The 69,307-nt window shown below is 53.0% G+C and overlaps 7 protein-coding genes across 7 annotated transcripts; all 7 read right to left on the bottom strand.

Annotated features, from left to right (window-relative positions):
* Positions 1 to 1,959: 1,959 nt before the first annotated feature.
* Positions 1,960 to 4,621, bottom strand: LOC128944830 (protocadherin alpha-8-like). The gene is made up of 2 exons (XM_054288281.1): positions 2,074 to 4,621; positions 1,960 to 1,964 (listed from the first exon to the last, which is right to left on the bottom strand). Exons 1-2 carry the CDS (start codon positions 4,619 to 4,621, stop codon positions 1,960 to 1,962), a joined length of 2,553 nt encoding a protein of 850 aa, XP_054144256.1.
* Positions 4,622 to 5,733: 1,112 nt separating this feature from the next.
* Positions 5,734 to 13,824, bottom strand: LOC128944829 (protocadherin alpha-6-like). Its single transcript, XM_054288280.1, has 3 exons — positions 11,287 to 13,824; positions 10,993 to 11,011; positions 5,734 to 5,792 (listed from the first exon to the last, which is right to left on the bottom strand). Exons 1-3 carry the CDS (start codon positions 13,822 to 13,824, stop codon positions 5,734 to 5,736), a joined length of 2,616 nt encoding a protein of 871 aa, XP_054144255.1.
* A 4,304-nt stretch (positions 13,825 to 18,128) lies between these two features.
* LOC128944828 (protocadherin alpha-2-like) lies at positions 18,129 to 20,839 on the bottom strand. The gene has a single exon (XM_054288279.1). The coding sequence runs from the start codon at positions 20,832 to 20,834 to the stop codon at positions 18,129 to 18,131; it is 2,706 nt and encodes a 901-aa protein (XP_054144254.1). The 5' UTR covers positions 20,835 to 20,839.
* A 101-nt stretch (positions 20,840 to 20,940) lies between these two features.
* LOC128944827 (protocadherin alpha-8-like) lies at positions 20,941 to 29,999 on the bottom strand. The gene is made up of 2 exons (XM_054288277.1): positions 27,468 to 29,999; positions 20,941 to 21,052 (listed from the first exon to the last, which is right to left on the bottom strand). The coding sequence occupies exons 1-2, from the start codon at positions 29,984 to 29,986 to the stop codon at positions 20,941 to 20,943; spliced, it is 2,631 nt and encodes an 876-aa protein (XP_054144252.1). The 5' UTR covers positions 29,987 to 29,999.
* A 4,326-nt stretch (positions 30,000 to 34,325) lies between these two features.
* LOC128944826 (protocadherin alpha-13-like) lies at positions 34,326 to 36,965 on the bottom strand. Its single transcript, XM_054288276.1, has one exon. The coding sequence runs from the start codon at positions 36,957 to 36,959 to the stop codon at positions 34,326 to 34,328; it is 2,634 nt and encodes an 877-aa protein (XP_054144251.1). The 5' UTR covers positions 36,960 to 36,965.
* Positions 36,966 to 41,741: 4,776 nt separating this feature from the next.
* Positions 41,742 to 44,375, bottom strand: LOC128944825 (protocadherin alpha-8-like). The gene has a single exon (XM_054288275.1). It carries the CDS (start codon positions 44,367 to 44,369, stop codon positions 41,742 to 41,744), a length of 2,628 nt encoding a protein of 875 aa, XP_054144250.1. The 5' UTR covers positions 44,370 to 44,375.
* Positions 44,376 to 61,227: 16,852 nt separating this feature from the next.
* LOC128944614 (protocadherin-10-like) lies at positions 61,228 to 66,641 on the bottom strand. Its single transcript, XM_054287958.1, has 4 exons — positions 64,164 to 66,641; positions 62,989 to 63,047; positions 62,798 to 62,886; positions 61,228 to 62,587 (listed from the first exon to the last, which is right to left on the bottom strand). The coding sequence occupies exons 1-4, from the start codon at positions 66,639 to 66,641 to the stop codon at positions 62,340 to 62,342; spliced, it is 2,874 nt and encodes a 957-aa protein (XP_054143933.1). The 3' UTR covers positions 61,228 to 62,339.
* Positions 66,642 to 69,307: the final 2,666 nt, after the last annotated feature.

Genomic DNA, 69,307 nt, shown 5'->3' with positions numbered 1-69,307 from the left:
CACACAGACTTCAGATATGAAAGTGCTACATCAAATGCTAAAGTGCAAGTGCAGTCACGATATCGACTGTGTGGATATCCCCATAGAAATGGAGATAATAGTTCTATGATATAACACTAGGCCTGGGCTGCTCTGGAGGGTTTGATGTATATGTACACATTTCAGAGTAAACTGTATCAAGGGGGCATGGCACTGCTACCCAGGGTAATAGTGCAAGTGCACAAACAGGGGAAACAAGCACGCAGAGATTACCCTCACTTTCTCAACACGTCTGTTTACTAATCCCATCCGAGTAGAAGCAAGGAACCATTATTGCAAAGTCTATGAAGGTGGAAGTGACTGTGGATGCCCAGTACAGCAGGCTGAAACTCTACCCACCCACAACTCCCTTCTCAAAATAAGCAGGCAAAGGTTCATCAGACAACATTCAGCATTCTGCATGGCATCTCCTCTTACACATCTCCTATGGTAATCACTCAGTAGCACAAGGGACTCTCTCAGGTAGAAGATATTCATAAGGTCAAAGAGTATTTTTGGCATTTCAAAACCATGTAACTATCTGAAGATCCATAAAACCTGCACATGAAGACACTTTGGACCCTGAAGATCATCCTGTGAAAGAACATTCTGTTCATCCTGCTTCATTCCTCTAGGTATCCTGGGACATGCATTCTCAAGACAAACACATCAACTCCATTTCCTGTCTTATGTCATGGCGCATGGAATTCCAGTTCCAACAGACAAATCTTCTCACCGCTCAAGGTCACCCCTCACACCAGAAAATTGTCAGGCCCTACCCAGTACCACAGGCCACAGATTCACTCCCCACTTCAAGGCCCATTTCAAGTTTATTTATCCTTCTCAGCAACGACAGCACCACAAAACACTGACAGGCAGTATCATGTACAAGGTATCATGTACATGTACAGCACACTTTCTGCAGCTGACCCATTGTGTTTTGCAATGCTGTAACTATCTCAGAAGAAAGCATGACCTGGTAACAATAATCTTTTCAAAGGTGATGTCAAGAAATCTCTTAATGGGAATGGCACTGATGTCATGCTCTGAGAGGGAAACCAAAATGCTGGGGAGCATATGAGTGTAACATTCAAATCTGATCATCTACAGGAATGTTATTTGAGATTTGGTAGGGAAAGCTGGGGCTTGGGGGTTAATATTTCTTTCTAGTTGCAGAGAGGAACATTGCCCCAAGGCTTTTGAAATAATGTCACTGTCGATACAAATTTGGAAAGGGCAAAACTAGCCAGGGTGTCCCATGACCCTTCTCTGAATGGAAACACAAATCCACAACGTGGGGACCGGGCAGCAGGAAGAGAAACAAATTTAACCTTTGCCACATTTACCTTTGGTCACATTGGACTGCCCGAACCCATATGTTACTAAGAAAAGCAAGAAGATACCTCAAAAAAAGAAAGCAAAAAACTCCCCAAAAAACCCCAAAACAACAACAACAACAAAAAACCCCACCACAACAGGGATAAACTCTATACTGCTTTTATTGTTTCCTTTATGATTCTAGTGGAGGAACCGACTAGATACGATTTTTGCATGGCACTCAAATAGGAAAAACTGCATCACATCTCTTGCAGAGGGAAATGAATGAAAAGAGATTTCAGTAACAATCCAGAATAAAACAGGCAGGGGATCATTCAACAAAGACAATAAGACGGCGTGTAGTGCTGGGAGGACTGTCAGAACCACAGCCTGCCTATCTTGCACTCCTTCAGCAAACTCGGGTGGAAACCCTAAACTGAACCAGGCAAGACAGTTTCCAAACCTGACACCCTAGGGCACTTCTCATTGCAATAGGCAGGGAATTCATTCTAGGACAGAACAATTGACACACAGAGCAGCAAACTGCAGCTGGGGACCATAACTGCACCAGGCTGCGGCGATAATTCTATATTCCCCCAAAGGGCAGATGCAAATGTGCCATTGCTATCCTTAAGCACCCGTGAAGAACCGTCAAGCACTCATCGCTCGCAGGCCGTGGGAACGGAGCCCGGATTTCGGCAAAGCCTGCACACCGAGAGGGACAGAAGGGTTTGGTACGGGTGTGAGACGAGAGAAAGGTATTGGCACTGACCGTGTCGAGGAGAGCGGAGGGCTCCGGCTGCGTGTCCTTGGCTGCAGGAGCGGGCGGCGGCGGAGGGAAGTTGGGGCTGAAAACCATGAGGTCGCTCTTGGCAGCGCCGTCCGCCACGCACAGGCTGCGGCTGTGGCGCTGCGAGTAGGACCAGCTGCCCACTTCGCTGGCGCACACGAGCGTCATGGGCCCGGGCGCCGAGAGCACGGCCGCCCGCGGCGCCCAGCGCGACGCCCCGTACAGCACCACGGCCAGCAGGAAGAGGCTGGACACGGCGCAGATGGCCACCACCAGCCACACGTTGGTGGCCGCGCTCGCCGCCCCGGCCCCGAGCTCCACGCCCGCCGCCGAGCGCGACACCGCCGACAACGACGACGACGACGAGGATCCCGCGGCCAGCGCCGCCTCGGCGGCCTCGAGCAGCGACACGCTGAGCGTGGCCGTGGCCGAGCGCGCCGGCTCGCCGTGGTCGCGCACGACGATCAGCAGCCTCTGGCGAGGCCCGTCCGCCTCGTCCAGCGCCCGCGCCGTGCTCACCTCGCCGCTGTAGAGCCCCACGCGGAACGGGCCCTTGCCCCGCGGCTCCCACAGCTCGTAGCGCAGCCACGCGTTGTAGCCCGAGTCGGCGTCCACGGCGCGGATCTTGGCCACCACCTGCCCCGCCGGCGCCCCCCACGCCGCCCACGCCCACAGCGTGCCCGACTCCGAGCCCGCCCCCGACAGCGACAAAGCCGACTCCGCCGCCGCCACGCCGCCCGCCTCCGCTGCCGAGCCCGCGGGCGGCAGCAGCGCCGGCGCGTTGTCGTTCTCGTCCAGCACGAACAGCTGCACCGTGGCGTTGCCGCTCAGCGGCGGCTCCCCCGCGTCCACCGCGCGCACCTCGAACTGCAGCACCTGCAGCTCCTCGTAGTCCAAGGGCTGCAGCGCCCACAGACGCCCGCTCTCCGCGTCCACCGACACGTAGCTCGACGCCGGACGCCACCCAACGCCACCCGACGACGACCCCGCGGCGGCGCCGCCGCCGCCCACGCCCACGCCGCCGTCCCACACCGAGTAGCTGACGCGCCCGTTGGCCGCCTCGTCCGGGTCCCGCGCCCACAGCCGCGCCAGCTCCGCGCCCGCCGCGTTGTTCTCCCGCGCCAGCACCGTGTACACGGCCTGCGCAAACGAGGGCGCGTTGTCGTTCACGTCCGACACCGGCACCCGCAGCCCGCGGCTGGCGCGCAGCGCCGGCGCCCCGCCGTCCTCCGCACGCACCTCCACCTCGTACTCCGACACCCGCTCCCGGTCCAGCGCCTCGCGCAGCACCAGCGAGTACGAGCCCGCGAACGTCGCCTCCAGACCGAACGGCGACGCCGGCCACACCCAGCACCGCACGCGACCGTTCTCGCCCGAGTCCCGGTCCGACACGCTCAGCAGGGCCACCACCGTCCCCAACGACGCGTCCTCGGGCACCGGCACCGACAGCGACGTCACCCACACCTCCGGCGCGTTGTCGTTCACGTCCAGCACCTCCAGCTCCACTCGGCAGTGACCCGATAGCGGGGGTGTCCCTTGGTCTGTCGCTTCAATACGAAAATCAAATATACTGACTTCTTCGAAGTCCAGGGTTGCTGTGAGGAGAATTTCCCCAGTCTTCGGATTTACAGAAATCACATCTTTTCCACTCGGGGGAATGAAGCTGGTTGCGGTAAAAATCATTTCCCTGTTAATACCCTCATCCGCATCCGTGGCATTCAGTCTTGTCACGAGCGTCCCCTCTGTAGCGTTCTCTGGCAGCTGCACTTTATACACTGACTGGTTGAACTGGGGCGCATTATCGTTCGCATCCAGCACTGAAATCACCAGCTCCATTGTCCCCGTCAGAGACGGCCGGCCCCCGTCAGTCGCCGTCAGCACCAACCGGTGCACGGGAACCGTCTCGCGGTCCAGAGATTTCGTTAAAACGAGTTCGGGTACAACATTTCGCTCATTCGATTTTTGTAAATCCAGAGAGAAATGCTCGCTGGGGCTGAGTGTATAGGCGAGCTGAGCGTTCGCCCCGATATCTGCATCCGACGCTCCCTCCAGCGGGAATCTGAACCCAGGAGGCGAGTTCTCCGATAAACTGAATTTTTTCCGGGCGGCGGGGAAGACGGGGGCATTGTCGTTGATGTCGGTGACCTCCAGCTGCACATGGAAGACGCGCAGCGGCCGCTCCAGCAGCACCTCCAGGCGCAGCGCGCACGGCGCGCTCTTGCCGCACAGCTCCTCCCGGTCCAGCCGCGAGCTCACCAGCAGCGCGCCGCTCGCCCCGCTCACCTCCACGCTCGCCCGCCGGCCCGGCGCCACCAGCCGCAGCCGCCGCGCCTCCGCCTCGCCCGCCTCCAGGCCCAGGTCCTGCGCCAGACGGCCCACCACCGTGCCGGCCTTGGCTTCCTCCGGCACCGAGTAGCGCACCTGCCCGCCCGACAGCGCCCAGGCCGCCTGCAGCACCAGCACCCACACCACCGCCGCACAGCAACGCTCGCCCATCCTTCCTGCCGCTCTGCCCGCCGCCGCCGCTCTGCCCGCCGGCCCCGGCCCGGGCTCCGCACGGCTCCCCGCCGCCGCCCGCACGCACCGGCTCTGCTGCCCGGCCCGAGCCGCCCCCCCGCGCTCACAGCCGGGCTCTCCGCCGCACCGGGGCGGAGCCGCCCACACGGACCCGTTCCTGAGCCTGCAGCGACACCGTGCGCTGCTCCGCCGCCTCACACGCTCTGTGACAGCTCCTGTGCACCCGCTCCGTTAAGGTAATCTCTCTTTCGGATCCTTCTCCTCTCCCTCTCTCTGTATCTTTCTGTCCATTTTTTTTCGTTTTTCAACGTGCTTCATCACATTCCCTATTTTCCTTATTCCACTTTTTTCATCTCTCCTTTTTTCTTTCTGTATGTTCTGTATTCTTAATCTTCCCTTTTAGTTTCTGTTTCTTACATTTTTATTTTCTTTTTTGCCTCTCCATTTTTTTTCTTCCTTCTTTTCCGCTTCTTTCTTCTCTTCTTTCTCTACTTTTTTCTTTCCCTACCTGTCTATTTTTTAGTTTCCCTTATAATTTATTTCTATCCATCTCTTTTAAAACTCTGCTGTGTATTTGCCATTGACCTCCCATGGTGTGATCGAGGCAATCAATGTCCGAGCCATGAGCTCTAATTACAGGACATCATCTCCTTCGCACAGGATTGTAACCAATGGGGAGAGCACAGGAGACCAATTTTACTCAGCATTAGAAGGGATCGTCCGTGTATCCTGGTAATCTCTTTGACATACCCCCTCTTGATTTCTCCTCTTTGTCACCTTCCTTTCTTTTTTTTTTCTTTCTTTCCCACCTCATCCCACTTTTTTTTGTGTACAGAGATAACAGTTCTGTATGTTAGCAAACTTATTTAATGTTTTATCTTTCCTTTTTTCCCTTTCTCTCCATTGCTTCTCATTCTTTCATTGTTTTGTTTTCTTTTCTTTTTTCTTTTCCTTGTCCTTCCCTCACTGTCTCTTCTTTCTTCTTTGCCTATTCTTCTTTTTTTTTTTTTAAATACAGTATTTTCTAGGTGACTAAATCATTCTCACCATGAAGGGCAGATATACAGTTACACAAAGCCTCTTATTCCTCATCACTCCTCATCGAGGCTTGCACAGGTCTCCTCAGTACCGAGGATACAGAAGTCCTCGACTGCAGAGAGCATGTAGAGAAAATGTTGGTGCATGCTTATAATCTCCTCTGTCATCCCTTCTTGCCTTATTTCTCTCTTTCTTCCTTGCCTGACTCTTGACGTGCAGAGGTTCCTTTTCCTTTCTCTTCCTTCCTTATTCCTTTACTTACCTTTATTTTCTTTCTCTTCCTTTTCCTTTCATGCCTTACGTTGTCCTCTTTGAATTCTCTTCTGTGTCCATGCTTTTCCCCCTTTACCAAATTGTTTTCTAAACAAAATTATTTCTAAATGTCTACATCATCCTCTTCATGCATCAGAGACCTGCCCTTTGATGAGAATGCTCATGGGAACCTTGCATGCCTCCTCATGAGGAACAACTGTCCTGATTTCCTCCAGAAAAAGTCAAGTAAATAGATTATCCCTACACTGCCTCTCCCCTTCCCTCCCCATCAGGAAGAAACCCACACTCTTCAGACTCCAGTGCCCTCCTGAAACAGCAATAACACAGCAAAGCAATGACCAAGGACAGCTGCACTTCACCAGAAAAAAGCATACACCTCCCTTGGAATCAGGAGACCAATCCCCGAGTACTTTGACATCAGTGCTAACAGACTCCAATAAGCACAAACAATCCATGAAATCCTCTCACTTCACAGCTCAAATGTATCACAGCCCAGCACACCATTCTGCCATGAACATTGAAAAAACACAGTGCAACCACAGTTCCTAAGAATTCTTCATGTATTTCAATGAAGAGCTGCTCTTCCTACCTCATTTTCTGCCTGCTTGATGAATGACAAGCTACTGCTTCTCCTCTCAGGCAGACAAGCTCTGCCCAAAAAAACACAGCAAGAACTTCCATACTCAGGGGCAGTAGCCCCCAAGGAATACCCCTCACTCAATACCATGATCCACCCAGAAATACTTATGAACCTAAGCCCACAGCATTTTCCCTCAGAACAAGCTCTCCACTCCCAACACATCTATTTTGAGAAATACATTAGAGGCCCTCCTCCATCTCTGCTTGCTGCCAACTGCTCAAACCATGCTGGAAGAAGCAAGAAAGAAACGAGAGCAGACTGTGAGGCTTTGTTGGTGCAACCTAGGAATTACAGAATATTTCAAGTTGGAAGGAAGCCACAAGAAGTGTTGAGACCAACTCCCAATCTAGGCACATGCAGTCAATCCAAGATGATGATAACACAAAAAATAGGCATAAAGGTACAGCTGTCTCTCTGACTCATCTTATTCAGCAAGAAGCAAATTACCTCTAGCATCACTACTTGCTTCATCAGAAAAGAAATATTTTCAGAGCAGGAAACTGCTTCGAACACTAACAGAGACTATTGGGAACCATGGATAGAAAATAATTATGTGCATTCTAGAAAAGCCTTGAAATCATTGGGCAAAGCACAGTGCTCCTATGTGAGCTTCTATCAAGGGGGAGAGGCACCATAAAGCTCAGGAAGGAAATTATCCCACAATCAGCCTCAGCTCAGGAGCAAGGAAAAGTCATCCTACACACTAAGAGAAAATTTCCCAAATGTTTGCATTTGGGTGCAGGTGCCAAAGCTCAGTATCTCATATTATCTGGTATTACCAAAACATTGCTGACATAAGAGACAGAAAAACAAGACTGTGAGGGTTTGGTGAGAATGGAGAAGAAAGCCAAATAATGCAATTCTGCTGTACTGAAACACATGGACAGAACAAAAGACCACAAGGATAAACAGAGCTTTTGAGGAGCTGGAGAAATCCCAGGTATTAGTAACGTCTGTGGAGCCTCTTCTTGACATTTTCTACTAGAATCTTCTGTATCACACCCTGGGAAATGGCAGCTCCACCTAAGCACACATTCTCCAGTCCTTCACCAAAGACACAGACTGTGTTCTAAAGACCATCTCCCTTAGGAAAGACCCTTCCCTGCTAAAGATCACCCTCATCACAACACATGCCCAGGCCATTCCTGGGGCCATTTGCAGAATCTCTTTCACAGTACCGCAAAACCTGCTATAAGAATGTCCTTTGCATATCCTCACCTTCCCTTACAATTAGCACAAAGAACACATGCACGGATATGAAGCCCCCCAAATCTGTCTGGCAGATTCTTCTTCCCTGCATATACTTCATGGTTTATGCCTTTTCAGCAATCTTTGGGGAAACACCACAGAACATAAGAAGTGACTTCTTAAGAACTTTATAACATAAAGGCATGTCAGTTCTCACCCCAGTACACATGGATTTTGCACTTGGAAAGAATGAGAGCAAATGCCAAAGCACAAGTGCACCTCATAAGATCAGCTGGATGGGAGAATTTGTACCATGGAGAACCACAACTGGGTCACTCTGAAGGGTTTTGTATGTATGTCAGAGATAAAATGAGCCGCCTATGACCACAGGACACGTAACTTCTACCAAGGGTAAATTTTCAAGTCCACAAGTATGGGAAGTTAAATGCACAAAAGTGACATCCACATATTATCATGTGCCCTTAATAATTAGCCGGAGGAGGACCAAGCAACCATCATGGAAAGATGTGTGGCTGTGGAAGCCACTATAGATGCCCACCAATACACAAGAACTGGAGGTTGAAGTGCTACCCTCCTAGAAAACGTTGTCCAAAACAAAAATCAAAAAGTCCATTGGGAATTAGTCAGCAGTCTGCATGCCACACCCTCTTCCCCAATGCCTTGTCTGCTTCATACAGGCAGCAGCACAGGGGACTGTCTCTGATGTGAAATACTCATAACCTCAAAGGACATGATGGGCAGTAAACTCCCATAGGATTAACTCAATACCCAGGAGGCCTTCAACTCCATACTTTTAGGAGCCCAAGAATTGATCTTGGGAAGGAAACCTGTGCCCATCCTGCCTTGTCATTTTCTCCAGGCATCCTCCATTCCCTCTTCTGGGATGTGTTCTCAAGACAAGGACATAATCTTGCATTCTTGTCTTCTTATGACATGGCCCATGGTCTTCCCAAGGATTTCCAGTTCCCACAGACTGGGAGATCACACTTCATATTATGACATGGTCAGGGTCTACTCAGTGCCACTGCCATGTTCACCTCAGCTCCTGTGGCTTCCCCAGTCTCAGATGGAAACATTACCCACTTCGGAGAGTACCGTTTATAGAGGCAATGTCAGGACAGCTCTAAAGGCAATGGCCATTCACAGCCTGCTGTGAAAGACCAACCCAATGCTGAAAAATACCCCAGTGCCAACAATGATACCTACTGCACAGGAAAATGTGGTGTTGGGTTGAATTGTTGGTGTTGTGGGGATTTTTTTTTTTAAATGGAGTTTTTAGGGATTTTTTAAGGGTGTGGCTGTTGATGCAAATATTAACAAAACATTAAAACAGGACAGTGTATGGTCATGCCACCTCACAGGACAAGCCAGCTGCAATCCACTTCAAAAAGACAAGACAAAAAAAAAAAAAAGAAAACATACACTTTATGATGCTTCTCTGCCTGCACACTTTCTACTGGTAACTAGAATAAAAATATACTTGGAGAAAGATCATAGGAAAAGTGTTTAGGAACTTCCCTGCTTTCACAATGACTCTGTTGAGCCAAGCAAGTGGAAGAAATTACATCATGAGGAGAGAGAACAATGAAGTCACAATTGTCATCTTGCACCACCTCTCCTATGGATGACAGTCAAAGAAGAGTACAGAGTTCTTCATAAGAAACCACATTAAATCCCAGCATGATCAGCAGTCAGCAACAGTGACAGCACAGTAAATAGTACCCAGAGGACTGTCTCATGACATGGTCCATGGTCTTCCCAAGGACCTTCAATTCCATCAGACAAATCTCACTTCTCAAGGTCATCCTTGATATGAGGAAGTGGCCACGGCCTGCACAATGCCACAGCCCCATTCACCTCTGCAACCTGTCACTGCCTCCTTTGCCTCCACAGGACTCACTGTAGCAATTACTGCTACTACAGGACTCAAAGTAGCAAAAAACTGCTACTCACTGTAGCAATTACCAGCAATGAGACCACCAAGAAAAACATATAGATGGTATCACATAGACCATGCCCAGCACTCTACTCTTTCTAAAGGTGATGTCAGAATAACTCCAAATGGCAATGACATTGATTTTATGTTGTGAGAGAGTAATTCGATCATTGACAACCACTCCAATGTAAAGGATTATACGGTTTCTGTAGGAGAACTCATATTTCAGGTTTTGTTATTAAGAATTTTGGTGCTTCCTTGCTTGACTTTATTCTTGTTGGTAACTTTCTAGGGCTTTTGAAAGAACGTGGCTCCTAATACAAATATTGCAAGAATGTCATAACAAGACAGTGTAAATTGTGCCAATTCTCTGGTCAGGAATGCAAGTCTACAACAATTCCATCAATGACAGAACAAAACCCCCATACACATAAGTTGTGCTCAGCAGACTCCCTGTAGTTGACCCTTTGTGTTTTCTAACGCTTCAGCTATTCTGGATGGAAATTCAAATCACCTGCAAGTTCCACCCCTGAAATGTTAGACATCTATTTGTAGACATGGTATCAGGATATCTCTAATGACAATGAGCATTGATTTCATGATCTGATGGGAAAAACAAATGCTGATGAGCACAACAGTGTAAGGGATAAGATCCATACAGATGTATTTGTGTGTTTTTTAGGAGAATGTTTTCAGACAATTCAAAACTCTGCCAGTGGTAATACAAATATTGAAAGAACATTGAGAGAGGCAAATGTCAATCTCCAGCCATGAACAAAAGTATATAGAATGATTTTGAGGACGGAGTGGGTTGTTGAAAAAAAATTCCTTTTCTTAAATTGACCCTGAATCTCCAACCTCTATGTAAACAGTTTATAATGCTATATAGAAAATGAACACGCTGGGAAAAGAACACAGCGAAAGCCCGGGAAGGCCTTGCCAGGTACTACACTCAATTTGCTGGGAGACTCAGTGAGGGAAAATTACACCATGGGGAGAGAACACTTTGAGGCCTCAACTGGAGCTTTTCAGCACCACTTGCACCGGGGAGGAAGAGGGCCCAGTTTCTGACAATGCTGATACCAGCACAATCAGAAACCAAAAGGCAGTTAAGTAGCACATGATGCCCGGAGGATTGTCACCACTACAGCCTGTGTGTTTCCATCCCCTTCAGTAAGACCAGGTGAAAATGCTACACACCAGCGAGCAAAAGCGTTGTCTGCAGAGCTGACACTTCGGCAGCCTTAATCTCACAATCAACAGAGATTTCTTTCTACGGGACAGCAAACGTAAGAGAGAACAACTCGCACTCAGAGCATAAAACCTCAACTACGGTCCGTAAACTGCAGCGGGCTGCCAGAACACATTTCCCCACCTCGGTAACAGCTGGGAGGACCCGGAAAGGAGGCGGCAGCACATATAAAGGTGCCGTAAAGATTTTTAACATGCAGCCAGTATTACGAGGTTCACGGGCCCGGGGGGCGGAGCCAAGCGACAAAAAGGAAGTGCCCACGGAACGGGTAGATGTGGGAGAGGGGGAAACAAAACAGCAAAGGCGAACAAAGCAGTGGCACTGACCGTGTCGAGGAGAGCGGAGGGCTCCGGCTGCGTGTCCTTGGCTGCAGGAGCGGGCGGCGGCGGAGGGAAGTTGGGGCTGAAAACCATGAGGTCGCTCTTGGCAGCGCCGTCCGCCACGCACAGGCTGCGGCTGTGGCGCTGCGAGTAGGACCAGCTGCCCACTTCGCTGGCGCACACGAGCGTCGTGGGCCCGGGCGCCGAGAGCACGGCCGCCCGCGGCGCCCAGCGCGACGCCCCGTACAGCACCACGGCCAGCAGGAAGAGGCTGGACACGGCGCAGATGGCCACCACCAGCCACACGTTGGTGGCCGCGCTCGCCGCCCCGGCCCCGAGCTCCACGCCCGCCACCGAGCGCGACACCGCTGAGGACGACGATGACGACGACGAGGATCCCGCGGCCAGCGCCGCCTCGGCGGCCTCGAGCAGCGACACGCTGAGCGTGGCCGTGGCCGAGCGCGCCGGCTCGCCGTGGTCGCGCACGACGATCAGCAGCCTCTGGCGAGGCCCGTCCGCCTCGTCCAGCGCCCGCGCCGTGCTCACCTCGCCGCTGTAGAGCCCCACGCGGAACGGGCCCTTGCCCCGCGGCTCCCACAGCTCGTAGCGCAGCCACGCGTTGTAGCCCGAGTCGGCGTCCACGGCGCGGATCTTGGCCACCACCTGCCCCGCCGGCGCCCCCCACGCCGCCCACGCCCACAGCGTGCCCGACTCCGAGCCCGCCCCCGACAGCGACAAAGCCGACTCCGCCGCCGCCACGCCGCCCGCCTCCGCTGCCGAGCCCGCGGGCGGCAGCAGCGCCGGCGCGTTGTCGTTCTCGTCCAGCACGAACAGCTGCACCGTGGCGTTGCCGCTCAGCGGCGGCTCCCCCGCGTCCACCGCGCGCACCTCGAACTGCAGCACCTGCAGCTCCTCGTAGTCCAAGGGCTGCAGCGCCCACAGACGCCCGCTCTCCGCGTCCACCGACACGTAGCTCGACGCCGGACGCCACCCAACGCCACCCGACGACGACCCCGCGGCCCTGCCGCCAATGCCCACGCCGCCGTCCCACACCGAGTAGCTGACGCGCCCGTTGGCCGCCTCGTCCGGGTCCCGCGCCCACAGCCGCGCCAGCTCCGCGCCCGCCGCGTTGTTCTCCCGCGCCAGCACCGTGTACACGGCCTGCGCAAACGAGGGCGCGTTGTCGTTCACGTCCGACACCGGCACCCGCAGCCCGCGGCTGGCGCGCAGCGCCGGCGCCCCGCCGTCCTCCGCACGCACCTCCACCTCGTACTCCGACACCCGCTCCCGGTCCAGCGCCTCGCGCAGCACCAGCGAGTACGAGCCCGCGAACGTCGCCTCCAGACCGAACGGCGACGCCGGCCACACCCAGCACCGCACGCGACCGTTCTCGCCCGAGTCCCGGTCCGACACGCTCAGCAGGGCCACCACCGTCCCCAACGACGCGTCCTCGGGCACCGGCACCGACAGCGACGTCACCCACACCTCCGGAGAGTTGTCGTTCACGTCCACCACCTCCAGCACCAACTTGCAGTGACCCGACAGCGGGGGTGTTCCCTTGTCACTCGCTTCAATACGAAAATTAAATAACTTGGTTTCTTCGAAGTCTAGGGCACCCGTAAGAAGAATTTCTCCGGTATTCGGATTGATGGATATCACATCTTTTCCACTCGGGGGAATAAAGTTCGTCACGGTGTATGTCAGTTCACTGTTCAGTCCCTCATCTGCATCCGTGGCGTTCACCCTCGTCAACAGCGTCCCCACCCCAGCGCTCTCCGGCAGCTGCACTTTATACACCGACTGGTTGAACTGGGGCCTGTTGTCGTTAGTGTCCAGCACCGAGATCACCAGCTCCATTGTCCCCGTCAGAGACGGCCGGCCCCCGTCAGTGGCTGTCAGCATCAAGCGGTGCACGGGAATCGTCTCGCGGTCCAGAGATTTCGTTAAAACGAGTTCGGGTTCAATATTTCCATCATTCGACTTTTGTAAATCCAGAGAGAAATGCTCGCTGGGGCTGAGTGCGTAGGTCAGCTGCGCGTTCGCTCCGATATCCGCATCGGATGCGCCCTCTAGTGGGAATGGGAACCCAGGAGGCGAGTTCTCTGATAAACTGAGGTTTTTCCGGGCGGCGGGGAAGACGGGGGCATTGTCGTTGATGTCGGTGACCTCCAGCTGCACATGGAAGACGCGCAGCGGCCGCTCCAGCAGCACCTCCAGGCGCAGCGCGCACGGCGCGCTCTTGCCGCACAGCTCCTCCCGGTCCAGCCGCGAGCTCACCAGCAGCGCGCCGCTCGCCCCGCTCACCTCCACGCTCGCCCGCCGGCCCGGCGCCACCAGCCGCAGCCGCCGCGCCTCCGCCTCGCCCGCCTCCAGGCCCAGGTCCTGCGCCAGACGGCCCACCACCGTGCCGGCCTTGGCTTCCTCCGGCACCGAGTAGCGCACCTGCCCGCCCGACAGCGCCCAGGCCGCCTGCAGCACCAGCACCCGCACCACCGCCGCACAACGCTCGCCCATCCTTCCTTGCCGCTCTGCCCGCCGCCGCTGCTCTGCCCGCCGGCCCCGGCCCGGGCCCCGCACGGCTCCCCGCCGCCGCCCGCACGCACCGGCTCTGCTGCCCGGCCCGAGCCGCCCCCCCGCGCTCACAGCCGGGCTTTCCGCCGCGCCGAGGCGGAGCCGCCCACACGGACCCGTTCCTGAGCCTGCAGCGACACCGTGCGCTGCTCCGCCGCCTCACACGCTCCGCATCTTCGCCCTGGCTGCCTACTCGATATGGGTATTTTTTTTGCCATGTCTTGTTTCCTTGTTTCTCTTTTTTCCCCTTATGTCTTCCGGTTTCTTTGTACGTAATCTTTTATTTCTTCTTCTCTTTTCTTCACTGCCCTTTTCATTTGTCTTGCTCCCTTGCAATTCCTTCTTTTCAGTCATGTTTTTTCACCTTACCTTTTTTCTTTGTCTCCTTTTGTCTTTTTCATTGTCTCTGTTCTTCTTCGTCCTTGTTATGCCACTCTCCTTTCTTTCCACTTCTTTCCCATCTCCTTCCACCGTCCTGTATTCTTTAGCCACACTGCAAGGTCGCCAGTTTTCTCTGGCGCCGCAGAGACCATCAAATTTGGGACCATCAGCGGTAATTACGGGGCATCAGTGCTGGAGAGCTGAGCTGCTCCAACCACGGCTGGTAGGAACCAGCTCTGTTCAATATCTACTGATAAGTTCGGTGTGTGCTGGTCAGGTCTGTGGTCTGTTTTATATTTCCATTCTGTCCTTCATTTCTTACTTTCATTCTGGTTTTACTTTTATTTGTATGGGTTCATTATTTTCTTTATTACTACTATTCCTAGTGTTGTTGTTACCATTTTCTTTATGCTATTTGTATTTTCCCCATACTTTTACCCTCTTTCCCTTCTCTTTCTTTGATCTTTCTCTATGTCTTTTCATTCCTGCTTGTCCCTGTCCTTGTTCTTTTCCCCCCTCCTCATCTATTTCTATCTTGTCTCTGGGATCGTCCATTTTTTTTCCATCCTTAATATATTTTCCAAATCCTCGCAATGCTTTTGGGAATACCTCTCTTTCTTCTTCTTTTACCTGACTTCTTCATATATCTCCTTGTTTAGCTGGTTTGGTTTTTTTAAATCTTCTTCCTAGTTTTCCTCCTTTCTCTTCTCCCTTCCTCTCCTCCTTTCTTGTCATTGCTTCCTATGCTGTTCTACCTCCAAAATTATATGTTCTGGACATTTTTTCCTTCTACAAAATATTTTAAAAACACGTACAGCACCCCTGCCAGGAACCACAGACATGCCCTTGGGGCCTGAGTCTCATTTCTCTTCCCTACACCTCCTGTTCACGGCGAGAGGGAGCAACCTGCTTGCTGTCCATGCACCTCAAACTTCCCTCCCTCCAGAAAAAAGACACACTCTTCACCCTCCAGGGCTCTCAAGGACCCAGCAATAACACAGCAAGGCAGCCAGATAGCAAAGAACATCTCTACTACATCAAAAGAGGTTCCACCATTTTCTGACACAGAAGCTGAAGCCACAATTATTGGGATATCTGTGCACAGAGGCCTGAAAGATTTCCAACAAATCAGGAAATTTTCTCATTCCAGAACTCAAACCTAAGACAGAACAACATGACAACCCTCCTTAAAGACCTAAAAGTATGCTTGGCAATCACAGCGCCTGAGGACTCCTCATGTATCTCAGTCCTTCCTGAGTCACTTTCCTCTTGCATGTTCTATATTCTTCTCTTCCTTTTTGGAAGGCATCTGCTGCCTAGACAGCACACCATGAACCTTGGTATCTACGAGGCCCCACGGAAAATCTCTCACTCACCTTAGAATGATCCACTTGGCACACACTCAAACAAAAGCCATGAAAGCAACACCACAACAGTGTCACTAAGAGCACTCCCTTGACCTCCTACACATCTGTTTGGCAAAATCAATGTTGGTCCCTCCTCCATTCCCGCTTGCTGTCACCCACTAAGGCTGTGCCTGGAAGCATCGAACAGGAATGAGAGCAGGTAACAGCTGCTCTGCTGGTCCAATAGGATGAATATTTTCCTGATTCAACAAAAAGATGCCACAACTGAACAGGAACTAAATTACATCAGTCTCAAGAAGATCCACATTTGTTCTATGACTTACCTCTTCCGAACTGGTTCCTTCTTCAGAAAATAAATATTTTTGAGGCAGGAAAGCCGGATTTAAAGCATAATTATGCTTAACATCACCAGTGTTTCTTGGGAAACTGGACAGAAATATATCACTTATGTTCCACACAAACTGGAAAACATGCAGTGTCCATTATGCACTTCTCTCCCAGGGGAAAAAGGAAGCAGACATGTAAGCTACAAAAATTCTCTCAAATTAAGCCTCAGAAGAGACGAATAGACATTCCCCAACACTAATGGAAAATGGCCCAAATATCTCCCACGTTGCCAATGAGAGACAGGAAATAAACAATGCTACAAAGAAACCCAGAAAAATAAAAGCATTTGCCGTTTGATAGAGAAGAGAATGATAATAATAAAAAGAACTCCCATTCTCCTGTATTGCAATGTAACTTCTGGACACATCTTGGATACCAAGACCCATCTAGCAAGACAAAGAGCAGAGAGGCAATGAGAGAAAGATTCAGAGAAGGCTCCACAGCATGATCCAAATTCCAAAACGTTCTCTTTGACCAACAACTTTCCACACCAAACCCAAGTAATTAAAGGCATAAAGGGGAGATGTTTTCATTAAGAGAAATATCAGGAAGAACAAGAGTGCCCTAAGATATGCAGAACTTCTGGGTGTCCTGAGAGGACACCCAGGAAAGCAGCACTGTGTGGTGGAACCATTCCTGAAGTATTCTACTGTAATCCAATATTTTGCACCCTGGGAACTGGGACCTACACAGTAAAAAAGAAATTCTCCATTCCCTACCACAATACGTATTCAAATCCTCCCCTTTCTCCAGGCCTGCCACAAAGAATATACAGAGTGCTGCAAATGAATTATGTGATTCTTTGACTTTTCCCACATGCCAGGATGCTTTGAGCCTTTTCAGCAATTACAAAACAAACGGAGTTCTTAAAGGTTCTGCAATTAGAGTCATGAACAATACAGATACCAGTCCCCACAAATCTTCTTTAAGAAAATGACACCAAATCTGAACCACAAGTCCAGTCAAAATATTAACTGGGTGGAAGAATTTCTACAATAGAAAACCAGAGCTGGGCTGCTCTGCAGATGTGGAGGATTGGTGTGTACATCCACTCAGGCTCACCACAATGAGCCATGTGTGATAACATCACTCACAGTCTCTACCCAGTGACCATGCAAGAGCACAAGAAGGGGAAGAAAAGCACAACAAGATTACACTCACACCCTCAACTGCCCTTAAATATCACGTCTCAAGAGAAGCACAGATCCACCATGGCAAGAGCTGTGGAAGCTGCTCTAAGTACCCTACAATACACACGGAAAGATGTTTGTAGTGCCACCCTACCACAACACCCCCCAAAACAGCAGCAAAAATGTTCATCAGTCTGCATGTTACCGACTGTTACCCAACACATTCCCTGTACCAGGCAAGAGGCAGCACAAGGAACTGTCTCAGACAGAGATATTCAGAACCTCAAAGGGCTCCGTGGCCACATATTAGCTCCATTCAGTACCACATATTATCTGAAAGTCCAAAAGGCCTCCAACATCACATCCTTGGAACTCAGGAAAGAATCCTGGGAGGAAACGCTCCGTGCCAATCCTGCCTCCTGCTAGGCATGCTCCAGTCCTCATTTTGTAACATTAATTCTGCAGAAAAAGGCATCATCTCACATCTCCTATTCCTCTCATCCTATGACATGGACCGTGATTTTACAGATTATTTCCAGTTCTCTAGGACAAGTCTTCCTACTACTCCAGAACACCATCCCAGTTTTCACAATGACTCTGTCGGACCAACCAAAATGGAGAAATTACACTCTGCCGATTGAAAATACATTAGACCACAAGTCCAAATCGTTAGCTGTCCCTACAACTCTTATAAAGGAAAATGACAGAGGACGAGGACAGAGAAGAAACCACAGATGACATCGTCAAAGTCAGCACTCTGCAAAGGCAAAAAGGCAGTACACCGTGCCCGGGGTCTGTTACCAGCACAGCCTCCTTCTTTTGCGCTCCTACACTAAACCTCAGAGAAAACATTACATACCAGACAGCAAGAGCACTATCTGCAATGCTGACTCCTTAGAAAAGTGACTTCATTTTAGGGAAAAAAAATTCATATCCACGCCAGGACACCTCAGCTGGGGACCGTAACAGCACAGGGGTGCAGCTACACTTTTTTCACTAGCAAGCCTTCCACTCCTATCAGCAGGAGTTCTGGAACTCCAGCAGGACCCTGCGACAGATGCAAAGGTGCCTTTGATTTCTTAAGCACCCGTGAAGCACTCACCGCCCTCCGGCCACAGAAATTTGACCAAAGGGGGAGAAGAAAGAGACAAGAAGTAAGGTTGAGCAAGGTATTGGCACTGACCGTGTCGAGGAGAGCGGAGGGCTCCGGCTGCGTGTCCTTGGCTGCAGGAGCGGGCGGCGGCGGAGGGAAGTTGGGGCTGAAAACCATGAGGTCGCTCTTGGCAGCGCCGTCCGCCACGCACAGGCTGCGGCTGTGGCGCTGCGAGTAGGACCAGCTGCCCACTTCGCTGGCGCACACGAGCGTCGTGGGCCCGGGCGCCGAGAGCACGGCCGCCCGCGGCGCCCAGCGCGACGCCCCGTACAGCACCACGGCCAGCAGGAAGAGGCTGGACACGGCGCAGATGGCCACCACCAGCCACACGTTGGTGGCCGCGCTCGCCGCCCCGGCCCCGAGCTCCACGCCCGCCGCCGAGCGCGACACCGCCGACAACGACGACGACGACGAGGATCCCGCGGCCAGCGCCGCCTCGGCGGCCTCGAGCAGCGACACGCTGAGCGTGGCCGTGGCCGAGCGCGCCGGCTCGCCGTGGTCGCGCACGACGATCAGCAGCCTCTGGCGAGGCCCGTCCGCCTCGTCCAGCGCCCGCGCCGTGCTCACCTCGCCGCTGTAGAGCCCCACGCGGAACGGGCCCTTGCCCCGCGGCTCCCACAGCTCGTAGCGCAGCCACGCGTTGTAGCCCGAGTCGGCGTCCACGGCGCGGATCTTGGCCACCACCTGCCCCGCCGGCGCCCCCCACGCCGCCCACGCCCACAGCGTGCCCGACTCCGAGCCCGCCCCCGACAGCGACAAAGCCGACTCCGCCGCCGCCACGCCGCCCGCCTCCGCTGCCGAGCCCGCGGGCGGCAGCAGCGCCGGCGCGTTGTCGTTCTCGTCCAGCACGAACAGCTGCACCGTGGCGTTGCCGCTCAGCGGCGGCTCCCCCGCGTCCACCGCGCGCACCTCGAACTGCAGCACCTGCAGCTCCTCGTAGTCCAAGGGCTGCAGCGCCCACAGACGCCCGCTCTCCGCGTCCACCGACACGTAGCTCGACGCCGGACGCCACCCAACGCCCGACGACGACCCCGCGGCCCCGCCGCCGCCCACGCCGCCGTCCCACACCGAGTAGCTGACGCGCCCGTTGGCCGCCTCGTCCGGGTCCCGCGCCCACAGCCGCGCCAGCTCCGCGCCCGCCGCATTGTTCTCCCGCGCCAGCACCGTGTACACGGCCTGCGCGAACAAGGGCGCGTTGTCGTTCACGTCCGACACCGGCACCCGCAGCCCGCGGCTGGCGCGCAGCGCCGGCGCCCCGCCGTCCTCCGCACGCACCTCCACCTCGTACTCCGACACCCGCTCCCGGTCCAGCGCCTCGCGCAGCACCAGCGAGTACGAGCCCGCGAACGTCGCCTCCAGACCGAACGGCGACGCCGGCCACACCCAGCACCGCACGCGACCGTTCTCGCCCGAGTCCCGGTCCGACACGCTCAGCAGGGCCACCACCGTCCCCAACGACGCGTCCTCGGGCACCGGCACCGACAGCGACGTCACCCACACCTCCGGCGCGTTGTCGTTCACGTCCACCACCTCCAGCACCAACTTGCAGTGACCCGAGAGAGAGGGTGTCCCCTTATCCCTCGCTTCGATTTGTAGCTCATATAAACGAACCTCTTCATAGTCCACGATGCCCGCCAGATTAATTTCACCCGTCGTCGCATTTAAAAGGAAATTGTTCATCCCCTTTTCCGGAAAAATATTGCTCACCCTAAATGTCACTTCTCCGTTACTTCCCAAATCAGGATCAGTGGCATTCACTCTTGCCACCAGCGTGCCCACCGCAGCACTCTCTGGAAGATGCACTTTATACACAGACTGGTTGAATTGAGGCGCATTGTCGTTTGCATCCTCCACAGAGATTACCAGCTCCATTGTCCCCGTCAGAGACGGCCGGCCCCCGTCACTCGCCGTCAGCAACAACCGGTGCACGGGAATCGTCTCGCGGTCCAGAGATTTCGTGAGTACCAGAAACAGGGATTCTCGATATTCCTCACTCCGGTGCAAATCCAGAGAGAAATGCTCACTGGGGCTGAGTGTGTAGGTCAGCTGAGCGTTCGCTCCGATATCCGCATCCGACGCGCCCTCCAGCGGGAAACGAGACCCGGGCATTGTAGATAACTCTGCGATGCTGAGGTTTCTGCGAGCGGCGGGGAAGACGGGGGCATTGTCGTTGATGTCGGTGACCTCCAGCTGCACATGGAAGACGCGCAGCGGCCGCTCCAGCAGCACCTCCAGGCGCAGCGCGCACGGCGCGCTCTTGCCGCACAGCTCCTCCCGGTCCAGCCGCGAGCTCACCAGCAGCGCGCCGCTCGCCCCGCTCACTTCCACGATCGCCCGCCGGCCCGGCGCCACCAGCCGCAGCCGCCGCGCCTCCGCCTCGCCCGCCTCCAGGCCCAGGTCCTGCGCCAGACGGCCCACCACCGTGCCGGCCTTGGCTTCCTCCGGCACCGAGTAGCGCACCTGCCCGCCCGACAGCGCCCAGGCCGCCTGCAGCACCAGCACCCGCACCACCGCCGCACAACAACGCTCGCCCATCCTTCCTGCCGCTCTGGCTGCCGGCCCCGGCCCGGGCCCCGCACGGCTCCCCGCTGCCGCCCGCACGCACCGGCTCTGCTGCCCGGCCCGAGCCGCCCCCCCGCGCTCACAGCCGGGCTCTCCGCCGCACCGGGGCGGAGCCGCCCACACGGACCCGTTCCTGAGCCTGCAGCGACACCGTGCGCTGCTCCGCCGCCTTGCACGCTCCGTGACAGCTCCTGTGCACCCGCTCCGTTAAGGTAATCTCTCTTCCGGATCCTTTTCCTCTCCCTCTCTCTGTATCTTTCTGTCCAGTTTTTTCGTTTTTCACCGTGCTTCATCACATTCCCTTTCTTCCTTATTCCACTTTTTTCATCTCTCCTTTTTTCTTTCTGTATGTTCTGTATTCTTAATCTTCCCTTTTAGTTTCTGTTTCTTACATTTTTATTTTCTTTTTTGCCTCTCCATTTTTTTTCTTCCTTCTTTTCCGCTTCTTTCTTCTCTTCTTTCTCTACTTTTTTCTTTCCCTACCTGTCTATTTTTTACTTCCCCTTATAATTTATTTCTATCCATCTCTTTTAAAACTCTGCTGCCTATTTGCCGGTGACCTCCCATGGTGTGATCGAGGCAATTAATGTCCGAGCCATGAGCTCTAATTACAGGACATCATCTCCTTCGCACGGGACTGTAACCAATGGGGAGAGCACAGGAGACCAATTTTACTCAGCATTAGTAGGAAACGTCTGTGTATCCTGGTAATCTCTTTGACATACCTCCTCTTGATTTCTCCTCTTTGTCACCTTCCTTTCTTTGTTTTTTCTTTCTCTCCCACCTCATCCCACTTTTTTGTGTACAGAGATAACAGTTCTGTATGTTAGCAAATTTATTTGTTTTATCTTTCTCCCTTTTCTCTCCATTGCTTCTCATTCTTTCATTGTTTTGTTTTCTTTCCTCTTTTTCTTTTCCTTGTCCTTCCCTCTCTGTCTCTTCTTTCTTCTTTGCCTAGTCTCGTTTTTTTTTTTTTTTTATTTTTTAATACAGTATTTTCTAGGTGACTAAATCATTCTCACCATGGAGGGCAGATATACAGTTACACAAAATCTCTTATTCCTCATCACTCCTCATCGAGGCTTGCACAGGGCTCCTCAGTACCGAAGATAAAGAGGTCCTCGACTGCAGAGATCATGTAGAAAAAATGTTGGTGCATGCTTATAATCTCCTCTGTCATCCCTTCTTGCCTTATTTCTCTCTTTCTTCCTTGCCTGACTCTTGACGTGCAGAGGTTCCTTTTCCTTCCTCTTCCTCCCTTATTCCTTTACTTACCTTTATTTTCTTTCTCTTTCTTTTCCTTTCATGCCTTACATTGTCCTCATTGAATTCTCTTGTGTCCATGCTTTTCCCCCTTTACCAAATTTTTTTCTAAACAAAATGATTTCTAAATGTCTACATCATCCTCTTCATGCATCAGAGACCTGCCCTTTGATGAGAATGCTCATGGGAACCTTGCATGCCTCCTCATGAGGAACAACTGTCCTGATTTCCTCCAGAAAAAGTCAAGTAAATAGATTATCCCTACACTGCCTCTCCCCTTCCCTCCCCATCAGGAAGAAACCCACACTCTTCAGACTCCAGTGCCCTCCTGAAACAGCAATAACACAGCAAAGCAATGACCAAGGACAGCTGCACTTCACCAGAAAAAAGCATACACCTCCCTTGGAATCAGGAGACCAATCCCCGAGTACTTTGACATCAGTGCTAACAGACTCCAATAAGCACAAACAATCCATGAAATCCTCTCACTTCACAGCTCAAATGTATCACAGCCCAGCACACCATTCTGCCATGAACATTGAAAAAACACAGTGCAACCACAGTTCCTAAGAATTCTTCACGTATTTCAATGAAGAGCTGCTCTTCCTGCCTCATTTTCCACCTGCTTGATGAATGACAAGCTACTGCTTCTCCTCTCAGGCAGACAAGCTCTGCCCAAAAATACACAGCAAGAACTTCCATACTCAGGGGCAGTAGCCCCCAAGGAATACCCCTCACTCAATACCACGATCCACCCAGAAATACTTATGAACCTAAGCCCACAGCATTTTCCCTGAGAACAAGCTCTCCACTCCCAACACATCTATTTTGAGAAATACATTAGAGGCCTTCCTCCATCTCTGCTTGCTGCCAACTGCTCAAGCCATGCTGGAAGAAGCAAGAAAGAAACGAGAGCAGACTGTGAGGCTTTGTTGGTGCAACCTAGGAATTACAGAATATTTCAAGTTGGAAGGAAGCCACAAGAAGTGTTGAGACCAACTCCCAATCTAGGCACATGCAGTCGATCCAAGATGAAGATAACACAACAAATACGCATAAAGGTACAGCTGTCTCTCTGACTCATCTTATTCAGCAAGAAGTGAATTACCTCTAGCATCACTGCTTGCTTCATCAGAAAAGAAATCTTTTCAGAGCAGGAAACTGCATCTAACACTAACAGAGACTATTGGGAACCATGGATAGAAAATAATTACGTGCATTCTAGAAAAGCCTTGAAATCATTGGGCAAAGCACAGTGCTCCTATGTGAGCTTCTATCAAGGGGGAGAGGCACCATAAAGCTCAGGAAGGAAATTATCCCACAATCAGCCTCAGCTCAGGAGCATGGAAAAGTCATCCTACACACTAAGAGAAAATTACTTAAATGTTTGCAACTATCCAGGTGCCAAAGCTCAGTATCTCATATCATCTGGTATTACCAAAACATTGCTGACATAAGAGACAGAAAAACAAGACTGTGAGGGTTTGGTGAGAATGGAGAAGAAAGCCAAATAATGCAATTCTGCTGTACTGAAACACATGGACAGAACAAAAGACCACAAGGATAAACAGAGCTTTTGAGGAGCTGGAGAAATCCCAGGTATTAGTAACGTCTGTGGAGCCTCTTCTTGACATTTTCTACTAGAATCTTCTGTATCACACCCTGGGAAATGGCAGCTCCACCTAAGCACACATTCTCCAGTCCTTCACCAAAGACACAGACTGTGTTCTAAAGACCATCTCCCTTAGGAAAGACCCTTCCCTGCTAAAGATCACCCTCATCACAACACATGCCCAGGCCATTCCTGGGGCCACTTGCAGAATCTCTTTCACAACACCACAAAACCGGCTATAAGAATGTCCTTTGGATATCCTCACCTTCCCTTACAATTAGCACAAAGAACACATGCACGGATATGAAGCCCCCCAAATCTGTCTGGCAGATTCTTCCCCCCTGCATATACTTCATGGTTTATGCCTTTTCAGCAATCTTTGGGGAAACACCACAGAACATAAGAAGTGACTTCTTAAGAACTTTATAACATAAAGGCATGTCAGTTCTCACCCCAGTACACATGGATTTTGCACTTGGAAAGAATGAGAGCAAATGCCAAAGCACAAGTGCACCTCATAAGATCAGCTGGATGGGAGAATTTGTACCATGGAGAACCACAGCTGGGTCACTCTGAAGAGTTTTGTATGTATGTCAGAGATAAAATGAGCCACCTGTGACCACAGGACACGTAACTTCTACCAAGGGTAAATTTTCAAGTCCACAAGTATGGGAAGTTAAATGCACAAAAGTGACATCCACATATTATCATGTGCCCTTAATAATTAGCCGGAGGAGGACCAAGCAACCATCATGGAAAGATGTGTGGCTGTGGAAGCCACTATAGATGCCCACCAATACACAAGAACTGGAGGTTGAAGTGCTACCCTCCTAGAAAACGTTGTCCAAAACAAAAATCAAAAAGTCCATTGGGAATTAGTCAGCAGTCTGCATGCCACACCCTCTTCCCCAATGCCTTGTCTGCTTCATACAGGCAGCAGCACAAGAGACTGTCTCTGATGGGAAATACTCATAACCTCAAAGGACATGATGGGCAGTAAACTCCCATAGGATTAACTCAATACCCAGGAGGCCTTCAACTCCATACTTTTAGGAGCCCAAGAATTGATCTTGGGAAGGAAACCTGTGCCCATCCTGCCTTGTCATTTTCTCCAGGCATCCTCCATTCCCTCTTCTGGGATGTGTTCTCAAGACAAGGACATAATCTTGCATTCTTGTCTTCTTATGACATGGCCCATGGTCTTCCCAATGATTTCTGGGAGGTCACACTTCATATTATGACATGGTCAGGGTCTACTCAGTGCCACTGCCATGTTCACCTCAACTCCTGTGGCTTCCCCAGTCTCAGATGGAAACATTACCCACTTCGGAGAGTACTGTTTATAGAGGCGCTGTTAGGACAGCTCTAAAGGCAATGGCCATTCACAGCCTGCTGTGAAAGACCAACCCAATGCTGAAAAATACCCCAGTGCCAACAATGATACCTACTGCACAGGAAAATGTGGTGTTGGGTTGAATTGTTGGTGTTGTGGGGATTTTTTTTTTAATGGAGTTTCTAGGGATTTTTTAAGGGTGTGGCTGTTGATGCAAATATTAACAAAACATTAAAACAGGACAGTGTATGGTCATACCACCTCACAGGACGATCCAGCTGCAATCCACTTCAGAGAGGCAAGACAAAAAAAAGAGAAAACATACCCTTTATGACTCTTCTCTGCCTGCACACTTTCTACAGGTAACTAGAATAAAAATATACTTGGAGAAAGATCATAGGAAAAGTGTTTAGGAACTTCCCTGCTTTCACAATGACTCTGTTGAGCCAAGCAAGTGGAAGAAATTACATCATGAGGAGAGAGAACAATGAAGTCACAATTGTCATCTTGCACCACCCCTCTTATGGATGAGTCAAAGAAGAGTACAGAGTTCTTCATAAGAAACCACATTAAATCCCAGCATGATCAGCAGTCAGCAACAGTGACAGCACAGTAAATAGTACCCAGAGGACTGTCTCATGACATGGTCCATGGTCTTCCCAAGGACCTTCAATTCCATCAGACAAATCTCACTTCTCAAGGTCATCCTTGATATGAGGAAATGGCCACGGCCTGCACAATGCCACAGCCCCATTCACCTCTGCAACCTGTCACTGCCTCCTTTGCCTCCACAGGACTCACTGTAGCAATTACTGCTACTACAGGACTCAAAGTAGCAAAAAACTGCTACTCACTGTAGCAATTACCAGCAATGAGAGCACCATGAAAACCATATAGATGGTATCACATAGACCATGCCCAGCACTCTACTCTTTCTAAAGGTGATGTCAGAATAACTCCAAATGGCAATGACATTGATTTCATGTTGTGAGAGAGTAATTTGATCATTGACAACCACTCCAATGTAAAGGATTATATAGTTTCTGTAGGAGAACTCATATTTCAGGTTTTGTTAATAAGAATTTTGGTGCTTCCTTGCTTGACTTTATTCTTGTTGGTAACTTTCTAGGGCTTTTGAAAGAACGTGGCTCCTAATACAAATATTGCAAGAATGTCATAACAAGACAGTGTAAATTGTGCCAATTCTCTGGTCAGGAATGCAAGTCTACAACAATTCCATCAATGACAGAACAAAACCCCCATACACCTGATATCATATATGTTGTGCTCAGCAGACTCCCTGTAGTTGACCCTTTGTGTTTTCTAATGCTTCAGCTATTCTGGATGGAAATTCTAATCACCTGCAAGTTCCACTCCTGAAATGTTAGACAACTATTTGTAGACATGGTATCAGGATATCTCTAATGACAATGAGCATTGATTTCATGATCTGATGGGAAAAACAAATGCTGATGAGCACAACAGTGTAAGGGATAAGATCCATACAGATGTTTTTTAGGAGAATGTTTTCAGACAATTCAAAACTCTGCCAGTGGTAATACAAATATTGAAAGAACATTGAGAGAGGCAAATGTCAATCTCCAGCCATGAACAAAAGTATATAGAATGATTTTGAGGACGGAGTGGGTTGTTGAAAAAAAATTCCTTTTCTTAAATTGACCCTGAATCTCCAACCTCTATATAAACAGTTTATAATGCTATATAGAAAATCAACACGCTGGGAAAAGAACACAGCGAAAGCCCAGGAAGGCCTTGCCAGGTACTGTACTCAATCTGCTGGGAGACTCAGTGAGGGAAAATTACACCATGGGGAGAGAACACTTTGAGGCCACAACTGGAGCTTTTCAGCACCACTTGCACCGGGGAGGAAGAGGGCCCAGTTTCTGACAATGCTGATACCAGCACAATCAGCAATCAAAAGGCAGTTAAGTAGCACATGATGCCCGGAGGATTGTCACCACTACAGCCTGTGTGTTTCCATCCCCTTCAGTAAGACCAGGTGAAAATGCTACACACCAGCGAGCAAAAGCGTTGTCTGCAGAGCTGACACTTCGGCAGCCTTAATCTCACAATCAACAGAGATTTCTTTCTACGGGACAGCAAACGTAAGAGAGAACAACTCGCACTCAGAGCATAAAACCTCAACTACGGTCCGTAAACTGCAGCGGGCTGCCAGAACACATTTCCCCACCTCGGTAACAGCTGGGAGGACCCGGAAAGGAGGCGGCAGCAGATATAAAGGTACCGCAAAGATTTTTAATATTCAGCCAGTATTACGAGGTTCTCAGGCCCGGGGGTCGGAGCCAAGCTACAAAAAGGAAGTGCCCACGGAATGGGTAGATGTGGGAGAGGGGGAAACAAAACAGTAAAGGCGAACAAAGCAGTGGCACTGACCGTGTCGAGGAGAGCGGAGGGCTCCGGCTGCGTGTCCTTGGCTGCAGGAGCGGGCGGCGGCGGAGGGAAGTTGGGGCTGAAAACCATGAGGTCGCTCTTGGCAGCGCCGTCCGCCACGCACAGGCTGCGGCTGTGGCGCTGCGAGTAGGACCAGCTGCCCACTTCGCTGGCGCACACGAGCGTCGTGGGCCCGGGCGCCGAGAGCACGGCCGCCCGCGGCGCCCAGCGCGACGCCCCGTACAGCACCACGGCCAGCAGGAAGAGGCTGGACACGGCGCAGATGGCCACCACCAGCCACACGTTGGTGGCCGCGCTCGCCGCCCCGGCCCCGAGCTCCACGCCCGCCGCCGAGCGCGACACCGCCGACAACGACGACGACGACGAGGATCCCGCGGCCAGCGCCGCCTCGGCGGCCTCGAGCAGCGACACGCTGAGCGTGGCCGTGGCCGAGCGCGCCGGCTCGCCGTGGTCGCGCACGACGATCAGCAGCCTCTGGCGAGGCCCGTCCGCCTCGTCCAGCGCCCGCGCCGTGCTCACCTCGCCGCTGTAGAGCCCCACGCGGAACGGGCCCTTGCCCCGCGGCTCCCACAGCTCGTAGCGCAGCCACGCGTTGTAGCCCGAGTCGGCGTCCACGGCGCGGATCTTGGCCACCACCTGCCCCGCCGGCGCCCCCCACGCCGCCCACGCCCACAGCGTGCCCGACTCCGAGCCCGCCCCCGACAGCGACAAAGCCGACTCCGCCGCCGCCACGCCGCCCGCCTCCGCTGCCGAGCCCGCGGGCGGCAGCAGCGCCGGCGCGTTGTCGTTCTCGTCCAGCACGAACAGCTGCACCGTGGCGTTGCCGCTCAGCGGCGGCTCCCCCGCGTCCACCGCGCGCACCTCGAACTGCAGCACCTGCAGCTCCTCGTAGTCCAAGGGCTGCAGCGCCCACAGACGCCCGCTCTCCGCGTCCACCGACACGTAGCTCGACGCCGGACGCCACCCAACGCCCGACGACGACCCCGCGGCCCCGCCGCCGCCCACGCCGCCGTCCCACACCGAGTAGCTGACGCGCCCGTTGGCCGCCTCGTCCGGGTCCCGCGCCCACAGCCGCGCCAACTCCGCGCCCGCCGCATTGTTCTCCCGCGCCAGCACTGTGTACACGGCCTGCGCGAACAAGGGCGCGTTGTCGTTCACGTCCGACACCGGCACCCGCAGCCCGCGGCTGGCGCGCAGCGCCGGCGCCCCGCCGTCCTCCGCACGCACCTCCACCTCGTACTCCGACACCCGCTCCCGGTCCAGCGCCTCGCGCAGCACCAGCGAGTACGAGCCCGCGAACGTCGCCTCCAGACCGAACGGCGACGCCGGCCACACCCAGCACCGCACGCGACCGTTCTCGCCCGAGTCCCGGTCGAACACGCTCAGCAGGGCCACCACCGTCCCCAACGACGCGTCCTCGGGCACCGGCACCGACAGCGACGTCACCCACACCTCCGGCGCGTTGTCGTTCACGTCCAACACCTCCAGCACCACCTTGCAGTGACCCGACAGTGGAGGCGTTCCCTTATCTTTTGCTTCAATACGAAAATCAAATACACTGACTTCTTCGAAGTCCAGTGCTGCTGTGAGGTGAATTTCCCCGGTGTTCGGATTGATGGATATCACATCCTTTCCACTCGTGGGAAGGAAGTTCGTAACGGTATATGTTACCTCACTGTTAATTCCCTCGTCCATATCAGTGGCATTCACCCTCGTCACCAGCGTCCCCACCCCAGCGCTCTCCAGAAGCTGCACTTTATACACCGACTGGTTGAACTGAGGTGCATTGTCGTTCGCGTCCAGCACCGAGATCACCAGCTCCATTGTCCCCGTCAGAGACGGCCGGCCCCCGTCACTCGCCGTCAGCACCAAGTGATGCACGGGAATCGTCTCCCGGTCCAGAGATTTCGTTAATACCAGTTCAGGCTCAATATTTCGCTCATTCGATTTTTGTAAATCCAGAGAGAAATACTCGCTGGGGCTGAGTGCATAGGTCAGCTGCGCATTCGGTCCGATATCCGCATCTGACGCGCCCTGCAGCGGGAAACGAGACCCCGGCACAGATGATTCCGCCATGCTGAGGTTTTTCCGGGCGGCGGGGAAGACGGGGGCATTGTCGTTGATGTCGGTGACCTCCAGCTGCACATGGAAGACGCGCAGCGGCCGCTCCAGCAGCACCTCCAGGCGCAGCGCGCACGGCGCGCTCTTGCCGCACAGCTCCTCCCGGTCCAGCCGCGAGCTCACCAGCAGCGCGCCGCTCGCCCCGCTCACTTCCACGCTCGCCCGCCGGCCCGGCGCCACCAGCCGCAGCCGCCGCGCCTCCGCCTCGCCCGCCTCCAGGCCCAGGTCCTGCGCCAGACGGCCCACCACCGTGCCGGCCTTGGCTTCCTCCGGCACCGAGTAGCGCACCTGCCCGCCCGACAGCGCCCAGGCCGCCTGCAGCACCAGCACCCGCACCACCGCCGCACAACAACGCTCGCCCATCCTTCCTGCCGCTCTGCCCGCCACCGCCGCTGTGGCTGCCGGCCCCGGCCCGGGCCCCGCACGGCTCCCCGCCGCCGCCCGCACGCACCGGCTCTGCTGCCCGGCCCGAGCCGCCCCCCCGCGCTCACAGCCGGGCTCTCCGCCGCACCGGGGCGGAGCCGCCCACACGGACCCGTTCCTGAGCCTGCAGCGACACCGTGCGCTGCTCCGCCGCCTCGCGCGCTCCGTGACAGCGCCTGTGCCTCCGCTCAGTCATGGCTATCTCCCGTGCTGTTTTTTCCTACCATGCTCTTTATAGACTTTATCAAAGTACTTTTTCCGCTGCTCTCTTCTTATCTCTTCTGGTATCTCGCCAGTCGCCTCCGGAGCCAGACAGCATAATAAACAAGCCGGATCCACCAACTCTACTTACGTGGCATTAGCGTCGGACCGCGGAATATCCGAATCGAGGCGTGGGCTCTTGAGAACCAGCTCCACCCAGCGATTAGAGGTAGGGTCGTTTCATACTGCTCACCTCCTTTGCTGTTGTTTCCTTTCTTCTCTTTGTCGTCTTTGATCTTTACTTACCTCCTTGTGTAATACCTTCATAGCATCTTCTGCATTTCTCTTCTCTCCATTCTTGCTCGGCTCCCTTTCTGTTTACAGGGACAGCATCTGTGACATATCAGTGAATTCGTCCATTCAGCCTTCCCTTCTTCCATTTTCCCATCTTCCTCCTTGTCTTCACTGTTCTAAAGCCCACACATACTCTCTTCTTCCTCATCTCCATTACTAATATATTTTTCCATCACTTCACTCTCCCCATGAAGCACAAACACACCACCGGTGACAGTTCTTGTTCCTCTCTGCTGTCATCTTTCACCCCTCCACTCAAAGAGCAAACTTCCTGCTTACTTCAAGTGTGTGCCAGACCAACAGAGTGCCCTTTCACCTCACCTTCTGGAAGGAAACCACACTCTTCAGGCTCCATCCTCTCAAAGGAGAGAATTCACAGCCCTCTCAAAAACAGGCCCGATCGCTAGGTACTTTGACATTGGTGTAAAGAGACTTGACTAAGCACAAACAAACCAGTGAATCTCCTTCAGGAACTCAAAGCCATCAAGGCTCAGCACACATATCCATCGTGAATGCTGAGAAAAATATGGAGGAACCACAGCTTCTGAACACTCTTCATGTACTCTGATGAAGAGCTGTTCTTCAGGCCTCATTTGCCACCTGCCTGATGAATGTAAATTTTTGACTTAATATTTCAGGCAGGCCAGCACAGTCAGAAACAAACAGAAAGAATGTCCAACCCCAGGGGCATATTCCCCCTGGAATGCCTCTGTATAGCCAGATCCACAGGGTAAAAACAACGCAGTCATTTTATTTGTGTCATTTTCTCTGAGAACACACCCCCGACTCCCGACACATCCACTCTGAGAAATGTGTTAGGGTCTCTCCTTCATCCATGCTTGCTGTTATTTGCTCGAACTGTGTCTGGAGAAAGAACTTAGGAATGGGAGGAGGCAGTGGTGCTCTGCTGATCCAGTAAAGGAATCACAGAACATTTCAAACTGGAAAGCACCCATAAGGATTATCAAATCCAACTCCAAATCCAGGCACATTTAGTCAATCCAAAACGAAGATACCATGACTAAAGACATAAAAAGGTGCAACAGTATTTCAGACTCATCTTCTTTAGGTAGCAGGAACTTACCTGAAGCATCCCTGGCTCCTTCTTCAGAAAATATTTACTGTCAAGGGAGGGAATTGGTTCTGAAGCATATTTTGTTTAATGTCATCAGAGATTTCTGGGGAGGATGAATAAGGGGAAAATGACCCACATTCTGCAAAAGCCTCTAAATCACTGAACAGAAGCACAGTGCTCCTTCATGTTCTTTTATCACATGCTAAGTAGAAGAGATCCTGCAAATCTAAGGTCACTCTCCCAACCTCAACCTCAGCTTACAAGACTGGAAATTCCATCCCTCATACCGATAGTCACCTACTGGAAACCTGCTACTTGACAGCTGCCAAAATTCAGCAGTGTGCATTTCATCCACTGTTACCAACACATGGCCAATACAAAAGAAGGAAAAAATTTTAAAAGATGGAATGTTTTGATAAAAGGAGAGAAGAAAACTAGAAGGTACATTTCCACCATATCAAAATGCCAGGTCTGGCAACTTTTTGGTTATGGACAGAAGTTTTCCCACATCCTATTAAGACAAGAGCAAACATGTGAACAAGGAGAGCTTCAGAGAAGGCTGACCAAGCAACACTGATAATTGGAAAAGCTGCTGTTTCACCAACAGCATCTTTTCAAAAGCAAGTGATCTAAGTTGCATATTGGGGGATGTCTTCACATCTGACAGAAAGGGCACAGAGAATACCAAGGATACACAAGACTTAGGAAGGACCTGAGAGGATCCCAGGAGAGCAACCCTGGGTAACAGGTGGCTTCACAAGGTTTTCCAGTGGAATCCTCTATCCCAAGCTCTGGGAAATCAATCTCCAGCTAAGCATCTGGAGCTTTTCTTCCCTAGTGATAGTGCTTATGCTACACACCATCTCCATTTCCTCATTAAAAATCTTCCCCACTCAAAGTCACCTTCTCCATGACAGAGGGCCCTAGCCGTACTCCCTGCCACTTGGAGCACTGTAGCTGTTCCAGCCAAACTGCCCCACCAAAACAGCTTGCCCCGGCAATAAAACTCACACTGACATAATCCAGGCCTTTGCACATACCCACCTTCCCTCACAATTGGCACAAAAAACATATGAAGAGATGCAAAGCCACAGAATATCTGGCAGACTGTGTGAAATTTACCCTAAACGTGCTGAGTTTTTCAGAAATCTGAGATGGAAACACCACAGAGCTACACATTGGAGATGTTTAAAATTCTGTGATCAGAATGACAGCTTTGATCCTGATCCAGATTCGTTTTATTTTGAGAGAACCACACCAAAAGATAAAGCACAAGCACAGTTAAAGTCTGGGGGAGAATTTCTAAAATAACATCAGAGTTGGGCTGCTCTGCAGGGTTTGGTGTGGCCATGCAGGTATCAGGGTTAAGCATGACCAGGGAACACCCCATTTCTACTGAGGCTGACCCTGCAAGAGCTCAGGAGATAAGGTAGGAGATATGAGGCACACAAAAATTATGCTCTCTTTCTCATCACATCCTCTTGCAAATCCCACTTGAGAAGCAGCAAGGAACCATCCTGACAAAATCAACAGCTGAGGAATCTGCTTTAGATGTGGACTCCTACAAAAGGACTCCAGCAACCTGAAGTCCTACCCTCCCACAATGCCTTCTCAAAATAAAAGGGAAGTGGTTCATTGAACAACATTCATCATTGCATTTCCTCTTACCTATACAATTTATACAGTAATGATGTATCAGCACAAACCACTTTCTGTTCTGGGAGAACTTCATCACCTCAAAGGACTTTGTGGCCATTTCAATACCACACAACATCTCAAGGTCCACAAGGCCTCCAGCTCCCAAACATTAGAGTCTTGAAAAGGATCCCAGGCATAAGTACTCTGTGCTCATCCTGCCTCACAGTTTTCTCTAGGTATTCTTCGTTCATCACTCTGGGACATGAGTTCTCTTGACAACCACATCATGACTCATTCTTGTCTTAAGACATGGCCAATGCCCTTCTCAATAAATTCCACCTTCCTCAGGGAGTTCTTCTGCTCAAGGTCACGTCAAAACAAACCTGGCCCTAACTCTGCCACTGCCACACTCACTTTAAAAAACATGCTACACTTTCCATCCTTTAAAGAAAGGAAAGAAGATACAAGGAAAAATATTATAGTATAAGTCCATACTACATTTCCTGCTTTCTTAACCAGCATGATGGTGGAACTGAAATGCAGAATTATTGTTTCCACGGGGAGTCAAATAGTTGAAGCCCCAAGTGTAATTTTGTGTCACATCTCATGCAAGGAAAATGAAAGAAGACAGTTTTCAGCAACAATAGAAACCTAATACCAAGATAGTCAAAAGTCAGCAAAGGCTTAAGTCAAAACAACGTTACTGGGGGACTATCACCAAGGGTTGTCTTGTATTCCTGCACCAAGCAGACATTGAAACGCTTCACGCAAAAAAAGTAAGAAACTTGCCTACAAAGCTGGCACCCCGGGTCACCTCTCACTGCAACAGGCAATGATTTAATTCCTGAGTAAAAGTCCTGCCCAGTACAGCGAGATTCATCTGCGGTTGGTAACAGTTCTGGAGTGCAAAAATAACTTAATTCTGCCTCCAAGCATTAGAAATTGCAAAATCAGGTGAGGAAAGGCCGACAATGGAAATGTCGCTTTAACATCCTTAAACATCCACTATGCTTAGCCTGCGGGGGCGGAGCCTCGCTGCAAGCACGAACTACCCAGGGTCGGGAGAGAATGGGCGGAGAAGAAAAGAGACTGTGAAACGAAACAGCGAGAGGCGAACAAGGCAGTGGCACTGACCGTGTCGAGGAGAGCGGAGGGCTCCGGCTGCGTGTCCTTGGCTGCAGGAGCGGGCGGCGGCGGAGGGAAGTTGGGGCTGAAAACCATGAGGTCGCTCTTGGCAGCGCCGTCCGCCACGCACAGGCTGCGGCTGTGGCGCTGCGAGTAGGACCAGCTGCCCACTTCGCTGGCGCACACGAGCGTCGTGGGCCCGGGCGCCGAGAGCACGGCCGCCCGCGGCGCCCAGCGCGACGCCCCGTACAGCACCACGGCCAGCAGGAAGAGGCTGGACACGGCGCAGATGGCCACCACCAGCCACACGTTGGTGGCCGCGCTCGCCGCCCCGGCCCCGAGCTCCACGCCCGCCGCCGAGCGCGACACCGCCGACAACGACGACGACGACGAGGATCCCGCGGCCAGCGCCGCCTCGGCGGCCTCGAGCAGCGACACGCTGAGCGTGGCCGTGGCCGAGCGCGCCGGCTCGCCGTGGTCGCGCACGACGATCAGCAGCCTCTGGCGAGGCCCGTCCGCCTCGTCCAGCGCCCGCGCCGTGCTCACCTCGCCGCTGTAGAGCCCCACGCGGAACGGGCCCTTGCCCCGCGGCTCCCACAGCTCGTAGCGCAGCCACGCGTTGTAGCCCGAGTCGGCGTCCACGGCGCGGATCTTGGCCACCACCTGCCCCGCCGGAGCCCCCCACGCCGCCCACGCCCACAGCGTGCCCGACTCCGAGCCCGCCCCCGACAGCGACAAAGCCGCCTCCGCCGTCGCCACGCCGCCCGCCTCCGCTGCCGAGCCCGCGGGCGGCAGCAGCGCCGGCGCGTTGTCGTTCTCGTCCAGCACGAACAGCTGCACCGTGGCGTTGCCGCTCAGCGGCGGCTCCCCCGCGTCCACCGCGCGCACCTCGAACTGCAGCACCTGCAGCTCCTCGTAGTCCAAGGGCTGCAGCGCCCACAGACGCCCGCTCTCCGCGTCCACTGACACGTAGCTCGACACCGGACGCCACCCAACGCCACCCGACGACGACCCCGCGGCCCCGCCGCCGCCCACGCCCACGCCGCCGTCCCACACCGAGTAGCTGACGCGCCCGTTGGCCGCCTCGTCCGGGTCCCGCGCCCACAGCCGCGCCAGCTCCGCGCCCGCCGCGTTGTTCTCCCGCGCCAGCACTGTGTACACGGCCTGCGCGAACGAGGGCGCGTTGTCGTTCACGTCCGACACCGGCACCCGCAGCCCGCGGCTGGCGCGCAGCGCCGGCGCCCCGCCGTCCTCCACACGCACCTCCACCTCGTACTCCGACACCCGCTCCCGGTCCAGCGCCTCGCGCAGCACCAGCGAGTACGAGCCCGCGAACGTCGCCTCCAGACCGAACGGCGACGCCGGCCACACCCAGCACCGCACGCGACCGTTCTCCCCCGAGTCCCGGTCCGACACGCTCAGCAGGGCCACCACCGTCCCCAACGACGAGTCCTCGGGCACCGGCACCGACAGCGACGTCACCCACACCTCCGGCGCGTTGTCGTTCACGTCCAACACCTCCAGCACCAACTTGCAGTGACCCGACAGTGGAGGCGTTCCCTTATCTTTTGCTTCAATACGAAAATCAAATACACTGACTTCTTCGAAGTCCAGTGCTGCTGTGAGGTGAATTTCCCCGGTGTTCGGATTGATGGATATCACATCCTTTCCACTCGGGGGAATAAAGTTCGTCACGGTATATGTCACCTCACTGTTAAGTCCCTCATCTGCATCCGTGGCATTCACCCTCGTCACCAGCGTCCCCACCTCAGCGCTCTCTAGCAGCTGCACTTTATACACAGACTGGTTGAACTGAGGCACGTTGTCGTTTGTATCCTCCACCGAGATCACCAGCTCCATCGTCCCCGTCAGAGACGGCCGGCCCCCGTCACTCGCCGTCAGCAACAACCGGTGCACGGGAATCGTCTCGCGGTCCAGAGATTTCGTTAATACCAGTTCAGGCTCAATATTTCGCTCATTCGATTTTTGTAAATCCAGAGAGAAATGCTCACTGGCGCTGAGTGTGTAGGTCAGCTGCGCGTTCGCTCCGATATCCGCATCGGATGCGCTCTCTAGCGGGAAACGAAACCCAGTAGGCGAGTTCTCCGATAAAGTGAGGTTTTTGCGAGCGGCGGGGAAGACGGGGGCATTGTCGTTGATGTCGGTGACCTCCAGCTGCACATGGAAGACGCGCAGCGGCCGCTCCAGCAGCACCTCCAGGCGCAGCGCGCACGGCGCGCTCTTGCCGCACAGCTCCTCCCGGTCCAGCCGCGAGCTCACCAGCAGCGCGCCGCTCGCCCCGCTCACCTCCACGCTCGCCCGCCGGCCCGGCGCCACCAGCCGCAGCCGCCGCGCCTCCGCCTCGCCCGCCTCCAGGCCCAGGTCCTGCGCCAGACGGCCCACCACCGTGCCGGCCTTGGCTTCCTCCGGCACCGAGTAGCGCACCTGCCCGCCCGACAGCGCCCAGGCCGCCTGCAGCACCAGCACCCGCACCACCGCCGCACAACAACGCTCGCCCATCCTTCCTGCCGCTCTCGCCGCCGCCGCCGCTCTGGCTGCCGGCCCCGGCCCGGGCCCCGCACGGCTCCCCGCCGCCGCCCGCACGCACGCACCGGCTCTGCTGCCCGGCCCGAGCCGCCTCCCCGCGCTCACGGCCGGGCTCTCCGCCGCACCGGGGCGGAGCCGCTCACACGGACCCGTTCCTGAGCCTGCAGCGACACCGTGCGATGCTCCGCCGCGTCACACGCTCTGTGACAACGCCTGTGCCTCCGCTCCGTCATGGCCATCTCCTTTGCTGTTTCTTCCAATCATGATTCTCTTTCTCTTTATTATTAATGTTTTGTATCGCTCATTGTTTCCTTGCAAACAATCTTTCATATCTTGTTCTTACTTCGTCTGTCTTACTTCATGTTTCTTTCTTCATTCAATTCCCTCTTTTTAATCCTTTCGTTTCCCTTTCCACTCATCATTCTATTCTTCTTCCTCCTTCTCCATCTCCTTTTCCTTCTTTTTCTTCTTCATCATTGTCCTGCCTTTCCCCATTCCTTACTCCCTTTTTTTCCTCCTTCCATCCTCCACCATTTTTTACCCACACTGCAAAGGTCGTTAGTTACCTCCAGCATCGCATCACTTATCATGGAACTCGGAGTCAACAGCGTGGAGTCCAATGCTGTGGCCATGATGGAGTTTTGTTCTGTACCAACTCAAACTACTGTCGGCCGAGGTAGGTGCGTTCTGGTCATCTGCTGTATGGTTGCTTCTATTTTTCTAACCTGTACCTCTGTCCCTTACTTTCCTTCTAGCTTTATTTTTACTTGCATAAGCTCCTTAATTTCTTTGAAATAATCTTCTTACTTCCATTTCCTATTTCCTTTGTGCCCTTCTGTTCTCTCTCTTTCCCTTCTCTTTCCTTGTTCTGTTTTCCTCGTTTTTCTTTCTTACTTATCCCTGCCCTATTTTGCCCCCTCCTCTTCTGATTACACCTTGTCTATTCTTCTCCCTTTTTTCCTTGGCCAAAATGTTTTCAATGTACTCACAACGAAAAATGTAAATGTCCTTTGGAGAAAGACCTCATTATTTTTTTGACACTGATTCCTTGAAGTCCATATTTAAATTTTTTATCTTAGTTTCTACTTCTTCTTCCTGTCTATTCTTCCTCTCTCGTCCTTTATCTTTGTTTTCTTTTCTCATTATTTGCACCTTGACATGGTTTTCGATATTTTCTGTTTCCATCCTTCTAACTTCTGTTCATTTTTTTCCTTCGAAAAATCTATTAAAGATATCCACAGCACCCTTGCCACAAATCACAGACATGCTCTTGGGCCACAGTTCTCATTTCCCTACCACATCCTGTCCCTGTGGATAGAGAACAAGGAACAACATTTCTGCTTACCTCCCACCCACACATCTGCACACTCCCTTCCCTTTAGAACAAAGGCCACACTCTTCAGCCTCCGGTCCTCTCACGGACCTGCAGCAGCACAGCATGGCAGTCAGGTGGCAAAGAACAGCTCTGCTACATCAGAACAGCTTCCACCACCCTCTGACATGAAAGCCAGAGGAACAGCTGCTGAGACATCTAGTGAAAGAGTCTCCAAAGATTCCAAACAACACTGACGAGTCTCTCATTCGGGAACACAAACCCATCACAGCCCAGCACAATGATTCACCAATGTCACAAAAGCACAATGACATCACAGTCGAGCAGTGCTCCTACAACTCTATGAAGAGCTCTTCTTCCTGACTCATGTTCCACCTCCAAATCCAACCCAAAGCCACAAATGTAACACCACCGCATGGCCACTGAAAATATCTGCTGCATGCCCAACCACATCTACGCCAAAAAATGCATTAATGTCACTTCATCTCTCCTTGCTTCCACATGCTCACTCTGTGCCAGGCAGACACAGGAAAGGAATGAGAGCAGGCAGTGGTGCTCCAAACCCACAGGCATTTCAATCCAGGCAACATTCTGTTGATCCAATATGAAGATACCACAGCTGAACAGGAACTAAAGTACATATACCCCTCACACAGCTTCTTCAGGTACAAGCAACTCACCGGTAGCATTGCTGGTTGCTTTTTCAGGAAAAGAAACGCCAGGACCAGGAGTGTTGGTTTAAAGGGACTGTGTCCCTTGATGTTACCAGCAATTTCCTCTCCCCAGCAAGACCAAGACCAGAGAAATAACCAAGATAACGTTCCAAGAAGGCTGGCATGATACAAATTTGAAAAACCTTCTGTTTGACCAACAACATTCCGCACAAAATACAAGCATTATTAGGCATGTATGGCAGGTAATGTCACAAGCAGTAATGTCACAGGGAACAAGAGAGCACAAGAATATGCAAAACTACTGGAGGTCCTGACACGATCTCAGGGGAGCAGCGCTATGCACATGAACTTTTTCTTGAGGTTTGCTGCTTATATTCTTTATCCTATGCCATGTGAAATGAGACAATCTATGACATAGATTGTGTTCTACCCAGTATCCACATTTTCCTTAGGCAAGACTCTTCTCCACTCAAACTCACCCTCCCCATCTCATGGGTCCACGACCTATTTAGTACCACATGCAGGATTACTGCCGAAATATCAAACATTGCTAGAACCCAGCAATATGACCCAGCTGTAAACTCTGGTCTGCGTGTGATTCAATTCTTCGTACAACCTCACCTTCCCTCATGATTGGCATGGAGAACATACTGAGGGCTGCAAAGCCACACAGCAGCTGGCAGGCTCTCCCCAGCTGCCTGTTCACCACCAGTGCTTTGCTCCTTTTCAGCAATCTCAGTTAGAAACACTGCAAAGCTTCATTTAGAGTTCACAAAGATTCTGTGATTAGAATTGTGACAGCTCTGATCCCAGTCCACACATCTTTCTATCATCAAGAGGACCACAGCAAATACCAAACCACAAAAGCAATCCCAAGATCAGCTGGGTGGGAGAATCTGGAGCACATGAAACCAGAGCTGGGCTGTAGTGCAGGTTTGTACCTGGAAATACCAGAAGAAGCCCCATGTGACATCATCTCTCCTGAAGCCACCTGTGCAGTGCACGAGTAGGGGAAGTTGAGCACATAAAGATTTCAGCCTCATTGTGTGTCCTTATAAATCCCACCTGAGGAAGAGTAAGGAACCATCATGGCAACACCAAAGTCTGTGAAAACGATTATAAATGCCCATCACTACACCAGGACAGCAGCCTGAAGTGTTCCCCTTCCACAACAACATTTCTGAAACAAGCAGCTCATCAGACAACCTTGAGCACTCTCCATCTTACCAGCTCTTACCAACACATGGCCTGCACCAGGCAGGCAGCAGCACAGGGGCCTGCCTCTGGTGAAAGATACTGAGAACCTCAAAGGAACATTTGTGAGCATTTCAGTATGACACAATGCCTCATGATCAGGAAGGTGTCCTACTCCAGACCCTTAGGGCCTGGGAAATGTCCTTGGCAAGAGCATTCTCTTCCATCCTGCCTCACACTTTCCTTTAGGGCATCCTCCACTCACCACTCTGAGATGTGTTCTCATGACAAACATACCATCTCATGTTCTTTTCTTATGTCATGACCCGTGGCCTTCTCATGGATTTTCTGCCTCCCCAGAGCCATGCTTTCCCACTTCTCAAGGTCACCCTCCAGATAAAGAAATGGCCAGGCCCTACTCAGTTGTCACAGACCACAGCTGCCCTTCCTATCTTAAGGCTCAACATGTTTTTTGCTTATCCTTCTCAGCAATGACAGCACCATAATAAACTCAGGGATGGCACCATCAGTGCAGTTTACAGCAGAACCTCTGATGCTGACATTTCATGTTTTATAATGCTTCAGCTATCTTAGATGAAAACATGGCAGACCTGGGAGCAAAACTCTTTCTAAAGGTGATATTGGAACAACTCTACATGGTGATGCCATTCATGTCATGCTCTGAGAAAAATCGAAAATATTGGTGAGAACACCAGTGTAACACATGATAGTTAATGTGTAGGAGGGTGTTATTTGAGACTTGTTGGGGGGAATGGTGGTTCTTTAATTTTTGGGGCTGTTGCGTTGTTTCTTCAATACAGAAAAGATTTCAAGGGATTTTGAAATGATGTCACCGTTGGCGCAAATTTTGAAAGAACATCAAAACAAGGAGCGTATTTCATGCTGTTTCTCAGCCAGAATCACAAATCCACAATCTAGGGAACAGGTGCAGAAAATAACTTTCTTCCTTGTTACAGTTTCCTTGGGCCAAACTCCTTTGGCCCTACACTTTGCACTATTAATGAAAGCAACATAATACATAGAAAAAAATCATGGAAACATGGAAATATTAAACACATCTTCCCTGCTTTCTTAATGACCCTGGTGGTAGAAGGAAAATGGAGAATTTTTGTCTATGAAAATGCAACTGTCACCTTGAATCAGACAATCTCGTGAGCAGAATTACAGGAGGAAAACAGTTTTCCATAGGAAACCAGACTAATACCAGCATGGTCAGCAGATACCAAAGGAAATAAGGTAACAAATGGCGCCTGGGGACTGCAAATATCTCAACCTACTTATTTTTTGACTCTTCAGCAAGCTCGGGTGGAAATGCTAAAGACAACCAGGCAAGACCGGTTCCAAACCTGACGCCTTGGGGCACCTCTCATCAAAAGATGCAGCGATTTCGTTCTAAGACAGAATAGCTTACATACAGAGGAGCAAACTGCAGCTGCGGACCATAACGGCTCAGGGGTGCGGCAATAATTCTATATTCCCCCTAAAGGAAGATCAAAAGGCGCCTATTAATATCCTTAAGCACCCGTCAAGCACTCATCGCTCCCGGCCCCGGGGGAACGGAGCCCGGATTCCCGCAGAGCCAGCACACCAGGAGGGACAGAAGGGTTGGGTAGGTGAGAGAGACCAGAGCAAGGTATTGGCACTGACCGTGTCGAGGAGAGCGGAGGGCTCCGGCTGCGTGTCCTTGGCTGCAGGAGCGGGCGGCGGCGGAGGGAAGTTGGGGCTGAAAACCATGAGGTCGCTCTTGGCAGCGCCGTCCGCCACGCACAGGCTGCGGCTGTGGCGCTGCGAGTAGGACCAGCTGCCCACTTCGCTGGCGCACACGAGCGTCGTGGGCCCGGGCGCCGAGAGCACGGCCGCCCGCGGCGCCCAGCGCGACGCCCCGTACAGCACCACGGCCAGCAGGAAGAGGCTGGACACGGCGCAGATGGCCACCACCAGCCACACGTTGGTGGCCGCGCTCGCCGCCCCGGCCCCGAGCTCCACGCCCGCCGCCGAGCGCGACACCGCCGACAACGACGACGACGACGAGGATCCCGCGGCCAGCGCCGCCTCGGCGGCCTCGAGCAGCGACACGCTGAGCGTGGCCGTGGCCGAGCGCGCCGGCTCGCCGTGGTCGCGCACGACGATCAGCAGCCTCTGGCGAGGCCCGTCCGCCTCGTCCAGCGCCCGCGCCGTGCTCACCTCGCCGCTGTAGAGCCCCACGCGGAACGGGCCCTTGCCCCGCGGCTCCCACAGCTCGTAGCGCAGCCACGCGTTGTAGCCCGAGTCGGCGTCCACGGCGCGGATCTTGGCCACCACCTGCCCCGCCGGAGCCCCCCACGCCGCCCACGCCCACAGCGTGCCCGACTCCGAGCCCGCCCCCGACAGCGACAAAGCCGACTCCGCCGCCGCCACGCCGCCCGCCTCCGCTGCCGAGCCCGCGGGCGGCAGCAGCGCCGGCGCGTTGTCGTTCTCGTCCAGCACGAACAGCTGCACCGTGGCGTTGCCGCTCAGCGGCGGCTCCCCCGCGTCCACCGCGCGCACCTCGAACTGCAGCACCTGCAGCTCCTCGTAGTCCAAGGGCTGCAGCGCCCACAGACGCCCGCTCTCCGCGTCCACTGACACGTAGCTCGACGCCGGACGCCACCCAACGCCACCCGACGACGACCCCGCGGCCCCGCCGCCGCCCACGCCCACGCCGCCGTCCCACACCGAGTAGCTGACGCGCCCGTTGGCCGCCTCGTCCGGGTCCCGCGCCCACAGCCGCGCCAGCTCCGCGCCCGCCGCGTTGTTCTCCCGCGCCAGCACCGTGTACACGGCCTGCGCGAACGAGGGCGCGTTGTCGTTCACGTCCGACACCGGCACCCGCAGCCCGCGGCTGGCGCGCAGCGCCGGCGTCCCGCCGTCCTCCGCACGCACCTCCACCTCGTACTCCGACACCCGCTCCCGGTCCAGCGCCTCGCGCAGCACCAGCGAGTACGAGCCCGCGAACGTCGCCTCCAGACCGAACGGCGACGCCGGCCACACCCAGCACCGCACGCGACCGTTCTCCCCCGAGTCCCGGTCCGACACGCTCAGCAGGGCCACCACCGTCCCCAACGACGCGTCCTCGGGCACCGGCACCGACAGCGACGTCACCCACACCTCCGGCGCGTTGTCGTTCACGTCCACCACCTCCAGCACCAACTTGCAGTGACCTGTCAGCGGAGGTGTTCCCTTGTCTCTCGCTTCAATACGAAAATTAAATACCTTGACTTCCTCGAAGTCTAGACTGCCTGTGAGGAGAATTTCGCCAGTGTTCGGATTGATGGAAATCACATCTTTTCCACTCGGGGGAATAAAGTTCGTCACAGCATATGTCACTTCACTGTTAATTCCCTCGTCCGCATCCGTGGCATTCACGCTTGTCACCACCGTCCCCACCCCAGCGCTCTCCAGGAGCTGCACTTTATAGACGGACTGGTTGAACTGGGGCGCATTGTCGTTCGTGTCCAGCACCGAGATCACCAGCTCCATTGTCCCCGTCAGAGACGGCCGGCCACCGTCAGTCGCCGTCAGCACCAACCGGTGCACGGGAATCGTCTCGCGGTCCAGAGATTTCGTCAAAACGAGTTCAGGTTCAATATTTCCATCATTCGATTTTTGTAAGTCCAGAGAGAAATGCTCGCTGGGGGTGAGTGTGTAGGTCAGCTGCGCATTCGCTCCGATATCCGCATCTGATGCGCCCTCCAGCGGGAAACGAGACCCTGGTGGAGTCGTCAGTTCCGCGATGCTGAGGTTTCTGCGAGCGGCGGGGAAGACGGGGGCATTGTCGTTGATGTCGGTGACCTCCAGCTGCACATGGAAGACGCGCAGCGGCCGCTCCAGCAGCACCTCCAGGCGCAGCGCGCACGGCGCGCTCTTGCCGCACAGCTCCTCCCGGTCCAGCCGCGAGCTCACCAGCAGCGCGCCGCTCGCCCCGCTCACCTCCACGCTCGCCCGCCGGCCCGGCGCCACCAGCCGCAGCCGCCGCGCCTCCGCCTCGCCCGCCTCCAGGCCCAGGTCCTGCGCCAGACGGCCCACCACCGTGCCGGCCTTGGCTTCCTCCGGCACCGAGTAGCGCACCTGCCCGCCCGACAGCGCCCAGGCCGCCTGCAGCACCAGCACCCGCACCACCGCCGCACAACAACGCTCGCCCATCCTTCCTGCCGCTCTCGCCGCCGCCGCCGCTCTGGCTGCCGGCCCCGGCCCGGGCCCCGCACGGCTCCCCGCCGCCGCCCGCACGCACCGGCTCTGCTGCCCGGCCCGAGCCGCCCCCCCGCGCTCACAGCCGGGCTCTCCGCCGCACCGGGGCGGAGCCGCCCACACGGACCCGTTCCTGAGCCTGCAGCGACACCGTGCGCTGCTCCGCCGCCTCACATGCTCCGCGACAGCGCCTGTGCCTCCGCTCCGTCATGGCCGTTCCTCTGCTGTTTCTTCCTACCGTGGTCGTATTTCTTTCTCTCTTTCTTTCTCTCTTTTGTCTTTCCTTCTTCTTCTTTCGGTCTTGCCTTTTCTTCCTTCCTTAGCCTTCTCTTGTTTCTTAGTTGTCTCTTGTTTTTTTTTTTCTTTCTACTTTACTTCCCTTTCTTCCTTCTTCTCCTTGTTCTCTTTTTCATCCTTGCCTTGTCATGCCCTATCGTTTACTCCCATTTCCCTTCCTTTCATTCCCTTTCTCTTCCTTACCCTTGCTGGTCGATCGTTGGTCGCCTCCGGCACCGCGGTGGGCATCATCAATTAGGAGCAGTCAGCACTAATTACAGACACCACCGCCGGATGCGGTGCTGTCCGCCAGCCGGACCTTTTTAGGCACCAGCTCCATTCCACCATTCCACATCTTGAGGTAATTTCGGTACGTGTTGGTCACCTCGTTTGCTCTTCTCTGTCCTTTCTTCTTCACTGATTCACAAATCTATATTCATTCTTAGCTTTCTCCTTCAGTCCTGTATTCTTCAGCCATGTATTTGGTGCACTCCTGTAATGTAATTTATGGCTTCATTCTCCTTTCTTTTATTTGCAGTCTTTTTTGCCTCCTTTCTTTCTTCGTTTCTTACCTCCCTTTCTTTCTGTGTGCAGTGATACCGTCAATGACATGTCACTTATATAGTTTATGGTTTCTTCTGTTCTCTCTTTTTCCATTTATTTCTTCATCCTTCTCTGCTTCTCGTTTATTTTTGCATTGTTTCTTTCTTCTTTTTCTTCTTTGTCATAGTCTTCTGTTCCCCCGATTCCTTCTCTTCTTCTCTTTTTGCCTCTCCTTTGTCTCCTTAACCAAGTAATTTTTCATATAATTACATCACTCTCGACATGGAGTGCAAACATGTATTTTGGTAAGAGTCCCCTTCCTCTTTCCTGCCGACTTTCATCTCTCCAGATGAGGAACAAACTTCCTGCTTTTCTGCAATTTATGCAAGACAGACAGGCTGTCCCTTCTCCATCGCTTCCCTCCCCTTTTGCAAGACGGACACACTCCTGAACCCCTTATCTCAACGAAGAGATTCCACCTCCCTCTGATAGAGCAGCCCAAGCCAGAGATATTTCGACATCTGTGCAAAAGGCTTCAATTATACAAAAACCCCAGGGGATTGTTTGAATCTTTCCTTCAGAGATTCAAACCCATCAGAGCCCAGCACACCAAGCCTCCAAGAACGCTGAAAAAGCACGGGACCAGCACAGCTCCTGCATGCTATTCATACAGCTCGATGAAGAGCTGTTCTTGCCGCCTGGTGAATGCCAAGCTCTTCTCCATTCCAGCAGACAAGCTCTGCCAGGATACAGCAAGAACCTCTCTATGCAGGGGCAGAGACCCCCAGCTAGGCAGATGTTCTGCAGTTTGTCACGAATGACACAGCCCACGTGCTAGACAGCATGTCCTTTCATCAAGGAAGACTCTTCTCTACTCAAATTCAGTCTCCCTATGACAAATCCCCAATCCCTTCTCCATGCCACTCAGAGGGAAGGATCACTGCCACAGTACACAGACACTGCCACAGCACAACATTCCTCATTGATGGAAAAAAAACAAAGAAAAGAAAAAGGTGTACAGTCTCCCTTTCTCCATCCCGGCAAAACCGATTTCGTGCTGTGGGAAGATTTCTTACCACCCACCATTTGAAGCTTTTCTTACTACCATTTGAAGCTTCAGGGCAAATTCCTCTACATGTCCACACAGCTCTTGCCTGCCCTCCTAACATTCACCACCTGCCCCACAGCACCTCCGTCAGGAGCACCAAGGACAAGAATAACCTCTGCTGCCACATCTGTAGCTTCTGTACACAAACCACAGCTCAAAACATTATTAAATACGATTGTGTTACTGACCTGTTTGTGTTCCTGCTTTATTGATCTCTGCAGTGCCGCCGGTTCTTATGGAAATCTGCTGCTGAAGGCAGTCAGGATTTCTGTGGGTATAAATGATGTCTTGATTCCAGATCCATCCCTGTGCCATTTTGCCTGGTCTATGCCATCAATGCAAAGATGAATTCTTCCTTCTGTGTCTTCGTAACTTACCTGTATTTTCGTATCACAACCAGCAAAAGGGTTTTCTCCCCGAGGAAGACATTCAGACACTTTATCATATCCCAAATTCTGGTGGAACTAGGCTGTGAAGATGAAGAGTGCTCCTCCCCTCCAGCGCTTCTCTCTAGCAGCCCACGGTAAACAGCAAAAGGAGCCTCTGGCAGGCACTGCTGTCGCCGAGGACGGGGGGTTATTAAACCCATTAGCACATCTTTTTCTCATTTCTAACATCCACGCGGGTTTTGTCCTTCTCTCCCTTGGATTAGGTTTGCAGATTCACACTCTACTTACCATAGACGACAGGTAAACAGACACAGGCAAATCCATTCTATCAAGTAGAACAGTATTTGTTAACTTCTTCCAGGTGCAGACAACAGAATTGATCTTTTTCATAACAGAGGACTGGCGAGAAAATCCTGCACAGCACAATTTTTGTCAGGTTGATCTGGATACGTGTTCACGAACTCGTGAATTTCCTGGAGTTTTCTGGCAGTTTGTTTTAATTTATGTAGCAAAAGGAAATAACCATTTGGGTAGAGGTCACTGTCTTGACTCGTGCATAGGAAGAGATGCTAGGGACGATCTTCTATCAACAAATCAATCACATTTGCTCCATGTGAATCCAGGACAAGAGGTGTTTAAGCAGGACAGATTTTGGCTTTTGTTGTTTTGGTTTTTTTTTTCCTCTTTTGTTTGCATTTTTAGTTTGGTTATGTTTTGGGGTTTTGGTTTGTTCGGTTGGTTTTTATTTTTATGGTGAGTTTGTTTCAGTTGATTGAAGTTTTCCCCACTACTTACCTGTTTCTCTTTGCTAAATTAATTCACTTACCTGGAATAAGTAGGTCTTCTCTGTAGAAATATTTCATGCCGTGTTCATGGAGGTGAACATATAATGCTGATGCCAGCAAACTCGATCTACAAGTATCTTAAGAGCCGTACTAAGTTACGATTGCTGTATGCAAAATGTAGTAGGATGTTTTAAATCAGTAAAACATCTGTTAATGAGGTGACAAACACTGACGTCGAGGCCATAGGACACGGTGTCCTTTTTATTTTGGTCTGAACGCCTGTCTATATCATTTTCATATCCACCAAGTAGCAGCTTCACTAAATGGTTCCACAATGCCAAATATCTGAGCTAAGCTAGAAATAAAAATGTTTCTAAACGCAAAGACAGAGTCAAAGACTCCAAGATCACCTACAGGAAGAGTTGTTTCTTGCTTATTCAGATCCAGTCCATGCGGGATTCTCACACTGATGAAATCCAGCTACTACCTGAGTAGCAGTGGGGCAGGGGTGACATGGGCGAACCCTTAGGCATTGTAGCATTGCACTACTACCACAGGTGCACAATTAAGTGCCTTTTATAGAACCTGCACCTATAAGAAGAACCCACTAAGGTCATAAGAAAAAGCTGAAATTATCCTGCAAAAATCACACGAGTTGGTGGAAGGCTTAGTTTAGCTAATTCAGCTTTGGTCAGCCTTGGAGCATTCCCAACGCTTCTGACTAAGCAGCGAGGGTGGTGATCCACAGAGAGGATCTGTAGAAAAAAATCAGTATAAACTACTCATCTTAACACCCTGAAAGTCTATTAAGTGCCTGAGCGTTACTGTGAGCCTCCTTCATTAGGCAGGAACGGATGAAAACCTTGTTAAAGTCCTGAAAAATATTAACCACGTGTTTCGACATCCCAAGTTCAGAGCATGAATCAGAGCTCTCTGACTGACCGCTGGACTCTTAGAGCAGCAAGTACAGCCCAGAGGCCAACACAAGTCAAAAGGTTCGTCTCCTATTGTTCTTTAGAGAGCGGAGAGACACACAGACTTTTCCAGGGGTGTTTGGAACGCTCTGTTTAGATCCCCGCTGAAATTAGCTCGTTACTCCAGTTACACTCGGAGACAAGACATGGAGAATTGGCAAGAGAAGGAAAAGCAGCAGCTCCGACAGAATCGCTCCCGTCATACAGGACACTTCCAGCCCCACCACCCCAGGATGGAAAGCACCGCACAGCAGCTCCACATCGGCCGCCTCAGGGCGACTGTCTCCGCCGACGAGGATCCGGAAAGAAAACCCCGTTCCCTCCAGAAGGACAGACGAGTCCCGAACTCGCACCGTGGGATTTATCTTTGTGTCGTTCTCACCTCCTTGGCGCAGTTTAGCGCTTAGAGCACTGCACAGAAAAGCCGGGTCCGGTTTCAAAGCCTCCTGAGGCCCAAAGCTCTTCTACTATGCAAGAGTACCCTAAGCAGCGAGACAAGGGCTGCTCACAGGGTCCCATCGGTCTTTCAGCGAGGCATTCCTCCCTGGACAATGCGGGAGGGGGGGATGAGGAAGGAGATGCCGTGGTGGCTCAGCGGCTGGAGCACCCACGCACGGCGTTTCGTCTTCGCTTCTGCACATCACCTGCAGCAGTCCCCGAACAGAAGGGGTCAAGCTCAGAGAGCGGGGAATGGACAAAACATCCGTCCCCTTCCCTGTCTGTCTTCGGGACCTGGCACAGCTGAAGTCCCGACCTTCTTCGGGAAGCTGCTGTGCTTCCCATGCCGGTGACCGGACCCGCGGTGGGCCCTGAGCTGTCCCGCTGTCCCGGGGGATTCAGCGCCTTGTCAGCTCCTTCATTCCCTCCGCAGAGGCCCAGCTCCCGGCTTGGCCGCGTTTCCACGCCTCAATCCGCAGGAAGAGAAGAGCGGCACCAGTCGGAATGAGAGTTAATAAAATATATTTAAAAATTAAAATAAAATTTAATAATAATAAAACAATAACAGCCACTGCCAAGCCAGTCCCCAGGCCGTGCGTCCCTCCCGGGCCCGCACGGAGCCTCTCGGTGCTGGGGCGGAACTCGCTTCCCTCCGCTTCCCCCGTCCGCCCCGCCCCGCCGGAAGCTCCCGCCAGTCTCCGTTCCAACGGCGGCGGCGGCGGCAGCTCCGGGGTCGGCATCGCTGGCGGGAGGTGGAGCCGTCGTCCCAGCGGGTCCCGGCTCTCGCTCATACCCCACTGGCAGCGGCTCTTCCCTCGCTGTCTCACTCTCTCCTGTCGCTCGAGGTGTCGTCCTCAAGCATCCTTTATTTCGGCCGGAGTTCCGCTGTTTGGGGTTTATGGAAGCCAGGATTTTCTCACGTGCTAAGAGCTGTAGGGGTATGGTGCCTGCCTGCTGGCCGCTCCTGGATTCTCCCTCTGAGGGAAGGCATGTCTGCCCCCGCGGATTGCGGGCAGGCAGGGATGTCCTTCAGCAAGAAACATTTTGGTTGCTTATTCCGCGGTGAGAGCTCATGCGATAACCGCTCCCAGCCTTGCTCAGTTAACATAAGCGACACCCAGACATTGGCAGTGGCCCAGGGAGTCCCGGTTTTCCCGGGAGACAGCGGGCACCGAGCCCTGGCCGTGGGCTGAGGGGGTTCTGCCCTGCCCGCTCCCTCGCTGCTCAGCGCGGGGAGGAGCTGAGCTGAAAATCCCCCGAGAAAACACATGAGGCACCCTTACAGATGGAGGATAAAACGTGGAGAACAGTATTTATGGGCTGCCATCAGCACTGACCCACAGGAAAGCGGGAGAGGTCGGGGATCCCGCCCAGGGCTGGACAGCGCCTGTGAGCGGGGTTTCTCTGGGCAGGACCCTTTGGAAAGGATCTCGGAAGAGAACCCGAGTTCCCAGGGAGCTGGCCGAGCCTACGAGGCTTGCAGAGATGATGATGAGCACCCACGCTGGGCCTGAATCGCCGTTCTTTGCGGGTCCTGTCCCGGGGCTGAGGGAAGCTCCGCGTTGTCCGTGCCTGGAAAAGCCGTGCGGGCACCGGGCACTCCGGGAGCCCGGCTGGCCGATCCCGTTCCTTCCCATTTGCCGAGTTCATTCCCCAGACACCATTAGAGCTGCCGCTCGGGAGCAGATGGTTCCCCTCCGTCCCGAGCTTCATGCCGGACAGATTGCATACAATTTATTAATAACCCAACAGATGCTCGGGCACTTTCCAGCTCAGATTATATTTCCTGATTGCTCAAATCCCGGCGGGGGGGGGGGGGGGGGGGGGGGCTGTTCGTTTATCTTCCACCGCTCCTCTTCTTTGTGCCTTTACCAGCACCGACCCCACAAGGAGGGAGAGGGCGACATCCTTGTGTGTGTGTCCCCGTCCTAATTCAGGGTGTAAGTGTCTGATAACTGAACGTGGCCCGATGCCAGCCTTGGTTCGGGTCTCCCAGCCCCGCGGCTCTGTTCTGCCGGGGCTGCTCCACTTCCCCCCATCACTGCACGTTCGGGGCCCTCCGGTGCTGCCAGGGCTCGCCAGGGTCTGGCACATGTCGTGATTCCCAGTAAAACATCAAGGATTTATGCCCTTTAATTGCAAGGGTTGTGCTAATTGGGCTGCGAAGAGCCGGGTTCCCCCTCCCGGAGCTGCGGGATTGCTGCATCCAGGTGAAATTAAAACATCATCGTGAAAAAACGCTCGACACGAACTCCCCCATCCTTGGGCAGTTCGGGCAGTGAGAGAGGCAGAGCTGAGGGCCGGCAACCTCTTATCCCTCACCAACACAGGGTCTTAAGAGAGGAGTATTTGTAATTTCAGGAGGGGGATGTACAAGGAGATATACAGGGCTTATGCCCTGTGAGACCCCTCCTGGAGCAAGATAAAATGCTCTGAGCTCCAGAAAAAAGCCATCACAGACCTTTCAGCAATGCTGTGTTCAATTTTAATGTATAAAATGGGCTTTTCTTTGCTCTGTAGGGAGAAGCACAAAAGCAGCAGGTTGTTTATCCTACTGAATAAACTAAATGTAGGTCTCTGAGGGATCTTATGCAAACCACTTACCTTGAAACACAGCCCCACGGGAAAGTGAGCTATGGAGAGAGGCACAGTAAATGTTTTACATCTTCAAAGCAGCATCCAAGTGCCTGGCTCAGCACCAGCTCCCATCAGGTATCAAGGAAGGTAGGGCTGTGATTGTAATTAGGAATGCAGGAATCACTTTTAAGACATAGGTAACAGGATATTTGGGGCTGGGGTTTATTGGAGCCTGAGGCAGGGATTGACCCTAAAGGCTCAAGGCTAAAATTAAGTCTTGAGGCTGAAGGTTAATTGCTAAAGAGAGAGTTTGGAGGGAAAATGCATTTATTATTAGGACACTTGCCACAGTGCAGCTTTAAAATAAAAATAGGCAATCATTTCTGCTCAGTGGTAAAAGGCACTTCACTTTCTGTGAATGCAGGTGAGAGACACTCTCAGCAATAACAGCAGAAGAATATTAAAGTCTGTTACATTTTTCATAGCCCTTGACATTTGCAATATAATTCCACTTCCTTGCCTTCACCAAGCCAAACAGATTTAGTGCAGGGGGGAGTTTTCTTCATTTCAGCCTCTGTAAATAAAGTCAGAGAATGATGTGGTTGCAGGAGAAATAGTTCCTTCCTCCTTGCTCTACAGCAAGAGGGGAGAGTGGCAAGAAATGATGGAAAGGGAAATCAGGGTGTAAAAGCTGAGAGGGTTGTTAAGATGGCCAGAGGAGAGGATGCAAAGGGGGGCTGTGGGCTGGCAGAGACTGAGCTCTTTGCAGTTTCAGGCAGAATCCCTCTAATACCTTGCACCCAGAACCCACAGCAATTTCATTTCTTATCCAGAGGTTCCCCTAATACCTCAGGTTCCCTGAAATGCCCACCAGAAAGGAAATGCAGGGAAATTCCCACACTGGCACAGGTTTCCTGGCCAGATAGTAGCTTTTAAATCCAGTTTTTAATGTTTTGTCCGCCCTTCTTCCTTGTTTTTACAATAACAACTACAAACATTATCCAATGGCAGAAATTCTTAGAGTTGGTTAAATTAGAAAAATCTCTACCCATAGTTCTTTTCTATCCCTTTGCTGTACATTATTTGTGCAGGTCCTGAAAACCGTCTCCTTTTTCTTTCACAGGCCTTCCAAATCCTCAATGAGTTTTCCTAGGTCCCATAATAAAGCAAAGAATGAACAGAACCTGAGAGAGCAACAAATCATTTTGTGGATTGATCAATGTTCTTTAATCACTCACCACTTTCTGTCACTGACAAATTGTCACCAATTCTTCAGTCACACACATATTTAAGGGAATGATGTAATGATGTGATCTGATGCTGTTTTGCTTATTTCTAGTCCTCCTCATTAATAAACTCTAGAAAAGGGAAATACAAGCGCAACAAAAATAACAATGTTACAATTAGAACCTTGCAATAAACCAAACTAAAATTGTAAGGATTCACTTCCTACATTTTCCCCCTTTGTTCCCATCACAATTGCCTTGTGAATGAAAGGCTCAGCTGTACTATTCATCACTGAGAGGGAAGAAACATCCATAAAGACCAAATGGAATCATCCTCTGAAAGATCAGCTGGATAAACTTCCAGGAGAGACCTCAATTGGGAACTTAGCTGTCACCAGGGAAAGGGCATGTGGAAATGCTTGGGGAAGAGGGAAAGAGGTGGGGAACTGGGGCTCCTGCAGCACTTGTTTCAAGTAGGAAAAAATGTTCATTATCTACAGACTGCTTCTACCTGTACAGATTTCTAAACAGGCATGGGTAGTGATGCAGGGCCAGGCTCTGCAGGTTGTCCTTGTACAGTTTGACAGGAAGACATTGGAGTTTTCTCTAAGGTACAAATCTGGTACAAACCTCTGTCTATATTCTAGACAGAAATTGTTGCGTTATAAGTGATTGCAGAGGCTTGGGCGGTTTGGAAAATTGCTATGACCAGTTGGCCCTCTTCCACATGTCTTAAATCACACTACAGCCTTGGCTAAAACTCCTCTCCTCTCCTCTCCTCTCCTCTCCTCTCCTCTCCTCTCCTCTCCTCTCCTCTCCTCTCCTCTCCTCTCCTCTCCTCTCCTCTCCTCCTCATTTTCCCAAAATTTCCTGTGTTTAAACTCAGATGAATGATCTGGCAGTGTCACAGAGACACTTCCTTCTGCTCAAACAATACCAAAATTACAACATTGCCCTGTATTTGAGGGGGCAGGCCAAAAATTTGGGTCAGTCAGCAGAGCCTGATGGGTGTGCAACTAATAGAAGGCATGATTGGTAGAGGGCACACCCAGGTTTGGGAGATTCCTGGGAAGCCTGGCTCCAAATGAGACAAACAAAAAACAGGACAGATTTGCTTGATAGCTCTGCAAAATACTGCCCTGAGCTACACAAATGTGTACAAATTGTACACTAATGTGATGCAAATATGGAAGTGTCCAAATTGACTCATTTCTTGCTGTGGCCACAGCAATGTGTTTGGCTCTTTTGGGTTAATGAAAGCAGAAAACTGTCAGCACAGAATCCCAGAATAGCTGTGTTTAGAAGAGATCTCTGGGCAATACTTGGTGTGTCATGTTGTGTCCCCTTCCTGTGCTCACAGCAGGTTCCTCGGTACTGAATCCAATCAGTGATTTTACTGTTTGTTTCTCTGGGATCAGCTTTCAGCATTTGAAAGCTGAAAAAAAAAAAGGATTTATTTGAAGGGTTTTGCTTGGTTTGTTTTGATGGAGATGTGTCCACATCATTCTTGTTTCAGAGGCCTTTCTGTGTACATGAGCTTAAAAATGTTCCTGTCTTTGTCAAGCCTGCTGCTCTCTTCTCATCTTTAAGGCAACAAGCAACTGTATGTGTGCCAAAAGATTTTACTGGAAAAAAACCCATAAAGCAGCAAGCAATCCAGTTAAGCCAATGAATGACAGCACCACAGCCCCAGCCTAGGAAGTACTGAGAGAGCTGCATCCAGACTGATGCTTAATTTGCCACCAAAATAAATAAATAAATCAAGCCTTAAGCACCCTGGGGTTCATCAGGGAAACAAAAGCCAGTGCAGATTAGCAGATTCCTCACTAGTAACTGGGAGGAAAGGGAAAAAAAACCTGGATCCTGACTCACAGGCTCAGCCCTTGCAACAAATCCAGGCATTACTGTCCCCTGTATTTTGCAAACTGCAGGATGTCAGGGGCTGCAAATTTCCATCAGCCCCCCTAGACAGACTTGCAGCATGGAAAACTGTCCCTGGCCTCTAATTTATTTTTTTTTCCTCAACATTTTGGTCTCTTTTGGATAAAAGCACACTCAGGTCTGCCCCACAGGAAGATTTGCTGTCTCTTTTCTCTCTCCAGGGCTTCAGTTGCAAAGGGCTCACTAGAAAGCTGCAGCCAGGGGGATTCTGCAGCTGCTTTATTTGTTGTGGAGAACATCAGACAATGCTGCTTTCCCAATTTTTTTGCTAATACAAACTTCTTATCAGGCTTAGTCCACTGCCTTGTTTACCACTTCATGGCTTTTCCACTGAATCCCAGAAAGAAGCCAGACATACAATCCTAATGAAAAGCTCAGCATGTAAAGAGAGAATTTATATTTCAGTTCTTGCCTTTGCTATTGGTTTTACAAGTGATTGCTCATCAGAAACCAATTACCCCAGAAAGACTTGGGTTTGGGTCCCTACTGATGTTAGCAGGATGAATAGCCTCATTTACAGTCTCTCAACTGGAAAACAAAAAGTAATGATAATAAAAAAAAAAAGTATTTTCTAATTCTCTCTGCCTCCATTGTAATTCACAAGAAAATTAAACTAATAACTCTCTCTGTGAGCGTGTTATGCAGATGCCAGGAGTCAGGAATGAATGTATGAAACTATCCCAGGGAAAGTCCCCCAGGAAGGAACCTCTGAGCAGACAACTATTATACCTTGCAACACTCAGAGCTTCTCCAGCAATGCAATCTGTGCAGAGAGGAGGCTCTTTCAATTTCCTTCCTTCTCCCTCCCCCCCTTTTCAGTTGAATTCCACTTGCAGGCAGCAAAAACTTCCATGATTTTTTGCTGGGCTTATTTCCCACTCCATCTCCATTTCCCATTTGCATATAGAGGCTGTTTTTTCTTTATGGAAAAAAAAAATTCTCCATGCCAACAGAATCCAGCTCTTCAGAAATGGCTCCCAGAGTGGTCTTCCTTCCTAATACCTTCAGCAACCAGGCAGGAGGGCTTGGGGGGGTGGCACGAGGGTCCCCACTGTGTGCTGTGAATATCCCTGCAGCTCACATCTAAGTTTTAAATTCATTTTTTGGTCATTTTAATGAAGAGATAACATTTAAAAAAAAAAAAACAAACAGAGTGTGTGATTTGTCTGCCCATCTCCAAGAGAGGAGGAGAAGGAATGAACTTCTAGCTCCTCCCTTGCAAGACTGGGAGTGTCTTGCTGGTCCCTGAGATTCCCTATGTGGATTTTGGACACCACAAGGCTGGGCACAGCTGGTCTCAGGAGGCACAAGCACAGCAGATGGATGGTCCTGTCCCAGCTGGGTGCTGGTGGAGCTGTGCCTCACGTGGGTAACACGGAGGGGGCACCATCTCACTGGAGATTTGGGAGTTTGCAGCCAAATCTTTAAGGATACACAGAAAAAGCAGAGCAAAACTGGGATACCTGGAAGTGATTGGGTCAGGCTCCTGTCAAAGCAGGGTCAGATTTGGTAGAAATGCATGGGGAGCTACAGCAAATATGAAATTTGGACCCAAAAAGAGGCAGAAAAAAGGCCAGAGGGAGGGTCCTGCAGTGACAGGTGGAGTGTGCTGGAGGCTGTTCAGATACCAAAGGAGCACAACCATCAGGGTGTGTGATATCTGATGGGCATCGAGGGGTTAAATGGTTCATGCCATGTGGCAAAATGAGCCAAGAGAACACTTGGGGAACAAAGGGAAGGGATTCAGCCCCAGATGCTCATCCTTTTGGTGATCTCCTTACATTCTGGGGCAGCTGTCACACTGTTTTGCAGGGACAGATTAAGACAAAGAGGTGGTTTAGGTAAGCAAGTGGATTATAACATTGCATTTCCTAGAAACAGAAAAAAGATAAATTTTTACTTTTAGGAACTAATTGCAGGATTACATTCCTGAAGTTTGGTCTGTTAGAAGATGCTCAAATGGTAAATCTTTTCCTCTGGTCTCTGATAAAAAGCTAATGTCAGAGGGGTGCTGGGCATGTCTCCTCTAAATGATATTAAAGAAGGATCAAGAAGGAAAGTGGGGACAAGATGGAATCCTACAGGTGGGATTCAACCTCAGATTAAACTCCTTACATTTAGATCCCTGTGTGGATATGTTCCATCTGCACTCTGGGGAGCTTTGGAGATTTAGTCAATAGAGACTGAACAACTGCAGAGCAAGACAGCAATAAATTAATCCTAGAGTCCCCAGCCTTCACCCTCAGCAGTATGAAAAAAATTCCTGTCAGCTAAAATACCAAGAAATACGGACATGGACTTAAAAGTAAACTCATCAAACCAGTGAGGCTCCCCTGTGATGTCACAGTCGAAGCTAACCTCTGAATTTCAGATAAACTTGGGCTGAAAGAATCTCTGTATGTGTTATTGTCTGCACCATGCTGAACTCCAGTGCTTTTTAGAGGAAAATTTGGACACAGAAATTGGGTGACTCACTGCAATAGAACAGAACAAATTCAGACAGCTCATCTTTTCTCTGGGTTCGTGTAACAGTTTAACCCCAATTTTTCTATTTCCCATGCAGCCTGCTATCAGAGACTCTCTGCATTTTGGCCTGTCAGAAATCCTGCAAATGTTCATAATAATTTTCCTGATTGATGGTTGCTTTTCCTTCTTCTATTTCCTTTGTGTGATTTATTTTCTATGCAGGCAAAATGTGTGATAAGAGACTTCTGGAGCTATTTAATGATATTTTCTCTTGTGGGCATTATTGAAATGGACAGATTGGATGTGAAGACCTTAGTGAACCTTCTGGGAATCTTTGTTCTCTCTCAATTTCTTCTGATGCAGTTTTTTTCACCTGTTGTTGCAGATATTCCTAGCAATGAATTAAAATAAATATCTCATCAGGAATGCCTGCAGATCCTCTGAATGTATTTCTGATAGTTGACTGCACAAATGTTTTATTTTTCAATCCGTTTAACATGAGCTTGTTTGCCTTGCTTGCTGGCGCTGGAGGAGCACTCTGAATCCTGAATACTGAAATAAAAATCACTGCTATTGTTTAAAACATGCAAAAATGCATCATTTATTCAAATGTAAGATTTGTAAGTCATTGAATTTCATGGGGGAAGAATCATTAGTCAAAGTGCAGGCTGCACTAGGGGTCATATTTAATTTATTTTCAAAGCCTTCATTCGTGCTTTTTGGTCCAGTGTGTCATAAGTTATTCAATACACAAAGGTGTCTACTTCTGTCTCAAAGTAATTAAGCTGATTAAGTCATATTATCACTAACAAGAAGCATTAATTCCACTTGAGTGAATGCTGCAAAACAGAGCCAGTGACATTTCCACCACTTAAACTGAAAATACATTATAGGCTAACTGGGAAGCAAAAGCTTCCCCCAGCCCTGGCCTGCTCTTCCATCTGATCTCTGTGGAGGAGTTGGCAACTGATGTTTTCAGAGCAGAGAAAAAGGAAAAGGTGCAAAGGAGCAGAGAAAATCAGCATGTGACAATCATGCAGACGTTTTTCAGCGTGGCACAGGCTAAGTTATTGTGACAGAAGCTAAAGAATATTTATTTCTACACAACATTTACCAAGATCAAAAAGGAAACAGGAGGAAGGGATCTAGCCAGGAACAGGCTGCTCTGCTGGTGGGTTCAGGGGGACATTTAAGAGGGAATTTGAAAAGAAATCTGAATGGATCTGGCCAGTCTTGAGTAAATTAAGGCATGGAGGAGAGGAGAGGAGAGGAGAGGAGAGGAGAGGAGAGGAGAGGAGAGGAGAGGAGAGGAGAGGAGAGGAGAGGAGAGGAGAGGAATAGCATCTTTGGAGGATCCAATTAGTGATGTGCCGCAGATTGGGCTGGATCCAAGGTCCATGCACAGATTCTCATGAATTTTGGCTCTGTCCTGCCAATACCTCTGGGAGTGAGACCCACCTGCACCCATGGCTGTAGGCAGCCTGACCCAGCTGCGTGCAGAGTGCTGTGTCCATGCTGAGGCTTTTTGGGGAATTTGCTGGCTGCTTCTCAATTCTGTGTGTGGCAGATGGGAGCAGAACTGAGCATCAGCCCCTCTGGGTCTTTCCCTCTGGCCTCTTTTCTCTCTACCTCTGGATTCGTTTTGTCTCTCTGGGACCCATTTTCAAGTCATTTCAGAGGTACAAGTGATGTTTCCATCTGAGCAGTCTACTCAGCAGCAGCAAGAGCACAAACCCCTGTTTGTGCTGGTGCCCAGAAGTGCTGTGTGCCTGCCTTGCATGGCCTGAAGCATTTTGCAGCCAACTGCACCACATGGCAGCTTTCCCACTGTCCTACAAGCAAATCTCAAGCTGGCTGGTGGGTCCCTGAAAGCCAAATTTGCCTCTGGATCTCTGAGAGAGCTGGAACATGTGAGAGAGGCATCCAGAGAGAGTTCTGCTGAGCAGATCTCCAAAGGAGCTCTCATGCCCAGTGCATTACCAGGCTACAGAAACCAGCTAATGCTCAGGAGTGTTAGCACAGGGAGAGTTGTAAAAATAACTAGTTGTAGGGCAAAGACCTTGCATTTTTAATGAAACCCTGTCCCTGTGGGAGATCTTCAAAGGAGATCTCATCTATTAGATGGACGATTCTGACCAGACATGCCCTTTGAAGAGGGATAGTAGTGTGGCTGAATTAGATTTATGCAAGTCCTCTCTGCCCTAAAGCATGTCCCTTTTTATTGTCCTTTTCATCAATATGGTGACTGAAATGAAAGACTGAAACTGAGCTCTTGTCAGTGCAGGTTTTCCTTCAACTGAGCAAAGGCAGATTTTGGGGGAAGGTGGGGTGTTGAGGTGTGGGCTGGGTGCTGTGCTGCTCAAACCCCTTTTGGGAGGTGCCTGAACTGAACATGCAGACCTGGGGGCCAGGAAGAAGTACAGATGTGTGTGTGTGTGTGTGTGTGTGTGTGTGTGTGTGTGTTTGTGTGTGTGTGTTTGTGTGTGTGTGTGTTTGTGTATCATGGTCAGGAGTAATGGACAGGGCATGGAGGCAATTCAGTGGGCACCAGTGAGCCTTGGTAGCAGGGATTAAAAAATGCCAATAAAATACTCTGGAGAGTGACAGGGGAGGTGGTAAACCTGTCCCCTTGGTTCCTTGACCCCCATGATTTTCCAAAGAGAGATGCAAAATGCAACTTTCAAACACCTGTGGGTTTTGAGGGGTCAGCTTTGAGATCATTTTCCCTTAGGGAAGCCACACCAGGGAATCTGATACAAAACACCAGTTCCATGTGCTCATTGAGCCCTTGGATGCCATGGAGCACAGGCTGTGCTGGTGCTTTTGCTGTGTGAGCACAGTGAGCAGCTGGGCGGCTCCAGTCCTCTCCCAGTGCTGACCAGCACCACCTGGAAATGCAGCAGAGACACTGCCAGGGTTAATCCAGCAGGGGGAGAGGCTTGCTGCCCTGCAGGGACTCAGGTCCGTTTGATGCTTTTATTACTTCTTGAGGCTGTTATTAATCTTATTGTATCACTTTACATAATTCCCTTGTTCTTTTGAAGCAGTGGAACAGGCTAATACTGTGCACAGGTCTCAGGGTAGCTGTTTGGGGTTCTTTTTTACCCTTAACGCTCTCTGGAGACCCTTGAAGAATGCACTTGGCAGCAGAAAATCCTTCATCCTACTATCTAATTGGGACAGGGAATATTTCATCTACCCGCAGCCAGGCAGATGTGAGCTGGGACTGAAGTCACCAGCAGCAGCCAGGTCCCTTTCATGTCCAAAGCTTTGTCCTCCCGGGCCCTTGGCTCCCACGAGGCCCCTTTGAGAGCTCCCTGGCCCTGCTTCCACTGAAGGGCTCATTGCCCCTTGCAGACAAGGACTTTTCTGGGTTAATCCCAAAAGCCGCATTGCAGCCTCCCCGAGCCAGCCACCAGCAAGTTCAGGGTGTGGGAAGGACAGCCATGGTTTGGTCACCTCAGGACTTCATCTGGAGGCCAAGTGCTCCCACATCAAGCCAAGAGACATCCCACCAACAGATACAGGCTTGCCTATCCCCAGGGAGCTGCCCCTACACCTGGCACAGGTCCAGGTTATCTCTGTGGCCCGTGAGGGAAGCTGTGGGTGCCTATCCAGGGAAAAGGGTAAATTAAGCAGAGAAATCACTGTAACAACCACGAGTTGTTCTGCTATTAGTGCCACATCCAGCCCCTCTCCCAGCAGCTCATGGCTGCCCCAACCACGGTGCAAATCTTCCCCTGCCCGAGCTGGAGCACTGAGCAAGGAGCTGTGGAACATCTCCAGCTCCTTCTGGCCATGACCCCAAAGTGCTCCTGAGTCCAGGGAAGGAGAGAAGGGGGCCTTGAGCCCCCAGAATACATGTGAAGTGAATAAAATGAGCTCTAGGCATAAAATGAGCTCTCTGCTCCAGAAGTCAGAAGGACAGACATATTTCCTGGAGCTGGGAGTGCTGCTCCAGGAGCTGCACAGCAATCCCTGCTGTTGTGTGGAACACAGGGACAGCCAGAAGCCAGGGTGAGATATTAAAATACAATTTATTGGTACAAATCAGACAGAGTGAAACAAACTCAGTTTAGAAAGAGCTGTCATGTTCTGCACAGATGGATTTAAAATGAACTGTCCCATGACCAGAGCAATTGGCAGTGATGGCAGACAGACTGGTGGACAGGTGCAGGGTGCACAAGGCAGGGGAGAGACTGTGCTGGGGCTGGAGTCCTGCCCTTGAGGGCTCCTGACTGCCAGCTAAAGGTTCTGAAAGAGAAACAGGGCACACTTGGAGAGGTTTGTCCTGTGCAGGTGGGGCCCCCAGTGCACCAGAGCAGGGGTTCCTCAGGCATTCGGGACTTGGGGAGCACAGAGACCCGAGTGAAGGCAGGGGCTGGAGGGAAGAGACCTGTGCTGGGGTCACTCCAAAGGTTGGAAAGTGTTTTTCATTCAGATGATGTTGCCTTGGGCTAGAGAGCTGCCCAGCAGGGCCTCTCCTCGTGCATCTCTCAGGTGCTGAAGCTGGCAGCCCCTCTGGCCATGCAGTCCATGTGTGCCTGTGCTGCTCCCGAGCAAGGCTGGCTCTGCCCTGGAGCTGGGCTCTGTCCAGCCCTGCAAGTGTTGGGTCAGGGCTGGAAGAGAAGCACTCATGAAGGCTGGGGGGTTTGCACTCACTTCCCAGAGAAAACAGACACCAATTGCTGCTCTGGACATGCAACACATCCTGCTGGACCTCAGGGACAGAGCAATGGTCACTGCCCCAGTGGGTGAGGTCAGGCTTGGCTGAACCAGGCCTGGCCTGCACACACTTTCCATGCCTAGTGGGACAGAGATACAAGCATGCAGCTCAGTACATTCACACAGCCAGACAAGACAAAGAAGTGACAAAGTTTACAGAGATGAATGGTCCCTAAGGGGACATGGGAATGGGTAAACTCAAGGCAGATTTGCTTAAATCTGGCCATATGGACCTCAAACAGCACCTGCTGCCAGCACAGCTCTGCAAGATGAGATGGGAGAAATTGCCCCTGCCACCACCCCCCAATCCCTGTAATTTTCAGTCTCTTGCTCCTTAAATCCTTCCCACATGCTCTGTTGAGCCACTCTCCTAGCATCTCCATAAAGTCTTGAGTGGTCCATACATGGAGGTGTGTGCTGTGGGTGGACCTGGCAGCTGAAATAATGCAGAAGATTCTGAGGGTAGAGCCATCCAGGCTACTTCAGGTCGTTGTTGATAACCACACTGTCATGCATGTCACAGTAAGTTGTCATCTTCTTCCTCTTGCCAAAGGTGGAGAAGCTGTTTTTGTTCTCCCGGCCTGGGAAGTGGGGCCCATCCTTGCTGGAAAGCAGAGTGGGGGTGCCAGGGATATAAACGTTGTGCTGATAATCCAGGGCTGGGTACAAGGGGCTGTAGTGGGGTGTCCAGATGCTGTTGGGGCCTGCTGAAGCCTTCTGAAACTCTGGAGAAAAGATAAGTGAAAGATTGGCTCAGGTCACATCCACATCCCAGGATGTGAGTCCTGTGTCACCAACCTCCATCCTGGTGCCTGGACACCCCTTCCGCCCACAAAACTTCACCACTGCGAGGAACAGGGGTGTGATACCCTCACTGCACCTCCAAAAGTGACCAGAGGGTCTGTTCTTGCCAGCCCCAGTACCCCAATACTAACCAGAGACAGGGGTCACCAGTGTGCACAGCCTCTCGTGCTCCTTCTGGAGGGCTCTACGGATTTCCCCCACATCTTCCAGGCTCTGGGAGCTAAAGAAAGAGACTGGTTCAAAGCTGTGTGGGACATAACCTCCCCATTCCCATATCCCCCTTCCACCTGCTCCCTCTGTTCCCCAGGGCTGGATTTGGTACCTTTTCAGGGCAGGTCTCTGCGTGCTCGGAGGCAGCCAGTCCATGTTGGGCTGCTTGGCCTGGAAAACACAGGGAAGAGCAAGGGTGGGTTATTGGGAGCCTCTGTCAAAAAACCCAGCTCTGCCAGCACAAAGCTTCAGCAGGCAGGGATGCAGGACCACATCTCCACTTTCCCTGTGTTCTTTGTGGAGAATCAAACAGCACATTCCTGATCTGGGGAGACTGAGACAGCATGGAATCAGCCTGTTCCCTTCTGGACCTTCCTCACCCTCCTGAAATATTGAGGTGGTTCTGGGCTTGTCCTCTGCCTTTGGGGGTTTTAAGTCTGTCATTCTGGGGAGAGACAGGTGGTTCTCCTATTCCTGCCAATTTTCAAACGCATTTTTTGCATGTGCAATGTTTACTTAGGCCAGGTCTGAGGTACTTAATGGTGAGAGATGCAGAAATCAGCTGTGTGCTTGATGTCCCAGGAGGGTTGCAAAAGCTGCAGGAAAATCTAATTAAGTATTAGGGAAGAGAGTCCAGGGGTGCAAGGAGACACTTGGAGAGACTCTCTTGGCACAGAGTCCTGGGCTCTCCTCGGAAGGGCTGGTTTATTAAAAGTCAGACGTAAGTGGATTAGACGCCTCATCACTCTCCATGCTTGTAATCGTGTTTTGGAGAGTCTTTCATCGGGAAAATTAGACATTCCTCATTTCAATACCTAACAAATGTTGACATCAAAATCCTGCCCCGCAGACCCCACTCCCTGCCTGGTGCAGAGCAGCAGCCAGGCCCGGGACACTGCGGGCCCTGCCAGCACAGGGGCAGCAGAGCAGCAGCGATGCTCCCGCTGTCCCAGTGTGAATTGTTTACCCATACCGAGGAGAAGCCACCCCCACTATCCCACCGCCCCCAGGGCACTGGAGCATCTCTGTTGCCTCTAATGGGTACAAAAGACGGTGAGAAGGGATTTCCTCTCGCCTCAGCCGAGCCCGGCGCTCCCCCGGTAATTAGACCCGTCGGGAAGCTCGGTGGAGATCCCGCTGCCTGACGGCTCCTAATTCCCGCACTGATCAAAGGCTCCGGTTGTTCTCTGGGAGAAGCCGTGCCTGGCTTCCCTCGTGGCAGAGGCTGAGGGAGGGGGCTGGGGGGACCTGCGGAGTGCTGCTAAGCCCTGCTGGGCGTTGGGTTACCTCTTTGGAGACCTGGAGATGCTGCTCTGGCCGGGACCGCTTCCCGGGATCCTTCTCGTTGTTCCGGGGGGGGCTGCAGGGTTTGAGGAACATGAAGTCGCTCTGAGCAGACTCAGGACCAAGGCAGACCTTGTAGCAGTAGCCTGGGGGGCCGCCCGCGGGCACATCAAGGCAGGTGCCAGCCGCGGTCCCTGCAGGGGGCTGCGCCGTCAGGTTGGAAGTCTTCAGGCCATCAGGGGAGGGTCTGGACCCGGGGCAGCAGTGGCAGCGAGGCGGCGAGCAGCTGTCCCCCTGGCGGGAACGCCGCTCGCCGCGGCAGCGAATGGCTGTGAGAATGAGGATGGCGAGGAGGAAGGTGAAGGAGATGGAGCCCAGGGAAACAAGGAGGTAGAGGGTGAGCGGGGAGGATGAGGAGGCCTCCGGAGGGAGGCTGAACTCGCTGAAGTCGGAGAGAGTCTGGGGCATGGTCTCTACCACCGAAAGCAGGAGGGACACGGTGGCGGAGAGGGCTGGCTGCCCCCCGTCCCGCACCTGCACCACCAGCTGCTGCCGGCTGGCATCCTGCTCCAGAAAGGAGCGCAGCGTGCGCAGCTCGCCCGTGTCGGGCGCCACGCTGAAGAGGGTGAAGTCGGTAGCCTGGAGGAGCTGGTAGGAGAGGCGAGAGTTCAGCCCCGCGTCCGCATCCACCGCCGACACCGTGCCCACGAGGTAGCCGGGCCTGGCCGAGCGCGGCACCAGCTCGGTGGCAACGGAGCCATTGCGGGGCAGGGGGGAAACGATGACCGGGGCGTTGTCGTTCTGGTCCAGCACAAAGATGTGCACGGTGACGTTGGCACTGAGGGGGGGAAACCCCGCGTCCTGCGCTTGCACCTGGATCTGGAAGCTGCGGATCTGCTCGTAGTCGAGGGAGCGCAGGGCGTACATGTGCCCGCTGTCTGAGTTGATGGACACGTAGGTGCCCACGGGCATGCCATGGATGTGCCCGTCGGCTATGGAGTAGGACAGGTAGGCGTTTTGCTGGCAGTCGGGGTCTGAGGCGCTGACAGAGCAGATGGAGGCTCCTGGCGCGTTGTTCTCCATCACGTAGACGCTGTAGGAGGGCTGGAGGAAGCGCGGGGCGTTGTCGTTCACGTCAGACACGGGGATGGTGAGGGTGCTGCGGGTCAGCAGGGCAGGCGAGCCCATGTCCCGGGCCGTGATGCTCACGTTGTACTCGGGCACGAGCTCCCTGTCCAGCACCTGCGTGGTCACCAGCGTGTAGTAGTTCCGGAAGGAGGAGCGGAGCTCGAATGGCACATTGGGGCCGACCTCACAGCTCACACGGCCGTTGTCCCCAGAGTCCCGGTCCTGAACACTGATGACAGCGATCACAGTGCCTGGGGGGGCATCCTCCAGCACAGGTGTGGACACTGAGGTGAGGGTCACCTCTGGCGCATTGTCATTGACATCAAGGAGGTGCACAAGCACCCTGCAGTGCACGGCCACAGCTGAGGGCCCGCGGTCCTTGGCTTGCACGTAGAGCTCGTGGAGGCTGGCCCGCTCATAGTCCAGGCGGCCCTTCAGCAGCACCTGCCCGCTCCGGGGCTCCACGTGGAAGAGCTCCCGGACGCGTGGCGGTGCGTGCCCGCTGAAGGAGTACTCAATCTCCCCGTTGGGGCCCTCATCCAGGTCAGTGGCGTTGAGCTGGATGACCAGAGTGCCAGCAGGAGCGTCCTCAGGAAGGCTCACGCCGTAGGAGGGCTGGTCGAAGGCAGGCACGTTGTCGTTGGAGTCCAGCACGGTGACGAGGATGTGCGCCGTGCCGGAGCGCTCGGGCACGCCGCCGTCGAGGGCGGTGAGCAGCACCCGGTGCACGTGTTGCTGCTCCCGGTCCAGGGCACGCTCCAGCACCAGTTCTGCAAACTTGGTGGCATCGCTGCGGGTCTGCACCTCCAGGGAGAAGAAGCCGTTGGGGCTGAGGCGGTAGGTGTGCACAGAGTTGGTGCCCACGTCAGGATCCTGAGCGCTCTCCAGGGGGAAGCGGGCACCGAGCACGGCGGACTCGGCCACCTCCAGCACATATTCCTGCCAAGGGAAGGTGGGTGCGTGGTCGTTGATGTCCAGCACCTCCACCTCGACGCGGTAGAGCTCCAGTGGGCTCTCGACGAGGAGCTGCAGGTGGAGCAGGCAGGTGCCCCCGGCCTCGCACACCTCCTCCCGGTCAATGCGCTCGTTCACAAAGAGGATCCCGTTCTCCAGGTTCACCTCCAGGTGCTGCCTGGCCCCGGCCCGTGACACGATGCGGAACCTCCGCGCCGACAGGGTGGACACATCCAGCCCCAGGTCCTCACCCAGGTTGGCCACGAAGGCTCCGTGCTCCAGCTCCTCGGGCACGGCGTAGCGCAGCTGCCCCCGCGCCGGGGGTCCGGCCAACAGGAGGAAGAGGAGGCAGCGGAGGAAGAGCTGCCCCCATGGCCCGGAGCCTGCTCCGGCCCCCATGGCCCCGCGGCGGTCCCGGGAACGAGGAGTCGCACCCGCGCCGCCGCCCTCGCCTTCCATTGCCTCTCCCACTTTCAAAGAGTTCAGGGCTCCCGGGGGCGGCGGAGGAGGGCCTTGCCCGGAGCTGCGGGGCCGAACCGCGGCCATCGGCAGCGGCTTAACCCTTTCTTTGCTGGCCCCCGCAAGGGGCTGCAATCCGGGTCCCGGGGCCACAGCAAAACCTGTTTACCGGAGCTAGACGCACCTGAGGAGAGGACCACCTTCTCTCCTAACGGGGAGATCCAGCAAGACCGATCGCTGCCCGGGGCACCGGTATTACCCCGCAGATGCTGCGTTCGGACCCGCGGTAGATTAAGAGGAGCCCAGATCGCGGCTGCTGCCAAATCCCCCGGCCGCGTCCCCCGCCGTGCCGGTCCTAACCTTTACCAGATGGTTAAGCCCCTCCAGACTTGATTACATTTCCCTGCACACCGTTTTCCTTGTAATGCGGAGTTTTTAATTACAGGAGCAGGGGGATTACAGCCCTGGATAAAGCTGAGCCCATCAGCGCGGAGGCACAGAGGACCCCCCCCCCTTCTTTCCCTGCCTCCTTCCCACCCCCGACACCCCGCTTGCCCGCAGCCCCGCGTCCCAAATCCCGCTCCCCCGCCGGGCACCCCAGTGTCAGCCCCCTCGGGCTCTCGGCACACGATCCTGCCCAGATACCCCCGGATCTGCCTCCCCGCACCCCAGCGCTGCCCCCACCGCGGGCACAAACTTTGCGCCCCCCGCGGAAGGCGAGGGGGAGGCGGGAGCGGAGCGAGCCGCGGGTGCCCCGCCGGCCCCCGAAGCGCGACAGACGGCGGCCCCTGCGCCCCCCTTCCCCTGCCCGCCTCGGTACCGCTCACGGTCCCTCCGCCGGCCGATCCGTTCTCCCCCCAGACCCGGCTCCAGCCGCCGCCGAGCCCGGGCAGCTCCGTGAGTCGCCTCCCACCGCCGCCGTCCCCGGGGGCGCTCGGTAACGGGACGGGGCGGCCGCGGCCCCCGCCCCGCGGCTGCTCAGGGTGCGGATAATCCCGTAACGATCCAGTTAAAGGCTCGAAGGGGCTCGGAGCCGCTTTAGCCGGGCACTGATATTTCACCGCCTTTGTCTCTGCTCACCGGTCCCCGTTGGGAAGGGAACGGCCGGCCCCATCCGCTCCCCCCACCTTGCTCCCCACGGGGACCCGAGTGGGACGCAGGATCCAGAGCCGACCGGGAGACCGGAGGAGGCAGGAGGCGGCGGAGCTGGTGGGGTTTGTCGGGCTGGGAAAAGGATTTGGTCCCTGGGAGCGCAGCGAGACCCACGCGGGACGTGCCGCGCTCGTGGGGTCGCCGGTCGGGGAGGAGGGCAGGCGGGGCGGGCAGGGGGAAGGAGCGGAGCGCCTGGAGCACGCGTGGGCTCGGGCCGCTCGCGGGTGGAATCCGGACGGCTCCCGGTGAGTGAAGCCCAGCCCGCATCGGCAGCGCCGGTCACTGCCAGCCTGTCCCCCGCGCCATCTCCCACGCCAAGACCATCCCTGGCGGCGTCGTTGTCACCCCCGCCCCGATCCGTTTCTTTCTAATCCCCCTCCAATCCCCGATTTGCGCCCCCCCTGCCCGCCCCCCTCTCTCCGTCCATCACCGCCCAGCCCTCCCGGGGCTGAGATGCCGGAGGTGGGATGGTGGGATGGAGCGGGTGTTGCTCCTCCGGGAGCCCCCTCGGGTGCTGCTCGGGCCAGAGGGGGATTGAGGGTGGGGGCGAGATGGGACACAGAAATTTTCGGGGGTCTTATTTCATTCCCTCCAGTCCTTCCCCCGTCTCCGACCAAACGCATTCTGCAAAATCATTGGAGCGGCTCCGGTCCTATTGTTTGATTTAGAGTAAAATATTCACCACCACCTCCTGCTCCCCCAGGTGCACCGGCAGGATCCGAGCCCCCCCGGCTCCCTGCCCGATCCTTCCCGCCCTTCTCCAGCTCTGCTTGGTAAGGCTCCCCCCACCCTGCACATCTTCATCTCTGCTTCCCTGTGGGGGGAGAAACGTGTCATGTCCCCCCTTGCTTCCCTCCCCTAAGGGACATCACAGGACAGTCCCATCCTGTTCCTTTTCCTCATCTCCCCAGACCTTGCAGTCTCTTCTAGCTCCCCTCCCAGACCCCACGATTCCAGGGGACCAAGGTCAAACGGGGTGGGGGGCTGGGAGGGGTTAGGGAGAACAGAGTTGTTCCAAGGATCCCTTTCCTGAAGGAAATGGCTCGGGCTGGGGGGGCTGCAGAGGGATGAGGAATCCAACAAAGATCATTTTTGGGGGGAACATAGCAGATAAGGGTGAGCAGCAGGATGGGGGGCATGGAATGGGGACAGCGCACCACTAACACCCCACTTCATACCCTACAGATTTTAAGGCCCCTCTTGTGGTGCAGAATAGTGTTCAGCTGCCAGCCCTGATCTCCGGGGGTAGGGAATCAGGATGCAGCTAGGAGCCTGTTTTTGGAAAATGCTGGAAGCTGCAGGGGGGTCTGTCTCTCTGAGATGCCTTGGCACAGGCGGGCGGGTGGCCAGCTGCCTCAGGTCAGCTCTGACGAGCCTTGGCACGGCCAGCCGGGGAGATCAGGGTGGGATGTGGGATGCAGCAGGAGACGCCGCAGGTTGAGCTGCCTTGGAAA

This window comes from Melozone crissalis, unplaced genomic scaffold, assembly GCF_028551555.1.
Source record: "Melozone crissalis strain CALT ecotype California unplaced genomic scaffold, PUWL_Pcris_2 ptg000061l_1, whole genome shotgun sequence".
Lineage (NCBI taxonomy): Eukaryota > Metazoa > Chordata > Aves > Passeriformes > Passerellidae > Melozone > Melozone crissalis.
Note: the sequence above shows the minus strand (reverse complement) of the source record. Positions and strands in the feature narration are given on the sequence as shown.

Excerpts from the sequence above, each read along its gene's own strand:
- LOC128944830 (XM_054288281.1), bottom strand. The coding sequence starts at position 4,621 with ATGGGCGAGCGTTGCTGTGCGGCGGTGGTGTGGGTGCTGGTGCTGCAG.
- LOC128944829 (XM_054288280.1), bottom strand. The coding sequence starts at position 13,824 with ATGGGCGAGCGTTGTGCGGCGGTGGTGCGGGTGCTGGTGCTGCAGGCG.
- LOC128944828 (XM_054288279.1), bottom strand. The coding sequence starts at position 20,834 with ATGGGCGAGCGTTGTTGTGCGGCGGTGGTGCGGGTGCTGGTGCTGCAG.
- LOC128944827 (XM_054288277.1), bottom strand. The coding sequence starts at position 29,986 with ATGGGCGAGCGTTGTTGTGCGGCGGTGGTGCGGGTGCTGGTGCTGCAG. Across the intron at positions 21,053-27,467 it reads ACGGTCAGTGCCACTGCTTT|GAGCTGTCACGGAGCGTGCA; the intron begins GTTCGCCTTTAC and ends GCGGGTGCACAG.
- LOC128944826 (XM_054288276.1), bottom strand. The coding sequence starts at position 36,959 with ATGGGCGAGCGTTGTTGTGCGGCGGTGGTGCGGGTGCTGGTGCTGCAG.
- LOC128944825 (XM_054288275.1), bottom strand. The coding sequence starts at position 44,369 with ATGGGCGAGCGTTGTTGTGCGGCGGTGGTGCGGGTGCTGGTGCTGCAG.
- LOC128944614 (XM_054287958.1), bottom strand. The coding sequence starts at position 66,641 with ATGGGGGCCGGAGCAGGCTCCGGGCCATGGGGGCAGCTCTTCCTCCGC. Across the intron at positions 63,048-64,163 it reads ATCTCCAGGTCTCCAAAGAG|GCCAAGCAGCCCAACATGGA; the intron begins GTAACCCAACGC and ends TGTGTTTTCCAG. Across the intron at positions 62,588-62,797 it reads ACTGGTGACCCCTGTCTCTG|AGTTTCAGAAGGCTTCAGCA; the intron begins GTTAGTATTGGG and ends TCTTTTCTCCAG.